This window comes from Akebia trifoliata, chromosome 12 (genome assembly GCF_017979445.1).
Source record: "Akebia trifoliata isolate Shusen 1 chromosome 12, ASM1797944v1, whole genome shotgun sequence".
NCBI lineage: Eukaryota > Viridiplantae > Streptophyta > Magnoliopsida > Ranunculales > Lardizabalaceae > Akebia > Akebia trifoliata.
The window spans coordinates 25,504,296-25,576,384 of NC_141386.1; the positions used below are offsets into that span (position 1 = coordinate 25,504,296).

Here is a 72,089-nt window from a genome sequence, read left to right on the forward strand (position 1 = left end):
TTATATTAGTAGATTCAGACGTTCCTCTTATAACCCATGTTCCAGACAAAAATGTTTCTAACAGAATTTCGTACTCCAAGTGTTAAATTCTAAAAGTCCTTACCCTCACTACTTGGGGACAAAATCCTAATACCATGAAACGTTTTTCCTAGCCATTCGATCCCTAGTACTATAACTATTGGGATTACCAATAAGCTTGGTTCAATACTTTCACATTTCAAAATGATCAATATAACCACTCATGGTTCTTTTTGTTTAATGACCAAATAAAAGTACAATTTTCAAATTGGTTTACAGAATGGTGGAATCAGTATGGTCCAATTCCTTCTATCCTACCAACACCTGTCCAAGAAAGCTTCCAGTATTTTATCCAGAACTTTATGGCTCCAGATCATCTTTCACAAATTCCAAATTTGTTAATCTTTTTTGCCCAATTCTCCTTAGCATGGATTTCCTGCTGGGAATACTGTATAAGGTCCATTTCACAATTTCATCCTATTCATTCTTTAGTAAGAAAATTCAAGGTAAAATGGTGGGCAAACTTACGATTTGAAAAAGCCACCAAAGCAGGTATTATAGCATGGCTATAAAGCCATCCGCACCAGTCAAGAATCTCCGCATCAAATTTTTCAGAATTTTCATTATCCAAGTCACAAATCCAGTCAAGATTAACAGGATCAACAACCAAAGCAGAAATGCACAAACATTTGTTAGAAGCTTTATCTCAAGTCAATGAAGAAGAAGAACCAGATAATCTTGAAGACTACACACCTCTCAATAAAGATGACTGTGAGGGAATACTTCCTCCTTGCCATTAACACAGCACTCATGCCAAGAAGCAGTTTCAAAGAAGAATCCAGAAGATTGTAATAAATTAATGTATAATTTTGTGTAATTATTTTGTCTACTTCTCTAAAGAATCTTTAATGGGAAACCACCCAAAGGCAGCCCATGTGCTGTCAAAGATTCTCTCTCTCTCTAAAAAATTTCAAATAGTTCTTTTTTTTCGGCCTTGCCAGCTCATTCCAGATAACTCTCAAATTTCCTTTTAACCAAGCCAACTCATCCATTTCCTGTTCTCCAAAGACACTTGTCAAAACAAAACTAAAAGAAAATCCTACCTTCTTATCTTGTTCAAATGTCTTCAATTATTACACCCACAGGCCAGGTAGTCGAATATTTCTCGAATGATCCATTCCCCTAAAAAGAAAACACCTGCTCTTGCACTATTCGGATTTCAAATTCCTCATTTCAAATCCGTTATCTTTAAATAGGAAAGAAAACTTCTAGTTCAAGATATCTATAAAAAAAAAATCCACATCGAGAAAATCCTACAAAGCCTTCTCAATCTCTTTCAAAAATCCCTTTGATCATCAACCTATCTTTATCCATAACCTTTTAAAAGTCCCAACTATCAAAGAAAAGAACTATTTAGGTAAGTTTCTTCTCAAAGTTTCCTAAGTTTTGTAATTTTAGAAGTGTAACTTTAGTATCTATTAATTTTTCAAGTTTTGTAAAGCTGTTCTGTTGTAATTCTAGTGTGTGATTTATGTATCTATTTAGTTAAGTTTTATACCTCGATATAATTTTAATATTGAAGAAAGATATCAACTACTTAAAGTACATTTTGCTGATTTGATTTTCAAAGAATTATCATATTCAAGATAAAATAGACCTAGGGATGAAGAATACTGAGAAAATCATCAATTATTAGCTCAAATCAGAGAAGAATTTTTTAAAATTTTAAAGTTAAGATTTGAAGAAAAGAACCCTTGGATCAAGTTTTTAGCAGAAGAAAAATGTGTAAGATTTAGATTTTAAAAGAAAGAGGCCCCTTATGGAAGTTATTTTTGCGATGATTGAAATAGGCCCCTTATGAAAGTTATTAATGGGTTTACCAACGTACCCTTGCTTGCCTCTCCTTTTGACCTCTGTTTCATTCCAACTTTGTCAGATCCAGCTTCATTGGACACTGAATCGTGGTAAAGAAATGTCTTGGTCCTTTCAATGTAGCCTTGACTCCAACTAAATTAGTCCACTAACGCTGTGTTTGGATTGAGGGAAAGGGAGGGAAGAGAAACTCATTAAGGGAAGGGAAGGGAAGGGAAAGGAAGGGAAGGTTCTCTTCACCCTGTTTGGATTGAAAGAGAAGAGAAAAGAAAAAATCAACTTTCTCCTGTTTGGTTAGGATTCATAAGAGAAGAGAAGAGAAATTATTATTGTCAAATGACTATTATACCCTTCATAGTAAAAAACAAAATTCTATTTATACAATGATACAAACCTTCATACCATATTTCTTACAGAAATTCCCTATTATCAAACTTAAGAAATACAAGATTGTATATCATGAGAGCTTATATTTCCACCAATGTTTTAAAAATCAAATTGATTCATTGGTTCAATTTGGTTGGACAAATGTATGTTTTTATTAAAAAAACTAAAAATACTTGTTCATCTCATTGACTCAAAATCCAAGTCATTTGGCACACTAAAATATGCAAATTTGAGATTAAAGACATGGTCCTAGACATTTTAGCCTACAATGATGGACCTTTTCAAACTTCTTACAATTTTTAGCTCTCTCAAAATGTTGAAGTAAACTATCAACTTCCCAACAGTTACTAGCACACATCATCTCTAACCCAAATTCAAGATTAAGCCATTTATTTTCGATCAATTACTAGGGAGAGTGGATAACATTGATTAGAAAGGCTCATTTTTTATTATTATTAATATCGTAAAGTTATAATGTTTTTCTAGACTATTTTGATCTAGATTAATTGTTCTTGATCGACTGGCGCTAATAAGGGATATTCCATACTAAATATTTACAAAGTCTCAAGAAAAATTTCTTCCTTCCCCATATAAAACATAGTAGTAGAGCTTAGTTAAGAACCTTGAGAAGTTGAAGACAAGATCAACTGTCAGTAAAAGCTTGAAGGGCCAGATGGTTGGGAGCTTGATCTTTGAATTAATTTGCTTAACCTTTCCAAGCCACATGTTTGACTCAACCCCTTATCGTTAGTTGTTTTTTAACAAATGTGGTCAAGTTGTTAGGTGTGACATGGTTCATTCACTATGTGAAAAAAGCCTATATTTGACAGTCTTAGCCCGTCAAATTTTGAGAAATTTGACGAACCCTCTCGTCAAATATGCCTGTCAAATATTTTCTTGTAGAATTTTTTTTTTTGACGGCCCTGGACTATCAAATTATTGGCGAATGAGCTTAAAAAAAACAAAAAAAATTCCATAGAGTATGACCGTCAAATTTGAAGATTTAACAAACAATAGCTCGGTCCTCTAATTCACCAATCACAATAAAAAATAATAATAATAAAAAAATCAGAAAAATAAAAAAATAAAAAAACAAAAGAAAAATCATAAAACAAATTCCAAATTAAGCTAAACAACTCAAAATTCATATTATATATTGAAATTCCATTGTTAAACAGGCTCTACTAGAAGCAATTAGGCACCAATAAGCTTCTTATTACAATTCAAAGGGCACCAATAAGCAGCCGTTTTGGGATTCCTTGGACTTTTCCTTGATGGTTTGCAACCGTTCCAAAGCTTCCACAACTTCTTTCATCGATGGATGGTTTCTTGGATCCGTCCCTAGGCATTTGAGAGTGAGTTGCGCTGCTTGTACTGCTCCTTTGACAGGATACTGACCATCGAGCCGTGGATCTATTATATTAGAAAGCTTTCTTCGCTCCGATAGAGATTGGCTTTAACCACTCCACCAAATTATGGTGCCCACTTGGGCGGTTTGTGTCAATTGCTCGTTGGCCTGTTAGCATCTCCAGCAACACTACTCCAAAACCATATACATCACTCTTCACATATAAATGACCTGTTCAGTTTGGGCACATTTGTTATTCATTCATTATCAAGTATTTTTAACTCTTCTTTTGTGGGCATGCACACCAATTCAGATGACTCAAACGCATTAAATCAAAAATTAAATCCGATCAGCCTAACTGTGGCCCATTGGGACTGGATTTGAGCTCAGTGGACCTATGTTCAGTAGGTAACTACCTCTTTAGGTTTGGGTTAGGACTCAACCAAGTCCTAACCCACCCATTGACAGCCCTAACTGATTTTGTTGTGTAGATCCACACATTCACATGTCATGGTTATTCCAATGAGCATGACCGTGACATGTGGGCAACTTTACTTGTTGATTTGAAAAACATGATTCGGGCCCTTGTACATCAAACCGCTAGGCGGGGGTGACTGTCGAATGGCTATGTAGTATGGGATCATAAAAGGAGCCAGGATATTTTTTTACCTGTGGCAATATATTCAGGAGCTGCATACCCATATGTGCCCTTTACACGTGTTGTCACATGTGTGTCACCAGGCAATGGGCCATCTTTTGCCAAACCAAAATTCGATAGTTTTGCATTAAAATACTACAAAAGAAAGAAAATACAAGCACATTTAATTGCATTAAACACACTTTTTTCTTTTAATATCAAATTCTGCGATGATTTAGTAAATTTACCTCGTCGAGTAAGATATTGGACGACTTGAAGTCCCTATAGATAATTTTCTTTTCGGATGCGTGCAAGAATGCTAGGCCTCGAGCTACACCTATGGCTATCTTGAGTTGTGTGCTCCATGAAAGAGGTTGGACTGAACCCTCTGCACAATAAATAATCTTGCATAACTAACAAATGTTTGGATAGTGGACAATCCATCCTAAAGTCAATATGAAAATTTGAAATGCTAATCAACATTTGAAACACACATTGAAGTACATCAATTCTACTGTGAACTAAAACTTATAAGGCTATGAACTAGAAACAAAGAAGTGGAGACTTAAATTGTTTATTTAATTATTGCCTTGGTGTCCCAAGCTCAGATGTCTCATATGCATTATCACTACCATAGTCAAGTGTTTTGGAAGAACTGCCACCAACCACAGAAACACCTGAACTTTGTTGAAAAGAAACTGCACTGTTTCCAGAAGGCTTTGCCTCTAAAGTTTGCTGATTTATATCATGAAATGCTGGAAAGAAAAATACGTGGAACCAACATGTTAATAGGAAGTCATACTTATTAATATATATATATATATATATGTGTGTGTGTGTGTGTGTGTGTGTGTGTGTGTGTGTGAAAGTTCAAAGAAAAAAAAAAATGAAGTACAGATGTTTCCAAGCACAAATGATGCATTAAGGACATTAGGAGACACCTACAAGACCTAGCAGCAGGGTTTAGCTCAAGGAAGGATGCCACTGGAACACTTCTAAATAAATTAATATCAGATAGTAGCTTGCCCATCCACTCCTCCAAAGAACACCTTCTTTGAAACAAAACTAAGCAGTTTGTGAACATTAACTATCCATACAGAATGCAGATAGCTGATTCCAAGTTTCTAGATAAAGGTAACTATACAGGAGGATCGTAATTAATTAAACAATACATAAGTATTCAAATTTGCATACCTGATATCCCAGAATCTGGCCTACTGTTATGAGCTTCAACATAGGCATTTGCTACAGGACCAGCTCTGACATTGCCAACAAATTTATTGCCATTGCTGTGCCAAGGTGCAGACAAAATGATATCCCGTAGTGGAGGCTCGCTAAAGCAACTTATGATCAAATTGCACTTCTAACTTTTTCAAGCTACATGATTAGATGATTTATCAAAATATATGGTATAGAAGCAAGGAATAAAGATCCACAATTTACTTGAAGCAATCCAAATCTCCTAAGAGGCAAGTGAACCTAATCCAATAAGGATATCCATATCTGACCAACCATGTTGTTTTGGTTGGTCAAAAGAATGAAAAAATATTGGCAGACATTAAGAGAAAAGTTCTGGATAGGAAGGTCCTCTCATCCAAACTGTAAAGTAGTATATCTCCTACCCATTAGTTGGTTGACCTTGCGCCATACATAAGCTCTACATATTCCTACATTAAATATATAGAACAACAAATGTTACTTGTCATCCGTTACTCTTGGAATGTTGTTACATGACTTTTAAGTCCATCTATACAGAAAAGTATGGCTCGTGATTCTTATTATAAAAATGGGCGAAACACATCACTGTGAAAGCATGTTTGACGATCTCAGTTGTGCTTTTAATGTCAATAGGCAATACATTGGGGTTCTTATCATTAGCCATAGACTGTCATGGTCCAAGAGCTTCAGGTGATTTCTCTCAACAGAAAAAACAATTAAGAAGTTGAGGGGAGATTAAATGAGTCATCTCAGCTCAGAAAGCTCACTTTTTACTGAGAAGTTCAAATTGCCATGAGAAATGTACTAGGATTTGAAACAAAACAATTCGAGCAAATGCAATTAGCAACAATCAAAATCCAGTAGGTGTATTGATTTTTACAAACCATTTCAGAAAGAAAGAGCATAGAACCTTGGATTCTCATTGGCTAAATAAGGTAATAGCAAAGAACCCATTGCAACATAGTCACATTACTGTGACTGTAGATCCACAATATTAATGCCCCCCCCCCAAGCCCCCCACAACACACTCAACCAGATGATTCGTCCAAACATGCTACGATGTCACCTACCAATTTATGTAAGAACATTTTCAATAAAGGTCTTAAAAAGTCTTAGAAGTCACTTTGTTCGGTGTATAATTCATATTTATAAGCATTACTGATACCAAAAAAAATAAAAAAAATAGAGTGCCTGTTACATCTAAAATCACCATTTAAATGTCAATTACCCTAGTTTAATGGGTGTGAGAATTTATCAGAAGTAGCAAGACAGCTAAATAAGGAAGCAGAAGAATTAAAAAAAAATAAGCTGCATGGATACACCAGGCATTTTATTCTCATTTTTTGCTAGCTCAATATAATGAGTAAAATGTAAGGGAACACACCTTATACCATCAAGGGCACTCTGAACCAGTTGCGAGATTTCCACAAAAACATCTTGTTGTGAAGAATCGTGCATGAATACTTGATCAAATGTAAATTGATGCTTTTGTCCTGCTAGCAATGGAATAGTGTATGAGTATCTCATATTCTAATTATGATGAGACCAAAATAAACCACAACAGAAGCAATTCAAGTTTTATGAAGATTTCATGAAACTTAACTACATTTGCTTATACTGGAGAATACCAGATGTATCAGAATAAAGATTACCACTTTGTAACAATTCAATGCCTTGCCCAAGAGATTCTATTGATGTAGGATAACCGACAACCGGGGTTTCTTTGCCACCACCATCGTCAGGTAATAAGGGCCGCACTCTGCAGTACACATGGATGTTACCTTTAAGAAAATAACACCATGCAGCTAAAAAGATGTCAGTTATGGAATATGAGAAGATAAGAATAAAAAAAATAGCCTACAGGCTACAACTAAAACGTGCACTATTAAAATAAAAACCAAAAAAATTATGTTTAGTGGTATATTTGCTACAACTATTTAGATTGGACAGGACAGAACCCAAAAGGAAGATAAATGCTAACCAATCTCTTACTATAAGGTGAGAAAATCCCCAAAAGCACCACACTAGAGTCAATGATGAAGTATTGGAAATTAACACAGGTGCTTCACCCTTTAATTAGAATCTATGTATCATAGAACTAAAGTGTGTTGAAATTGTCACATGTCATAAGGTGAGCCAAAGCATGAGTAGTATGCAGGTATCCACGTTAAAGGAGAAACATTGATGGCCTTCAATAATATGTTACAGTGCAAGTAGGTTTACCCATAAGTAATCTTAACACAATCAATCTTTAGGACCTGGTAATGGAGAAGTTTCAAAAAAGTCTTGCATGTGGAAAACCTGTCTTCTCTAAAGGAAGGACTACTCTTATAAATCATAATGATGAAATCATCGGCAAATTTAAGAAGAGAAACTACAGCACTTCACCCAATGTTGAATCAAGATTATACATAAAGAATCAAGTAAAAAGGTAAAATGAAATGGGATGAGACAGTCAACTTGAGGACTACAGAAGCCTTTAAAGGGTCCACTATTTTGGAAGAAAGACAATAACCAAGATTATAATCCCATCTAGACCCTTTTTACCATGATATTGATATTTTTAACACAAATAATTGATACTAAAGGCTATAATTGGTGAGAAGGACCAGCATAAACTGCGTTATTTCAGGTCCTTTAGCAACGATGCATGTTACGCCTACCTTGTGGTGTACTATCCCACTGTTATAGACACAATAGAAAGTTAGTAACCAAAACCCCCACTGACCTACCATTCTCTGCAACCACCATCATCAGCATACCTTCCACACTTACCCCTTAAATCTCTAGGATTAAAAAGATACGAAGGGGGAACCATTTACCCGTCTATTTCAGGAAACATTGGTCATCCTAAGCAATCTCCTTATCCTACATTCATCCAAAACCTACGCACCTATCAACTCTACTCACTATTTTAGGCTGATTATCTGGAGGTTGAAATGGATAATTGATCACAACTACTTCTTTAGATGATGTTTCATCAAAGTCAAGATCTATAGACAAGAGATGAGAATGGTTTAACATGAGAGTAAGGCTGTTGGTTTGAGGCGTTCTAATGAGAGCAAGGTTCTTGGTTTCAGCTATTGATCGACTGATGTGCAGTTTAACGAAACTAGGGTTACTGATTAAGTTGCAGAAAAACTTACATATAGACCTGAATAGTAACAGAGACTTCACAGGAAGCCTTGAAAAGATGTCGAAGATGATTTCTTCTGGAGTAGTTCCACATCGCCCCTTCTCTAATCATAAAAAGAACTCTAATCTCTGGAAATCAAAAAAAGATTAAAATGAAAAGGGGGAAAGCTCAATCCAAAACCTAGATGTTACAAACAATCCATCCAAAGAGAGAATCGATCGATATATCTTTAATGGAAACATGCACGAACCGATCGATCGATCAATCTCTGTTAAATCAAAATCAAGAAAGAAAGAGAGAGATCGATTACCTTGGTGTGATCGATGAGAAACCCTCGTTCCTCTCTCAGTTGGTCTGCAATTTGATTTTGAAGAAGAAGATTAACATGCGTAGGGTTTCTGCAATTTGATTGTGTTTGGGGTGTAAGTAGTAATAAACGACCTGTCAATATCTATTTCTTTTGGAAATTTTATAAAAGAGTGAGGGCAATTTTGGAATAGAAAATATGTTCTCTTCCTTTCCCTCCTCGTCACTCCGATTTTGGGGGGAACAAAATTTGGCCAATTTTCCCTTCCCTTCCCTCCATTTTTCTTCTCTTCCCTCCTCACTTAACAATCCAAACAGGAGAAAAGAAGAGAAAATTGCAAATTTTCTCTTCCCTTCCCTCCCCTTCCCTCAATCCAAACACAGCGTAAACCACATCACTCGCCCATGCTACCCCAGAAGATCGAACTCCTCTAGGTGATCGTTCTCCAGCCATTGATCCTGGCAAACAGGCAGCCATCAAAACGGAAACCATTAATCCGTTTTTTTAGCTATTTATCAGGTTTCACTTCAGCTAATACCCTTTCTAGGGTTTTTCTAGGGTTCTGTTCAGATTTCTGATTTGAGAATCCCCAAATCAGTAGAGAAGATCATGTCATCTAGTTCTAATCGATCATGTCACGGTCTCCCTGATCTCTCGCCAGAACCTTTAATGGCTTCTGGTCGAAGCGGAGAGAAGCTGAGCCTTCCAACACTTAAATCGACGATGAAATGTGATCCAGAAGGATACGAATCCGAACTAATCCTCCTCTGTCGCCACTTTGATTCCTCTCTTCGTCTCTTCCAACAACAAGCAGCTTTGAACTTCAATTCGATCAGTGGCGTTGGTGGAGACCCTACTGTTGCAAAGGAACTCGGTGAAATGGCCATGTTCTTATCTCACGTCACTCCATTTTACCTCACTCATCTCTCTGATTTCCCCCAAAAGATCTCTGGTTTTCTTCATTCGGCGGCACGGTCTCTCCCGTCGTCTCTTCGGTGTCATCTCGCACAAGGCCTAATTCTCCTCATTAATCGAAAGGTATATATATATATATATATATATATTATTAAATGAGTTTAATTGATTTTTTTGTTGTTGCTGCAATTGAAGTTTGAATTTATGAGATTCACATGAAATGTTTGTTATTTATTAGCATATGAGTATAAGCCCTTTGGAAAACTTACTTTTGGTCTAGAGTAAAGTACCAATATCTCTGATATGGGCATTGTTTAGAATATCGGAATGTATCGGCTGACATATATCGGAATTCGGCTGAGACTGATATGAAACATTTAATGTTTCTGGATGTATCGGCCAATACCATGTCGATTTTTTCATTAATTGAAACATTCAATCGATACGACATTTTAAACATTGGATATGAGTTATGCTCTAAAGGAGCAATTTTTTAAGCCCGTCATTAGAGAATTTATGTGGTTAACAGACATATTGATGTTGATGGAAAAAAACCATATGGCCGAAACATAATGTTTCAGTAATATACGATGCAAAATGACAACCAGCAAAGTTCGTTCTTTGAAGTATTGTTTGCATTTTGAAATACCCTCATCTTTTGCGTAATAAATTCAAATCGGGTAAATTCGAAAACTTCCAAAAATCAGAGTTCAGGTGAACATTCATTCATTAAGAACCACCTTAACTAATGTGTGCAGTGTTCCACTGAAGTGACACTATTTACGGTTTCCATATTGTACAATCTTTTCTTTTTTCCGCTTATAGTGGTATCCCCACCTTTCGGGTGAGACTAATCCCACAGTCACACGCACTGCCCCCTTGGAAAGTCCTACGTGCAAGTTGCAACTGGTTGAGACGAGGGTCAACTCGACCCTGGAGGGTAGCCCCAAAGAATTCATTGTTTCGTGGGGTTTTGATCACTTGACCTGCCCCTCCTGAGGAGCTTATCATGGCTTGGCTTGCCACTAGGTCAACCTCTTGGGGTAGTACAAGCTTTTATTAGAATCTTTTCATTTTTTTGTAATTGATATGATTTTATGATATCAAATCATGCACTAACTTTGACACATTTCTTGTTTTATAGATAGTCGATATTGGTGAAAACCTTGCATTATTCATGGAACTTCAAACTCTAGGTGATAGGGCCTTGAGGAAATTGGCATTCTCTCATGTTGTTCACAGTATTCGGCGCTTGAACCAGAAGCATAAAAATGAATCTACAAATTGAGGACTTCAGAATACCCTATTTTCAATGCTACAGGTTGGTAATACTTTCTTGTTGGTAGTGTTTTTTTTACATGTCTAAATTCAAGAAACAATCCCCAGCCATGATTTTCTTCCATGATTTTTTTTTTATGCTTTATCGGTGAAGAAAAAACTATTCAGTAGTGATTTCTTTAAAAATTTTCATCATCCATATACTAAATATTGAGGGGCAAGTTAAGGTTGACACTAATCATACATGGTTTAAAATATCGGAATGTATTGGCCGATATGTATCGGTATCAGCCAAGATTGATATGAAACATTGACCTCAAAACATTGAATGTTTCAGGAATGTATCAGGTATGTGTCCGAATTATTGGTTTGTATTGAATGTATTGGCTGACACCGTATCGTTTTTTTAATTAATCGAAATATTCAATTGATATTTTAAACCTTGATTTTATACCAGCTGTTAATTTGATGTAGATAGGTTTGCCAATAGTTATCTCAATACCTATGATCGTGTTAAGATGTGTAGAAAGAAATCAGGAACATTGACAGAGTCAAATCAGTCAAAACCGAGTCAACTCGATTCAAGTTTTGACCAGTCCACAAGATCTAGTCCAACTTCTCTTAGGACTCTTTCTTTTATTGAGTTTCTATTTGTTAAGTTGTTTAAGTGGTCTTAGTTAGTTGCTATTTCAATTTTAGAATTTTTTTTTCCTAGTTAGTTTCTAATTTGTTTTATATTCTTTAAATTCATTTTTATTCTTTAGGTTATAATTAGATGTCCAAATTGAGTTCTAATAGGGTTAGAAGGTTGGTAATATATAATAGATAGATTAGGAAGTTACTTTTTAATATTTTAGAAGGTTTCTAAGTTGTTATGGATTTATCAATATAAGGAGCTCCAATAAACAAATTTAGTGAAATAAGTTTTTTGGAAGATTGATTAATAAAAGAAGAGGCTTTTCTTCCCTTTCTTTGTTTTTTTGAGCATAAGAGTCCGATATTGGTTCTTAATTTTAGTGTTTGCGATTGATTTCCATCAATCTCAAATCTAGATTGAAGTTTCTTGTCCGTTTTGCTCGACATAGAGATTCTTCATTACTCTTAGTTCTTGGGATTTCACCCTAGAACCAGATTTTTAATATAAACTTTAGGTTTGTGTGTTCTACCCTACATCATAATCTCACACAACCCTCATTTATCTAGGCTTAGGAACGACAATGCAAGCCTAACGTAGCTATACCTAATTCATGAAAATTTTCTGTTTATGCAGGAAGAGGATGAAGCTAAAGCTAAAAGGTCTCTTATTGAACTTTGCGATCTTCACCAGAGAGGGGTATGGTTTGATGATAGAACAGCAAATGCAACCTGCACAGCATGTTTTCATCCTTCTTCCAGGTAATATATCATACTACATCTCCAACATGTCATGGCCAGTCCTGAATAACCAAATAAAAAACTAATATGTGAATCTTTCAGGATTATGATCGCTGCTCTATCATTTCTTCTTGGTTATGAGCGGATAGAAGAAGCAGATGATAGTGAAGATTCTGCTGGTGAAGACAATATAACTCCTCAAAAGCCTCAAGTTGTTCTTGGCAGGGAGGCTGTGTATAAGGTCATTTGTGCATCAATATTCTACTTTTATTGTGTCAATTTATCTTTGTATTCGTCATATAAATTTCAGTGCAGATCAACTTATCTAATCAAATTATTTACGTGATAAAAAGAACCTTCTAACTGAATTACTTGATGCAATATATTTTTATGAACTGAATTACTTGATGCAATATACTTTTATGAACTAAATTTACTTGAAAATTTCTTGTAATATTTAACATTGTACTTAGTAGCTTTGGGGCCATAGGGTCAGATTTCATCCAATTCAATTGATTGGGAACTCTCCTGTATCTTAAAACTATCAGATCAGTGTATTTGACTTAAACAGGTTTCCATATCTAAGTTGCATAGCCTGAAATTTGGAAAGTGTGATTTTAAAAAATAACTGAGTCTGGCCTACAACTATGTTTGTGGAACTGACCAAGTCACTTCTCACTTCAAAAAAATTAAAGGAGGTTGATTAAAAAATGATGGTGAATGTCATCTTGGCATATTGTTCCCGCTGTTTTCTTCTACTTCTCAAGAAACGTTAAGTTGGTACGGTATTTTGAAGCAAATGTCACTATATATCAAATGGCTAAAATCCATCAGATTTCCAACACTGTTATTCAATGAAGCATACATTGCTACTTTCCCTTAGATTCAAGAAATTCACAAGTTTTATAATCTTTTTCGTATCCTTGATTTTAGGTACATCACAAAGGCACAATTTCTAGCAAGAAGAAAAAACAGGCTAAATTGCAGCGTGCAGTTCACAGCATGAAGAGGCAGCAACGCATTTCATCAGAAAAAACTAGTCCAAATTACTATTCACCACTTAATCATTTGAAAGACTCACAGGTTAGTTTGCTACCATATTCTTATCCTCAGCCTGATAAATATGTTAATTGGATGCAAAGAGATTTCTGATTTGTATCCCCCATTTGCAGGGCTTTGTAGAGAAGCTTTTTTCACATCTTCAAACATGCAATGAGCGATTTGAGGTAGATACTTTAATTTTTCTTTTCATTATTAATTCATTTCTTTCCTGTTTCTTGATTTGGGTCTCTCCGTTATAAATTCTTAGGAATGTATTTGACTTTATCAAGTTCATCTTGTTCTGTTATATTTTCTTGGCATTTGCAAGAATAGAAGTAGTGGATACCTAAGTAACAAGGACTTGAACATGGGTTTTTCTCTCTGACAAGGGTACAAGGTATCTGACATAAAGCCTTTGCTGACATAAAGCCTTTGAGAAGCCCAGTGTCACGACCCCAATTTTTATATCTAAATTTCCCCAAGAAACTTAGATATAAATATCGAAGTTCCATTCATCATTTGCAGAAGCGATACTTTTCATTATTATAATGAGTTCTTACATTGAAACTACAATAAACCCTTACAATTATCCTTAAACATGCTTATAAAAATAAAATAAACTATCCTTAAACATGCAAATCGCTATATGACTATGAAAGCATGTTCAAACTAAGTCCATCTCAACAGTTGATTTCCAACATTCGTCTAACTCTCCCTACCATCTGCTAACATAAAATGCAAAAGAGCTATGAAGCCCAATAGTATTCTAACAGTTCTATATCGAATTTAACCTATACAAAAATCAGATAATTTATCATATAGTCACAACGAGAAATCAAATAAAAATACTGATACAAATAATTCTTATTTTTCCTTGCGTTCTAAATTTTTGTCGATCGTTTATCTTAGTTTGTTGCTCTCGACTAGGATCAACCTTTCTTGAGGAAACATGTGCCTCTCAAGGTATATTGCCAAGATATACTAAAAATATGCTCAAGATATACTCAAGATTGATATGTTCTAGCAGAGTTCTGAAAGAGAATCAGAATTATGGTAGGCTCGGGGGGGGGGGGGGGGGGGGGAAGAGTTTGCTTTTGAGAAGATATTTGGTGTGGGGGGACCCTGCTTATGTTGATGTTCCCCCCAACTTTTTTTGTTATCTACAAAGAGGGGATTACCAGTGTGTTCTTTTCTTAACCAAGATGAAAGTGCGCTAGTGTGGGACCTCGAGTTTAGAAGGAACATAGATGATTGGGAACTGGAAGGGGTGACTTTGCTTTTATAGTGTCTGGAAGGAACGGGGGTCAACACTAAGGCTTTAAATACTCGTTGCTGGGTAAGTAGCAATTCAGGGGCCTTCTCAATAAGCTTATTCTATGAGTCCCTGATGCCTGTAATTATTAGCTTCCCGGCAAAGGAGGTGTGGGGTCAGAAAGTCCATCTAAAGATGGCTTTTTTCATTAGGTGGGCTATTTTGAGCTAGCACTTAACCATGGACCAATTTATGCTCAAAACTGTGTGAGGGCCCAATGTTTGTTTGCTTTACCTGAGGAACGAGGAATCTATTGATCATGTTCTCTTGCATTGCGTTTTTGTGAGACATGTTTGGAGCTTCTTCCTGGGTAGGTTTGGAGTGGAGGGTTGCCTCCTCGGTCCAGTTTTGTCCCTGTTGCAGTCTTGGCAAGAGTTGGGGCTCTTCTTTCTTTGATGCCAAGAGAGTGCTTTGGATGCTTACCTCGTTTGCTATCTGTTGGGGGATTTGGGAGGAGCAAAACAACATATGCTTTGAAGACAAGGGTTTAGATGCTTCAAGTGTTTCATTGTCGGACCTTTCTTGTATCTTCTTTTGGTGTAAGACGTTTAATGATTTTAAGGGAGGTTTTTTAGGACTTTGTTGCTCGTTGGGATTGGGTATGTTCTATTTCCTTACCTTAGTTTGTTTTTGTATCTTTAGTTGGTCTTCTCGACTACTTCATCAATAAATTTCATTACTAATAAAAAAAAGTACTAATAGGATTTTATGTGATCACTTAGCGATTTGTGACACTTTTTATGAAAAAAATCCAAACAATTGTGGGTTCCAATTTCTTGATGAGTGTTGTAGATATTTGGAAATTAAACATGATAGAATCAATAAGCATCAATAGGTCCTTCTAGAGATTTGTAGTACATGAAAACTAGATAGGTTTAGACTTATAAAAACAAAAAAACTAGATGGGTTTAGAATTTGAGGGAAAATGAATGTATCGGTGCCAATCTTTTTCAAAACCCAGGAGTTTGAGGTATTATCATCAACTCCCTAGTTCTAAAATGAGCCAACAAATATCTAAGCTATTATCAAGGAAGCAGACGTACTAGGAATAAAATAAATGAAGACGAGTGTAGTCATGGACAAGATTAAGTTCGGTCAATTATGATATTATGTGAAGGAACTTAATAAAGAATATTGAAATATAAGAGGTGAATAAATTAGAAATTATTAGTAGCTCAACACCTTGTAAGGGACATAGATTGGAGCAAGAAGATGAAATTTGAATCATGCATCCACAACAATTCAATTAATCATAGACGTTTAATTTGAGAACCAAACTCATTTCGCAATTTGTTGGGGTATTTGGAATCATCGCAACCGCTGCATTTTTGAAAGAAAAGATTCTACACTGGAGGGTTTAGTTTTTTCTATTTTGGAGCTCATGTTTTCTTGGAGCAAACTATATAAGGTGTTTAAGGGAGTCTTCTTTGAAGATTTTGTTGCGAGATGGGACAGGATTTATTCATTGTCGTGAGAGTTTAGTTGCTTGTCTTTTGTTTTTTTGCTTTTCGTGCCATGTTTCTTTTCTTTGTTTTGGGTTGGTCCTCTCAACCCCCCTTGTTTTTCCTTCTATTAATAAAATTATCTTTATCGATCAAAAAAAAAAAAAGGGAGAATGTCATGTCCTGTATTTTATAATAAATAAAAATTTCAAATATATATGTTACATATATTCTTTAGGGGTGTATGTACACATAGTTATAAGTGTATGTATATATATGTATATATATAATACACATAACATAGGGGAGTGAATGAATAATTTGATCATTAATAAATTATGATTATGATGTGTTACCTATCAAAAATAAATAAATTATGATGTGTGTGTATACTAAGATAAAGTATATTATATGCATAACTTAGATTTTATTTAATTTCATTAAGATTAGGATTCAAGTTTAATTATATGTTATGGATATTAGGGTGCCACACGTAATTATATTGATCAAGAGATACATAGGCATGTGGACCCACATTTATCGATTGATTTCATTAAGCAAGGAGTTAAATTTTAATATAACTAGGATATTGGGGTGTCACATGTCACTACATAAACATCTAAGGAAAAATTAACATATGGGACATACTTTTGTTGTAAAATCATGTATGTGGACCATGTGGGGTCTACTTTGTAATGAATAATGTTGGAAATCCAAAGGAGGTCGTCCATTGTATGGGAACCAAAGTGAGACCCACTTGTTTTAACTAATGAATGTATGAAATAAATGGAGCCTCGGTTCATGTAGGACTTGGTTCAATGGCGCAAAGCCAAGTCATTCTCTATAATTACCTTTCCTAGCCCCACATTCTTGGCACAATCTTAGAAAAGAAGAATTATGGAGAATTAGTGTGAGAGAGGGGGGAAGAGAAATGGAAAGAGAGAGAAAGAGAAAGGAGAAGAGGAGATGATCTTATGAAGGATTAGAAAGAATTCTCGAATGAGGAGAGTGAATGATCAACTATTATTTAGGTAGGTGATTTTATTCTAACCCTTTTGTTTGTAATTTAAACTTTAGATCATAGATTAATTTTATGTGACCACTTAGCGATCTTTGACACTTTTCATGAAAAATCTAAAAAGTAATGGATTCTGACTTCTTTGTGAGAGTTGTAGATATTTGGAAATTAAACATGATAAAATCAAGAAGCATAGAATTTCATCGACGGAAATGGGAGTTGGAACAATTTTAAAACAGGTCTGTTCTATGTGCAGGTTTGACACTCTTCACGTGTCAGCACCTTTGATGTCATTTCTGCTTTGGATATAATGGAAATACGGACAGAGGTCCTTCTAGAGATTTGTAGTTCATGAAGACTAGATGGGTTTAGACGTATGGTTTGTTTTATTCTTCCAACCAATTTAGAAGTCATGGGCATCTCAGTACAGTTCTATAAATCTGAAATTTTGCAGAATATAGGTTGGGACAACAATGTTAAAATGTTTTTACTGAACTTAGTAGAGAGAATTGGGACTGGGCATCTTTAATAAAATGTAGGTCTTGTTGAGTGGTTAACTTCATAACTTGAGTTTGCTTAATTTCGTATCTGGAGCCTGAGATATCATCAAAACAAGTTTGGGCTGTAATTTCTCAATTTACAAGAAATTCAAATTTATCTCTCTGTAGTAATTTTGTTTTGAAAAACATAGATCTATAGGTTATAATACAACATAAGATTAACCCGTAATCATAAGTTTAAATCCAAAATAGAAGGGTTGGAATAAAACCATTTGCCTAAATAATGATTGATCTTTTACTCTCCTCATTCGAGATTTCTTTCTAATCTTTCACTTGATCTCCTTTTCTGCTTTCTCTTCCTATCTCTTTTTCTTCCTCCTTTTCCCTTACACTAATTCTCTAGGATATTGCCAAAAATGTGAAAACTAAGAGAGGTGTTTATAGATAATGGTTTGGCTTTGGGCCATTGAACCAAGTCCTAAGTGAACTGATGCTTCATTTATTCCATACATGAGTTAAATTTTCTTCTTACTTCTCATTTATTTTGATTTTCATGTTTCCCATAAATTAGATTAAAAATCCAACTTTTCTTCCAAACTCAAGTACATGAAACAAATAAAAATTTCCTTGAGTGTTCATACTATGGAACGTCCCCCTTTGGGTGTTCATAATGTTTTTATTTTTATTTTTTATTATTTTTTATATATTTATTTATTTAAATAAAAGGTGGGTTCGACACTCTAAGCTCTTCACATTCATTCGTCAAAATAAGTGGGTCCCACTTTGATTCTTATGAAATGGATGGCTTCCTTGGGATTTCCAACATTATTCATTACAAAGTGGATTCCACATGCTCCACATGCATGATTTTACAACAAAAGTGGGTCCCACATGTTAATTTGCCCCTAGGTGTTTATGTAGTGACATGTAGCACCCCAATATCCAAGCTATGATTAAAATTTAACCCCTAACCTTAATGAAATCAAATAATAAAAGTGGGTCCAACATGCCTGTGTCTCTTGATCTATGTAATTATATGTCACCCTAATATCTATAAGGTATAATTAAATTTAACTCTTAATCTTAATGAAATTAGATCCAACGTAAGTTATGTGTAGAATATACTTTATCTTAGTATATACACACATCATAATTTATTAGTGGTCAAATTATTCATTTACCCTATGTGTGTGCGCGCATACACACACACATACACGCATATATGCATACACTTAAATATGTGCACGTAGTTATATACATATATATATGTATACAACTACGTGTACATACACCCCTAATGAATATATATTTGATATTTTTATTTATTATAAAAATACAGGTCATGACACCCAAAATGCTGGCACTTCTGTACATATGTATTATATAATATTATATCTATATTTGAACTTAAATTTGTCCTTTTAAAACCAAAATAATAAATGAATATATTAAAAGTCGCAGAAAACATTTCTGTATAATATACTCCAAAACATTATAAAAGTTAATTTTTAATAGCAAATGGTCGTGTTTAACAACGAAATGAATTAGTACATGGAGGATTTTCCATAGAAAATCAATAAGATAAAGGGTGAACACCTTACATGTTAGGATGGGGTGTTTTGAAGTGGAGGCAAAGAATCGTAGAGTTTAAGTCCTATGAACCAACTTCCATAAAACTTGTATGTATGTCGGAGTCAAAACCAAATGTCCCTTCTCTGTTGCATTTTTTCCACGTGAATAATATACTTATTTTCATGTTGGGAAATTGGTTTAATATTCCTGCTTTTGGAAATTTTAATCCAAAAATTGGCTCAAGATTTAAACCTTATTAGTTACGTATTGAACTTTAATACTTAGTTGAAAGATGCAACGATTTGTGGTAGGATCTGTAGCTTTATCAATTACAAGCTTTGAGATCATAATTTCAACCATTTATGCCAATAATTCTTTGTACACATCATTTCCGAACTATTTTTTCCCCTCATTTTTAATGAAATACTCAACCCATTGTCACATCATATATGAATGCTTTTTTTTTTTTTTTTCAGGTGAAGATGATGATGTTGAAAGTAATTGCTCGAACTATTGGGCTCCACCGCTTGATCTTGTTGAATTTCTATCCTTTTCTTCAAAAATACGTTCAGGTATACCTTGTAGATTATGCTTTAAATTAGCCATTCTTTTCTTATCTCTCTTTCTTTTTTCCGTGTAAGAGTTGCTTTTCTTTTTCAAGCTTCATATTAGTATTTGACTGCATATTGGTATTTTGGCAGCCTCATCAACGTGATGTCACAGATTTGCTTGCGGCAGCAGTCCAGGCTTGCCATGATATGGTTGTGCTTTTTATTGTTTAGCTCTTAATGCTATAGTCCATAACTTTTCTTTCTTGCTTCAATTTACAATTTTACTACTTTTCCTTTATAATCATGCCACCCCCTTTGTAGATCTGTTCTGATTGGTCCAATTGATATTATCTTAACTAGGTGCCTCCAGATGCAGTTGAACCATTATTCAGACAAGTAGTAAACCAATTTGTACATGATCGTTCCCGTACAGAGGTATTGCTTGATATGTCTTTTGTTTCAGTTGAGTATTTCTTTGTGTTGGCTATGATTTGATTTTAAAGCTACATTGCTTTTGCTAGGCAATTGCTGTTGGACTGAATGTAGTAAGGGAGATATGCCTTCGCATGCCTTTGGTATACTTCTCTATCCATTTGTGGCTTTGTTGGTTTCTTTTTCATGTGCACCCTTACCATGTTAACACTCATACTGTTGATTGTGTGCGGACTATTGACCTGCTTCATATTTATGACAATAGAAGAGCTTCCTAATTTTTGGGTTAAAGAGAATATATTCCACACATGCTTGTTTTTTTTTTTTTTTTAAATCCTTGTTACTTAGCCATATGGTGTTCTTTCCTTGTTATCCTTTAGCACCTGTTCTTTTGAAAGCCTTGATTTATTGTACATGTGTGCCTTGATGTTTACCTGAATTATGAGATTTATTTTATCCTTCTTGGGCTTCTTTCCAAGCCTTCACTAGTTGTAGATGTGTTCATTAGCCTAGAACTGATTTTCATTTCCAAGTTTTATGGTCCAGTTTCCTTGCTAATATTCTCCACAATCATTTTCCCTTTCTTCTGTTTGGTACTCACGCCTTCTGCAAATATATGCATTTGTAACCCCATCAAATTGCTCTAACTCTCTAATTATTATTTTCTTCTTTTGTCAACTAGTTGATGACAGAGGATTTGCTGCAAGACCTTGTCCTATATAAGAAGTCGCATGAAAAAGCAGTTTCAACAGCATCTCGTTCATTGATCGTTTTGTTCAGAGAGGTCCTAAAAAAGCCGTTTTATTGGGCTATTATTCTCTTTTCATTGTTTTGTTTATCAGCGAACCAGCTGATGATGGTTAAAGTATTTAATTTTCTTATACAGGTGTGCCCTTCGTTGCTGGTTAAGAAGGATCATGGGCACCCTACTAACCCAAAGGCAAAGCCAAAAGCATTTGGAGAAGTGAATGTTGCCAGCGATGTTCCTGATGTTGAGTTGCTAGATCATGATGATGATGGCGACAGCGATGGTGAATCCACATTCAGTGTCGGAGTCTCCGATGATGAGGAGAAGGCTTTCACTACTGATGATGAACAAAATCAGTCACTTGTTGTGGGGGTTGACAGTGTCAGCGAGGAAGAAAATGATGAAATAGATGAAGGACAAGATTGTAATAATGATGATGATGATGAGGAAGAATCTGATGGTGTTGACGATGTTGATGATGATGATGAAGAAGAGGAGGAAGAATCTGATGGTGATGATAAGGGGGAGGGGGAGGACGTGGTAGATAAGGGACAATCTAAAGCACGGAAGAGGAAGTTTTATGATTACGATGGACAAATGACTGCTGCAGATACAAGCTTTCGGGATTTAAAGAAATTAGCAGGAGCACATATGGATCATGTATCATCAGACTTAACTGATGGTTTTCTTTCAAATGAAGATTTCCAACGGATTAAAGAGCTAAAGGTATGTTTCTTTTTTAATGAAATTTATAGAGCTTGCAGTGCCCAAACTCTATAACGCCCTTTATGGAAGCTTAGAAAAATTTTCCTGAAAAATATTTTTGTAATGAATAATTTTTTACTGTTTGGGATTATTTGAAAATTCCAAAACAGTAGAAGATTTTTCCCAAGGAAAAATTTCTAAGCTTCTTCCATTAAGGGCTCAATAGATATCCAAACCCCTTAATCTGTAGATCAAGAGAAAACTGACTTTGAATTTACATTCTTGAGCCTTTGATTGTACCTGTTGAATAAACCCTGTTGGAAAATAAGCATCACCGTAACACAGTAAACATACTGCAATGGAAAACATAATTCACCTATTATGCCTTAACAAATGTCAAAAGCCTTAGCCCTTATGTAAATACTTTGATGATTATTTTTCTAACTTCCATTATTCGTCTATTTATTTGGGTTATATATTAGGCAAAGAAAGATGCAAAGCTTGCTTTGACTCAGCATGGACTGTTAAAAAAGGGTTCAGATGCAAAGTCAGCAACGTTTAAGATTCCTAGTTCTGAGCAGCTAAGTGTTAAGCCAATGGACCCAGCTAAACTTGAGGTAAGTCCACTATTTCCTTATAGGCTGTTGTGCCCTATAGTTTATTATTGCTTTTCTCTTTTCTCCAAATTGAGTTTGCCATAGTTCCTATGGAAATTGGTATCCTTTCAACATTATATGTATAGCATGCTCATAATTCTGCTTTACAGATAAACATAAGAAGAAAGCTAAACAAGGAAGAAAGGCTAGCATTAGTTAGAGCAGGGAGGGAGGATAGAGGGAAGTACCAGGCCCGAGCTGCTGTTAAACAGAAAAAGGTATGTGTTGTGCTACTTTTATATGCTTAAATTTTCATAATTTATATTATTGAACTTCTACTTATATCTGGAAAGTCTGTTACTGGTTATCAGAATTATGTAGCATGAGTTGAGCCCAAAGACTCTTTAAGGGACAATTATCATCAGTTGCTAAGAAATGGAAATTGTCTTGAATTTTAAGAATTTGGGCTATAAGAAACAACAATTCCCACCTATGCATGAAAGCAAAAGTGGCACAACACCACTATGTTACTGATTTGTTTTTTTTGACAACCGAATAATATTCTGATGTTCCTGTAACAATATTATCCATACGCTGACCTATTAACTTGCCAAGTTGGCCAGAATCGGACCTGGCTTCAGAAAACATTATGGGTATTTTTGGAATACCCCCCTGGTAAATTGGTGATATTAATGCATTATTAGGTCTAAACACCCCCCCCCCCCGGCGATCATAAGTCAATGTTGCTTTTTGTTGATGATTTTACGGTGAAATTTTAATTTTTGATTTCAAATACTCTTCAAATACCTAAATTACTAAATCAAAATTTCACCATTAAATCATCAAGAAATAGCTTCCTTGACTTATGATCAAGGGGGTTAAACCTAATATCACCAATTTAATAGGGTGGTATTCTTAGGAATACCCAAACATTTTCATGGTTGCTAGCAAATGTCATGCTTCAAGTGGTAACCAAAGAGTCTCCATTTTCTTAAATATCCTCTGATTGCATTTTGGTGCTGTGCCATGATATATGGATAACAGACGGGTGGTTTGAGCAACCGGCAAAAGGAGCACAAGAAGGCAATGCCTCTAGCTGCAAAGAAAGCCAAGGTCGCACGATCGCGACAAGAGAAAAAGAAACAATCACGGCTGGCTGGCAAACAGTTCCGGGGAAAGAAAGCATGGAAGTGATGATCTATAGAAGTGAGTTCTGTCTTTGTCCAACGCCGAATATTTTTTTATTTTTTCTTGCCAGTTTTGCTTTCTTGTTTATTATGTTAGTGAAATTTTACATCTTTTGGACTCCCTGGCTCAGCTTGCCAGTGGAGAGCAGTCATGACTTGTAATAAGCACATTAGTTTGAATGTTAGCCATTGATTGTTTTTATAGAAAGAATGAAATACTGTTCTTATTTTCTCTTGGAGGTATGGTATGGTATGGGTAACTTCTGCTCTATAATTTATTTTACTATTTTTCCTATGAAATACAAGCATTCCTCCAATTGTGGGTAAGGGGCTTTATGGTAATTGTAACAACTTTATTTTGAGGGAGGACATCAACCTTAGTTTACCAGAGGTTGACCATGATTTGTGTTGGGGAAGAAAAATCATATTCTTGTGCAAATTGATAACCAAATCCAAATGAAGCATCCGTGGCATAACATTGATAAATAGATAAAATGCCACTTGGCTTAGAAAGTGATCGACGTTGCCATTTGAATGAAAAGATATATAGATTTCTTTTAATGAATGCTTACAAGAAAAAAAAAAAAGATTTATGCTAATTTATGGTGATTTACAACTAAACTTAATTGGGATAGACCTCGATCATTCCATCAAAGATCTACAACTGTCCATGTACGTTCCATTCAAACCCAAATTGCAAAACCTTAACCTTGTGATGGACTGATTTTGGGGCAGTCCCAAATTCCTGAATGATATCCTGGCCATAGATGTGTTTTTTTTTTATAGTTCCTTGTTTGTTCTCACGGACGATGCCAATTGTGGAGGTTAATTTTGTGGTTAATTGACTTCGATCATGCTTTTATTATTAAACTAACACAAAAACGAAAAAATATAGAAAAAGAAAAGAATACCATTATTTTTTATATGGTTCAACAAACATATCTAAGTCTAAGGGTTTGAAAAGTCCACTACTATAAATTTGAAATTATTACATAAGCTATTCTCCTTGGTCTCTTCTTTTTTTTTTTTTTATCTCTTTATAATGACCTTTAATCTTTTAAATAGAAAAAAAGAAAATCTTAATTCTAGTTAAATTGCAATTGATTCTTTTATCCTTTATTCAAATAAATAATTATCTAAAAAGAGAAGAATCCTCTTAAATTGAGATTTTTCCTTAATAAAATAGAGTCATCTTCAAAAGATGTCACAAGCCTAATAATACTAAACCAAGTAGATTAAGGTAAAAAAAAAAAATAGTATTTAAGGATTATTCAATTTTATTTTGACATATTTACATTTTTTCCCCCTTGTTTTTCTAATTTCCTTTATTTAATTTTAAAATTTGATTTTTCTAGGAGAATTTTTTTTTTTTTTTTTCATTTTCATACATTGTAAGATATCATCATTTTTCAATCACAAATATTATTGGATAGTCTTTTTCTAATGACTCATACCATTGGCTGCTTCACACTAATCTTATTTCATTTTCATTGATCTCAATCTTACAAAAATAACTAGATGACTAAATCAATTTAGTTACTTTTTGGTATCCAAACTTTAAATTGGTCATAATACCATCTTATAAGACTAGTCAAGTTGTGTTATGAATTATTAAATGTCTTCCAATGAAAATTACCTAATTGAAAAATAATTCCCAGTCTAAATTCCAAGAAATTTAAGAAGGTGGATTTCCATTAATGTTCTCTCTCTCTCTCTCTCTCTATTCCATTTTTTATTTTTTTATTTATTTTGAATGTAAAAATAAATACCCAAAATGAAAATAAAAAATAAAAAAAGAGAGACAAAAATGAGAACTTAAAAAAGGCTTAAAACAAAAGGTCCCAAAATGACATAGCCTAAAAGAAAAGAAATTGAAATGCATGGGCTTATACACAAGAACCCTCAATAAACTATTGAAAAAAAGGTATAAATTTATTAAGAAACTCGAACCTAAGGGTCATCCAAAGGTTTTGCGAATGGGTCAGCAAGTTGATTTTTAGTAGGGACGTACTCGACATACACAACTTTTTCTTCAACTAGATCACGAATAAAATGATTTCTATCGTTGATCTGTTTGGTGCAAGAATGTTGAATTGGATTTTTTGTGATATTTAAGACACTCATATTATCTCAAAAATTATCATTGTGCATTAAGAAATTTCATAATCCATTAACATTTGTTTCATCCAAAGAAGTTGAGTGCAACAATTACCTAAAACTAGGTATTCAGCTTCATCAGTAGACATGTATACAATTTTTTTATATTACTTTGTTAAGATATTAACTAATTTTCTAGTTGAGTTGGGTAATGTTGGGTCAAGAGACATTAAATCATATTCGAACTCATTTATCTAAGCCCGCAAAAATCAGTTTTTGGACATTAGGATTTCGGGTCAAATCCACCCAATTTATGCCCCCACACAAACCCAAGTTGATAAAAAAACATACCAATCAGGGTATTTTTGGTGTCTATAAAAATCACACGTGGCATGGGGGTCCACTGAAACATAGATTATGGCGTATGAGAAGAGCAATATAATGTTTGGATTACTCTTCAAGATGTCAGAATTCAGAAAATAATCCAAAATAAAATTAAATAAGTTTTTGACCAAAATACCCTTAATGAATAAAAACATCTTTATGACGTCGTTCACTTAGCACACGTGCCAAAGTTTTAGGTGTTAGTATGAGCTAATCAATCTACTATAATTTGAGATCAAATCATAGTTTACCAAATAAAATGACTAAACTACCCTCAATGAAGAATCACCACCTTTCTGTCGTCGTTCTCCATAGCACACGTGCCAAAGCTTATGAGCTTTTGGTGGAGAACGAAAGAGTAAACACATCAAACATCATCATCATTCATTATCAAACCTAACAGATAGAGAGAGAGAGAGAGGATCCTTAGATCTCAACACTAACAACCTGAAAACTCAAGACCCAAAAAATCCAACATTTTCGTTCCCACCATTGAAAGCGAAGTCTCCAGAAAAATAATATAAAAAAAAGAAAAACAGATAGAAGTGTAAGAGAGAAGTTGAACCGAAGCGATTCCTTAAATCGGCAGCAAAATCGAATTTTGTGGAGCAGATCATGATTCATAGAAATTTCTATTTGAGCTTCGGATTTGAATCAGAGTTGCTACTCTAGGGTTTCTATTGGTAAAATTTGTTGAAAAATCTCTAATATGGCGTTGTTTCGGAAGTTTTTCTACAGGAAACCACCCGAAGGACTTCTCGAGATCTCTGAGAGAGTTTACGGTACGTTCTTATTGGATTTATTTTGATGAGTTTTGGTGGTTTAGTTGGAGTTTAATGAGATTGTTTGTGCTAATTTTATCCAATATTTGCGCAATTGTGGAAAGCTTTTGATTTGATTGATTTGGGTTTGATTTTAATTGTGAATTAGATCACATTTCTAGCATAACAACGAGTAATTTTTCTCTATTTTCATGTTTACAATGTGGAATTCGTTTACTTTTGATTAGTTTTTAGGAGCAATATTTGGTTTTGAAGTTTGATGACATTGTTTGTGCTAATTTTGAGTATTGTTGTTTTTAATTAGTTCTATATTTGTGCAATTGCAGAGCATTTTTGATCGATTTGGGTTTAATTTTAGTTGTGAATTAGATTATATTTCTTGCACAGAAATGAGGAAATTTCCAATTTTTTTTCTTGTTTTCAGTGTGAAATTATTTGAATATATCTCATATTTCTTGTTGGCTTAACATTTTAATACTATACATTGAGAAGCACACAACTCACTTAGTGAAAACCATTTTTTTCCTGGGAGCAGATTGGAATGGAAAAAAATAAAATTAAAAAATTGAGAGTTTCTTCTGGTGCAGAAGAAGGGGTATAAGAGTTATTTTCCTTTTAGTAGGGATGCCTAAAATATATTTTAAATGGATAAGGGGCCTGTTTAAAACACGCATTAAAGCAGAAGTGGAATGTGACATTACATGGCTGATGTGTCACGCATGCGTGACTTCTCATGAGTCATATTGAGCGCAATGTGACCCAACATTTAATAGGCTCCAATTAAATAAATCTTAATGAAAAACTGCAATCTGAATAGATAATCCAACCATTCAATTTTATTCTATTTCCTTACACAGTTAAGGAATTCTTGTGAAATTCGAAAAGAATCTACATATTGGATCTTGGGTGGGTCCCTTGTGGTTGGTTCTGATCTATTATACGTTACAAGGTCTTGATCCACTATACATTAGATATGTGGTGAGATACTGTGTGCTTGAGGACGGACCATTTCTGTATGTGAACTCAAGATGCTATCTTTAAAGGGAACTTCAATGGTAACAGCATGAGATAATACTGGGGCACGATTTACTCTCTTGGAGCTCCTTTTGAGACACTATAAATCTCAAGGGCTCCTAAGTAAATAACTCTATAAGGTCTCTTCACTATACTTGAAGTAGGACCCTTGATGTTGAATGGTATTGCATTAGTTACAAAGGGTGAGAATAAATTCATAAAGTTGAAAATTTTTATTTAGATTGCATATATTTAAGCAGCTTTTGGACAAAAAGAAAAAAAAAGTTTAATGAATTTATTTGTAAAGAAAAGGTTTTGCATAGTTGAAATAAGCCAAACAACTGGTACTTTTCTAACTTGGAATGAGCATAAAGAAGTTGAGTCCTTTTGCTAAATTGGTTGATTAAGATCTTTGGTCTCTACCAAGGAAGGTTGTTGAAGCTCAACAATAATTTGTCCTCTTCTTGCCGTCCTTGTTTGACGATAATTTGGGACCATTTTAGAATCAAACAACCTGTAAACAATGACCTTTTACAGGGCCAGAGATTTGTCGAACTATCAATGTCTTGTTGATCATGGTGGGTGACTTGAAGAATTCCTAGATTGGGCATTGTTAAACCAAAGGACTATGTCTTCCATTCAAGATTATTTACAACATTAAGGACCTTTATAGATGTGCTAGTGTGGCGGACAACTCTTTAGCTAAAATTGTGCATGTTGGCTTTCTTTGGACATTGGCATTTGGCAACCTTTGTAGCTTTTATATATACAATTCCAGATCAGTACTTATCAAAAGAAAGAAAAATGAAGATGCACAGATAGAAAGAAAGATTCGTGAGTTTGTAATTTGATTGTGCTGGCTTTTTTAATTTTTATGATGTCATATCTGAAAGTGTTACTTCGATTCGTATGCGTTGTAGGCTTGGTTTGGTATAGAGCTGGTTATAGGTTTTGTTATACCTAGACCTGGTTTTACTTGTGAGAAAATGTAAGTATGTCTAAAATTGAACTGCACCAAAAGAAGTTTCTATAACTAGAATAACATTTAGAAAGTATTGCATTTGTCTAAGTTGCGGTTATGCCCTGTGTCTTCCTCCAGTGTTCGATTGCTGCTTTTCTACGGATGTTTTGGAAGAAGATGACTATAAAGTCTACATGGGAGGCATAGTAGGTCAACTCCGTGAACACTTCCCCGATGCATCCTTTATGGTATTTAACTTCAGGGAGGGAGAAAGGCAAAGCCAGGTAGCCAACATTTTGTCAGAATATGATATGACTGTAATGGACTATCCTAGGCACTATGAAGGTTGCCCGCTACTCACAATGGAGGTGATCCATCATTTTCTGAGATCAAGTGAAAGTTGGCTTTCGCTAGGGCAGCAGAATGTGCTGTTAATGCACTGTGAACGGGGTGGGTGGCCAGTTTTGGCTTTCATGCTTGCTGGCCTCTTGATTTATAGGAAGCAATACACTGGGGAGCAAAAGACCTTGGACATGATTTACAAGCAAGCGCCTCGTGAGCTTTTGCAGTTACTATCTCCACTGAATCCATTACCTTCGCAAGTGAGGTACCTACATTATGTCTCGAGGAGGAATGTGGGCTCGGAATGGCCTCCTTTGGATAGGGCGCTTACTTTAGATTGCATCATTCTTAGAATTCTTCCCAACTTTGATGAGGAGGGAGGTTGCCGGCCAATATTTAGGATATATGGCCAAGATCCTTTTATTGCTTCTGATCGGACTCCCAAAGTTCTGTTCTCGACGGCAAAGAAGAGCAAAACTGTTCGGCTTTACAAGCAGGTGACTTTAAATACTCTTTATTTCATTTTTCCCCCTTGTTTTTTTGTGTTTTTGGTATTTAGTAATCCTACTAATTCTTGCTGTACCATAAAGGGTATCTTATTTTAGTTCAATTGAATTTTGTTCTTGTTTTCTTAGATTTGATGCTGTCATTTCATTTGCTCGCACTATTAGATGCAGTAATGCATCACGGGTTCCCTTGTTAAGACTGGCGTTCACAGATTGCTTTCGTATATAATGTACTCTCTTCCCTAGTCTTGTATCTTCTTCCCTTGCAAAAGAAAAACAATGTTTGGTGGTTTGATTGTGATGTGACATTTCATGCTGTATTACCATTTCATTCACAGGTTTGAAGTCCAAGAATCTAGGGGCCATTTAGATTCATCTCGGAATGCAGTTGATGTGCATATGCATTTTGGTATTTAATGCATTGGGAGGATGTTCAGTTGTGCCTTTTAATTTGCACAACCCACAAATTGTCCCTTAGAGACTAATTCTTAGGTTTGTTAAAATACTTGTTTGCCATGTCCATTCCTATAGATGAAGCCAACTACCTCTAAATTCTGTGCTAAATAATGAAATCTCAAGTGACCTGAGTACCTGTTTTGGGAGGGAAACTGATTGATGCACCAATATTCCAATAAATAAGAACATGTTGATGGTTGAAATTCTCCTAACAAAACACAAGATTGTCATGAATGTTATTTTGCATTTCTTTTATCTATTTTTTTATTTATTCATTAACTTTACTAGGTCAGCTCTCAATTTTGACTGGGTTGTTTCTACGAGACTTTGTTGCGACCATATTATCATCCAAACTGTCATCTACAATTTTGCTTACCATATTTTTTTTTTCATGCACCAAATTGCTAAATGTGGCCAACTTCATGTTTTCAAGACGTGTTTTCTTATATCATTGTATGATACACTGTCATTTTTTTGCAGGCAGATTGTGAACTAGTTAAAATTGACATCCATTGCCATATTCAAGGTGATGTTGTGCTTGAGTGTATTAGCTTGGATGAAGATCTAGAACGTGAAGAGATGATGTTTCGGGTCATGTTCAACACAGCTTTCATCAGATCAAATATTTTGATGCTTAACCGTGATGAAATTGATATCTTATGGGATGCCAAGGAACGATTTCCCAAGGACTTCAGAGCAGAGGTATGTATCTTCTTTCTCCTTTCCTTTAATGAGCTTAGCTCTCCTGTTTTTTTTTTTTTGTCTCATGAGAAGGAAATCCTTTTGTCTATTTGGGTGAAGGTTCTATTTTCGGACATGGATGACTCTGCTTCTCTTATTACGTTGGAGTTGCCTAGCAGTGAGGACAAGGAAGGCCTTCCCATGGAGGCATTCGCTAAAGTTCAAGAAATCTTTAGCAATGTGGATTGGCTAGATCCAAAGGCAGATGCTGCTCTAAATGTGCTTCAACAAATAACTACATCAAATATTCTCCAAGAAAAGTTGGAGAACGGTTTTCCACAGAATCCAGAAAGTAGCGTTCTGTTGCCAGACATGAGTCCTGATAAACTCCAAGAGAAACTGAAGCTTACTTCAGAAAATAACATAAAGAACTCCACATCCATGGTTCCGGAGAAGCAGTCCATGCCCTCCCTTAAACTATCCCCAGATTCAAATTCAACCAAAAAAGTGGCTCAGTCCCAAGAAAAGGGTCAATCCCAGGAACTACAAGTTGCACTTCAGCGCTCCACTCAATCTAAGATCATAACCCAAAGGATACCTCAGTCTTCTATGTCCAATCCGGTTTCGTACAGTAATTCTCTTCAAGGATCACCGGTGCCTATATCAAGATATCATAGTGCACCCTCAGCTCTTGGAATTACAGCTCTTTTGCATGATCATGCTTCATATAGAAGTTCAGAAGTCACTCACCGAGTTAAAGAATCTCCACCTTCCCCTTCTCCTTCCACTACTGCTATTTCATCTTTACCGAAGCCTCTGAGCCCCAAAATTGTTTCAATTCCGCCGTCACCACCACCACCACCTCCCACGCTGCAATCTCCTTTGATGGCTCCTACCACACTTTCTTCCACTCCACTTCCTTCTCCTCCACCACCGCCACCTCATCAGTTATCTGTTCATCCATCCCCACCTCCACCTGCACTACCGGTTTCAGGTACCACTATAAAAAAATTACCGCCAAGTCCTCCTCCCCCTCCTCCAATGCAAGCCACTGCTTCATCAAAACCACCACCTCCTCCGCCTCCAACACCTCCGCATATGAAGAAGCCAACTGTTGCAGCTGGGCCTCCCCCTCCTCCACCTCCTCCATCATGCTCTGAACCTTCCCAAGGTCCTACTATCTCAGCTTCAGCACCACCACCACCTCCTCCTCCAAGCTTTTCATCAAAAAATACTAGTGGTCCAGCATCTCAAAATTCTCCACATGTTCCACCTGTCCCCCCTCCTCCTACTCCTTTTGCCAAAGGGGTTCCAAAAGCTGGTGGTCCTTCTGCAAGAAGTAACGGAGCTATTAGTTCTGTGGGATCTCCAACTCCTGCCCCTCCTTTAAGTGCTCCATTTGGTTCAAAGGGCCGGAGCCTGGTACGTACTACAAGTCCAAGAAATCAAAATTCCTCTCAACCCAAAAAAACCTCCTTGAAACCATTGCACTGGTTAAAGTTAACAAGAGCTATGCAGGGAAGCTTATGGGCTGAGACACAAAGACTTGATGAAGGTTCAAAGTACGAGATCTTAATCTTTTAGTATATTTGTTGTTCTCATCTGTGTTACATAGAGTTAATGTTCTCTTTCGTTTGATGAGAATCTTTCACCAACATTCATCATATTTTTCTGTTTGTCTATGCTAGAGCTCCAGAGTTCGACATGTCAGAACTTGAATCTCTTTTCTCAGCAGCAGTTCCAAGTGCTGATCGTGGTAGCTCAGGTGACAAATCAAGTCGGCGTGCCTCTCTTGGGCCCAAATCTGAAAAAGTCCAACTGGTAATATGGTCTTTGGTTCTCATTTACACTGAATTGCTAGTATACATTCTTGGTAATCATGGTTTTCTGTGTTTGACTTTCCATGTTTCTTAGATTTTGCATCCTTGCTGAATGATGTCGTATTAACTATGTGGTCCTTCATAAGAACGTATGTTGCAAACTTCATCCAGTAGTGTCCTCTTGATAGAGTTTTGTGTTCATAGCATCATAGTGGTCTTAGACTTTGGAATGTTCATTGAACCTATACCCTAGAGCTGAATCGGCAGAATTTCATAAAAAAGGATACACATTGCTGTCTGAATGTTTTAATAAAATTGTTGTAAGACTTGCAACAAACAGCCATGGGAAGAGTTGCACTTCCTTGAATCCATTATTTATAATATTTCTATGGATAATCTATTTATGAGCACGTACTTTTCTGCTGAATTATGGGGCAGCTTTTTTCAGGTGGCTTGTATTGGAAATAATCTAGTTACTATTTTAGTCCTAATTGTTTTTAGTAATATCTTTTAGTTCTATATTTCTTATATGTAAGGGAAATTTTGTCTTATGACTCTTTCATTAATATAAATTCTGCCAAGCTCTCACATTGAGACTTGACAATTATTTTTCCATAATTCTTCTTGGTATCAGAGCCTTAGAAGATCCATCGACCAAGCATCTCCCCTCTTTTCTCTCTTCTTTCCTCATCAAATCTCCTGAACTTGAAGACTTAATAACCTAGCAAGAACTTCGTTGAAGGTCTCTCTTTCGGGGGTTTCTTTTTTGTGTTTATCCATGATTCCTTAATCGCAGGTTGCGATAAGGATCGATCACATGCTGCGATAGAGGTTCTACACTATGTTTCTACCCTATGATAGGGTCTTTGCCTTGAAATAGGCTGTTCATTGTTATTCCTAGCCTGCGTCAGGGTTCTCTCTGTCAAGATTGGACTGTTTGGTTTCTGCGACAGCAACTGGAGACTGATTTGTGGCCTGCGATAGCAGCTTAATCTCTTCTGGGAGCCTGCGACCGCAACTGGTGTCTTCTTTGTGGATTGCGATACTATTATGTTGTTGATCTGCGACAGCAACAAAGGGTGTTTTGGGGGCCTGCGACAGCAGCTACTACTTTGTTGGTGATTTGAGATCTATTTTGTGGCTGGTTGGTGACTTACGACTGCAAGAGAAGGCTATTTGGGGGCTTGCAACAGCAGCTACTGCTGTGTTGTTGATCTGCGATAGGTTTTTGTGGCTGGCGATAGTTTTTTGTGGCTTGTTGGTGGTTTGTGATAGGTTTTGTGTGGCTGGTTGGTGACCTACGACTGCAAAAAAATGGTCTTTGGAGGCCTGCGACAACAACCACTACTATGTTGGTGACCTACGACAGCAACATGGGTGCTATTGGGAGGTGTTCTACCTTTCGTTTTTTTATTTTTTTTGTTCCTGCGACTATGTTCTTTAGACCTCATTTCAAACCAAAGCAATGACTTCGGAATAAGCAATTACGACTTCCGCTACAATCCTTGGGTTTACTTCTTCAATCCAACGCATTACCACTGCTCTTCTCGTTGGTTGGAATTTTCAGTCATAGTCCCGATCTGTGCGACTTTATCTAGGTAGTAGAGGTAAATCTGGATGGCTCTCTTGAATCATTACTAAGCCACTTCTTACTAATCCTAAATTTGAATCATGGGAGATCAACAACTGCACTATCCTTGGTTGGCTATTCAACTCCAGGGAGCAGCGCATCTATACCATGTTCATGTATCATGAGATTATCACCAAACTACTGTCTTATACTGTTGCAGATACAAAACTCTACCCCTTGTTGTTGTCGCAGATCACTAAGCAGTCCAGCAAGGGTAGAAAACCCTAACTATCCTTATCGCAAGCTAGGGTAACTCTAAACTGGTCTATCATAAGGTAGAAAACCCTATCGAGGGGTAGAAACACAACGCAGAAACTCTATCACAACATGTGATCATTTGCACGATCCTTATCGCAACACGCGATTAAGAGATCATGAATCGAAAAAAAAAAAAAAAAAAGACCACCTAAGGGTAGACCTCCTAACGAAGCTCTCGCTAGGTTATTAGGTTTTCAAGATCTGGAAGGTTGATGAGAGTGAGAGAGAAAAAGGGGAGAAGAGAAGAGAGTTCACGATCCCAAAAGTTGGTGAGGAAAACCCAAGGAGGAGGAGGAGTCGATGGGTCCTCTAGGCCAAGAAGAATTATGGAAAAGTAATCGTCAAGTCTCATAATGAGAGCTTGGCAGATATATATATTAATAAAAGAGTGAATGGATGTAAATGTCCTTGCAAATAAATAATAAAAGAGAAAAGAGAAAAGAGAAAAGAGAAAAAATATAATAAATAGGAAACATTATTTCCAATAAAAGGTTCACTCCTTTTTTGTTTTTTTTTTATGGTGATAATTATCTATTCACTTCATGAGTGTTGGCATCTGAAGCGTGGTTCTTTTCATTTAATTCTTACTCTGTTTTGTGACTATATTTGGGTATATTTATCTATGATCTCTTGGATGAAGAAATATTTGTTGTGAGCATAACATCAGTTCTGTGTTTACGTTTATTCTGATCCTTGCAGATTGATCTGCGACGAGCATATAATTGTGAAATCATGCTTACAAAGGTTAAGATGCCATTACCTGATTTGATGGTAAGCAAATAGATAATGTTTTCAGTTTGCAAGTACGTGGTCCTTTATTATTTGAAATAAGAAATTTAGGGTTTCTAAAGGCACTTGTTTGATGATCATTCTGCAAAGCTATACATAGTGTTTCTGTAATGTTATGATTGTTCATTTGAGTTCTTAGATAAATGGGTTTTTCATCTTGGTTAACTTTATTGTCCTCACCTAGTTTTGATGCTTAGGATTCTTGTTTATGAATTTTTACAGATTTTTTGGTTTGCCTGATAAGATAGTTTTTCTTTTTCAAATTGCCTTCTCATTCTTTCCCTTCTATGGATGTTTACAGAGTTCAGTACTTGCCCTGGATGATTCAGCTTTAGATATTGATCAAGTGGATAACCTCATAAAGTTTTGTCCAACCAAAGAGGACATGGAACTACTCAAGGTAAATAGATATGTTGCTGAAAGGTTTTTCCATCTCATTCTCAGATTTTTTTATTTATCACAATGTGATGTGAATTTCACTAGTTTTCAGACAATTATCTCCTTTTGATCTATAGAATAAGCCATCTCAGTACTTTGAGCATTCTTAGTGTCGTCTACATGTTCAGGGATACAGCGGAAATAAGGAAAATTTGGGAAAATGTGAACAGGTTAGTGGATTTCTTTCTTTTTCCATTTTTATTAAAGTTTCTTGGTGGGGAGGGTACTTGAGCTATTGACGGGATTTATTAATAGGGATTGTGACAAAGGTTCAAAAAATGTCGTTTTGGAAGAATGTTTTGGCCAATATGAAACGAAACATTCCGAAACTTTCAGAATTTTCTTTAGCATTCTGAAATATTCATACAAACCAACATTTTAATGATTAATAATATAAAGAAACATGTTTTTGGTTATGAAAGGACTCTTACAACTATTTGTTCAACATCTTTTTTCACGTTCAAATGTACAAATAGAACGGTATATGCTAAAAATACATTATGCTTGATTGCATTATGTATGTTTAGTGTTTCAACTTTCAATAAGCTATTAGATACCCTTAGATAAGTTGTCTAATTTATATAGAAGATTGTGGTTCTTTCCTTCTGGATTTTATTTTAGATTGGCTCCTTAAAATATAACTTTTTCTCTGCCTAAAAAAGAAATGCGTAATGACTGGATTCACTTCTTTATGTTTTCCTGCAGAGTTTGCATTGCTTTTTGATAAGAGATGCTTGATATCATTCAAATCTCTTCTATTTTGCAGAAATTCCATTGCTTTTTCTGAATATTTTTTTTCTTTTCTGGTTTTGGTTGATTTTGGATTTTTCAGTTGAAACGTTCCAATATATACCTATACATTCTGATACAAACTGGCACCAACTGAAATATTTAATTCCATGAATGTTTCATATCAGAATCTTGAAAAATCAGTACATACTGGCTGATACTTTCTGATGTATGGTACTCTGAACCATGATCATGACTATCAACATTTATAGTTTGTCTGTGAAAGGGGGCGTGTTCTCTTTTTAAAATTTTCTTAACATGCCTTACATTTTGTTAACGTCCCTTCAAATTTTGTTAACATTCCTTACGTGTACATCTGCAATTATTCCTTTTTGTGCTCTAATGTTCAATATATCAATTTAGACTACCTAGATCCCGGTTTACTAGTTGAACTTCCATTCAGACTGTTTATAAGATGCCTTCATTAATATCTTAAGCTGTTTACTTTTGGCATCAACTGCTGATTATAATGCTTTGTGTATTTCTGTAACAGTTCTTTTTAGAATTGATGAAAGTACCACGGGTGGAGTCAAAGCTCAGAGTTTTCTCTTTTAAGATACAATTTGGTTCCCAGGTCAGAGGATAGCATTTTCATAATCACGTTTGCTAGATGTTCTCATTACATTTTATTACTAAATTTGGTGTTCACCTTTTCAGGTTTCTGACCTGAGAAATAATTTGAATGTTGTAAATTCTGCAGCTGAAGAGGTAAGTTTTTTTTCCTTCCAAGATTTTTTTGGTTCGTTACTCAACTGATTTAGGTGTTTCTTTATGGAGATTAACATCTTTTACTATTGGGACCAATTTATTTAACAGATCAGGAACTCTGTCAAATTGAAGAGAATCATGCAAACAATTCTTTCACTGGGAAATGCATTGAATCAGGGAACTGCAAGGGGTGAGTTGAAATTGTTTGGGCTAGACCCGTAGCTCAGTTGGTTTGATACACTGCAAAGTAACTTTGAGGTTGTGGGTTCAAGTCCAGCTTACCATTAAAAAAAGTATAATCAAGTCCAGCTTACCCATAAAAAATGGTTTTTGTTTCAAAATTGCAATGTCAAATTAGAAATGTATTCTAGGTTCTCAACACATTAATTGTCTTACAGTGTATTATGTTTTAAAATTGCTAATCATAATTTATCCTTTGACTAGACAAGGGTGTCTGAGCATAACTTTGACTTGCCAAATTGGCTCTTAAATTCCCACTTTTAATAAGAAATTTGGTGTTCTTTTCGTATAATAATGTTGCGTTGGTTTGAAAATTTAAATACTTTGGTAAACAAGGTCTGAGGAAGAGGAGTCAATGGTGTTTCATCTTTAGTTTGCTGATACCTTTGTTTTTCTAAACATGAGTAGCGAGTAGATAGTTTTTCTTCTTTTCATGCATTGCTCTATTGCTTCGAGGTGTTCTATGGCTAGCCATCAATTTGCAGAAGATTGAGATCTTTGGAGTAGGGTCAATTTCCAGCATCTAGAGTCTTGCTGGGTACCTTGGGTGTAAGATGGACTCATTCCCTTCTTCTTACTTGGTATTCCCACTTGGGGCAGTATACAAAAGAAAAAGCATTAGGGATCCCATTGTAAAAGGAACTGTGAATCGGGGTGGGGGTGGGAGGGATGACTTCCATTAAAAGCATCCTAACAAGTATTTTGTATATTTCCTATCTTTATTCTCAATTCCTTAGTTAATTCGAAATTGGTTTACTCTCTGAAGAAGATCAATGAGCTTGGATTTTGGTGAGTGACTCTTATGGCATTGTTGGGAAAATGGTTGTGGAGTTTCAAGGACGATCTTGATGGCATATGGAAGTCAGTCATCAAGTCTAAATATAGGATTGGTAATTTTGGATGGGAGAATGGAGTGGTCAAGTTTTTTTCATGGCTGTAACACAAAAAAGAAATCTCTAAGATTTTTCCAAAATTTTGGAACAGTATAGCCTTTTGAGTTGGTAGTGGGGAAATATTGTAGAAATATGATTTTATTGAGAATTCTTGGATGAATATTACAAAAGTCCCAATATAGACATTACATCAACCAAGATATATGAAAACTACCTAATATAAATATTCTAGAATATCCCAATTGATATATTCTAAATATCAATATATATTCTAGAATATCCTTCATCACAACCTTCCATTTGTGATGAGATACACTTAACAATGATACAATGTATCTCATGCATCTTAATACAGTGCATCTTATTCTCTAACATCCTCCCGCAATTGCATGGTCCTTTGAAAAAGGAATATGCAATTGATTTTGTTGAATAATTGCTTGATCTTACCCATGGATATGTTCATTGATTGTCGAAGGGCCAATCGTGCTTGCTGATGGTCATCGTTTGTCTATGAAGTCCATCACTGTCGCATCCCGCTCTTTTTGAGTCTGTTAGAACCGGTGGCTTATTAGACCAGATCTGTCATGATCTCTCCCAGAAGCATAAAATGTAGGATTGTGCCATTTAAATGAAAGAACTCTCCTTGGAGAGATTTTATATAGGAAAAAAAAATGAGATCGTGTAATATGAATATGTGAAATTGGGAGATTTGTAGAGATATTGAAGAAGTTATGATTTTTATTGGAAAAAAAAACCTAAAATAACAGCAAAGAAGAAAATAAAGATATTTAGGTTCGGAACATAGAGAAAGATGGTATTTTTATTAAAAAAAATACTAATAACGTAAATAAAATGATTAAGGTTTGACGATGGCGGTGGAGCCATCGCTGAAGAACGGTGCACCAAGATCGATGTGCTCAGTGGAGCTTGAGTTTTGAATACCATGTAGAAATATGATTTTATTGAGAATTCTTGGATGAATATTACACAAGCCCCAATAAGGTATTTATAGACATTACATCAACCAAGATATATGAAAACTACTTAATATAAATATTCTAGAATATCCCAATTGATATATTCTAAATATCAATATATATTCTAGAATATCCTTCATCACAACCTTCCATTTGTGATGAGATACACTAACACTGATACAATGTATCTCATGCATCTTAATACAATGCATCTTATTCTCTAACAAATATAATGAGATTCTGGGTAGATTTTTGGCGTGGGGTTTCATCTTTGCGATTGTAGTTTCCTTCATTATTCGTCCTATCCGACAAAAGGAATATACTTGTTGCAGACTTCATGGTTCTATTTGGGCCTCAGCTGTTGTGGCATCATGGATTTTGGTGAGGATTCAATGATTGGGAGGTCCAAAGTATCTCATGTATTGTATTTCTTAGGTTTTGGTTTACCTCTCACTGGAGGATTGAATACTATGGGCTTGTAGTCATGATAAAACATTTTGGATAAAATCTTTCTATTCATTAATTGATGCAGCGTCTTCGCATCTTTTTCGGACATTCTATCTGGGGCTATAAGGTATCATCTAAGATTTTTTTCCACTTATTAGACAACATCTTTGGGTAGGATTCTAATTGGATAATCTGATTGCAAGAGGTGCCATGATGGTCAATTTTTGCTTCCTATGCAAAACAAGTGGTGAATCTGCAAACCACTTACTCATTCATTGCCCTTTTGTTTTGAAAGGACGATCACATTTTCTCTTTTTTGAAATATATCTTTGTGTTTCACATGCCGTCTTCCACTTATTCCAAACTTGGCAGCCTTTTGTACAGAAAGGATTTTGTGGTCTTTAACTCGATTTGGATTCATTCCCCCCACCTCTTTTTTTATTTTTTTTGAAAGTGTGATCACATTTTCAATCCTTTTTTTCATGTCTCTTGGTGTTTGTTGTTCTCCATCTTTCAATTATTGGCAGCTCCAAATTTGTTGGACACTAGCATGGAGATGATGCTTGTCTTTCGATAATTAGTAGTTTAGTACCCAACCCATTACCTGCAAATATTTTATTATCACTTGCCATTTTTTCCGTGTGCACAGAGTCTGTCAGAACTAACATTTGCTTGTATATGTTTATTGCTCTATCAGTCCTATTCATGCTTTCTTTATCCTTTGAATAATTTAATAATACAATGCCTGCAGGTTCTGCTATTGGATTTAGGTTGGACAGCCTCCTCAAACTAACTGATACACGTGCCCGCAATAACAAGATGACTCTCATGCATTATCTTTGTAAGGTGCGACTTCATTTAGTTAGCTGCTGTCAAGTTTTCCTATTAGGTTGCCTTATAAATACAATATCAAGTCCACTGGCCTTTTAATTGGGACAAACTGTGTACAAAATAAAAATGTTGTCGTGTAACACAATTTGTTCTATTTTCAATGGAGAATAAATTTCCATATTGTACTTCAATACTAATCTAATTTTGAATAGATTATTACTTCCAAATAGAAAAGGAATAAGGCAATTTGCACTACATTTTCTCTATTCTTAATGGAGGATGGTTTAATCATGTTTTCATCCATTTCAAGGTGGCTAAGTACAATTGGCCCACTTTCTCAAGATTTTGGATTTCCTTGGATGTTCCACTCTAACATCTTGTATTTAATTTCCTCATGGATTGGGTGTCGCACCAAAAAATGGGTCAGTTCGACATGATTGGGGTGCTTGACCTCTTCCGAAATCTTGGGACTTGAGCATAAACCTCGAGATATGCGGGGAGAGACCTGTCAATACTCATAAACTATCAGTCTAGATACCACGCTTTGGGTCTCCCATGATTCACAAGGTATGTATCGATAGTCGATGCGACTCAAAGACCCTCTTTCGAAATAGAGAAAATTCATTTACTTAACAAAGGGTACTATAGAGAGAATTGATTATTCTACAAGCTGACAAGTCGTATCACAAGAATCTTAGCTAAAACATAAGTGGTACTATCATATATGAATGGTTAGTGTCATGTCATAATGGTAACAAAAAGAAGTCATTATCAGAGTCTGGTGGAAATAAGAAATCAAGTATGTCTCGAAGGACAATATACATATAATCAAAAGACAACCAGCTATTAAAAAAAATGGACATCCTGACATCTAACAAAATACTTACAGTCAGGGAATGAAGATCAAAGATACGACAGACAGGGAGGTCATCACGACCTCTAGGCAACATAAATAGATAATTTATCAAACACAACTCGGTATCGTTGAGGGTGAGCTACTAGCTTCAATCCTAAATAGGAAATAGTAGAGAAGGCTACACCATTTGTGCTAGTCCCACTTTCAATAATTAATTTGCAATTCTTATAACCACACTTGATTTAGGTGTGGAAGATGGAAGCCCTTCGCCAATACCATTTTCTTTTAGGTAGCACACACCTAACAACTGCAGCAGGTAAGTTTGTCACCTAAGGAGATCTTTAGTGTCCTCACAATCCCTAGCTCCTCCTGTGCGCTCATAAACTTCTTAATCAAACTCCCGCGGGCCATTTTCCTCTATCTCCTCTGCCAATAACGCTTTGTTGAAGTTATTGAGGGACATTTGCTTTGAAAATGTCCAATTTCTTCACCATTGAAACATTATAACTGATCATTTCTTCTAGAACATCCACTAGCTACTCTGTTCCCTTTGATTTCTCTAACAATAAGTGAATTACTAGAATTTATTCTTGGTAGTTGATTCTTGAAATAGGTTCTGCTTCCATAGGGACGTAATTCTCCTTATGAATTATGGTTTTATACTTTTATGTATCGCTCAATTTTCCGATGTATTCATTAGCAGTCATACATTCCTAGTGAAGGGATTACCACTGGTCTAAAAGCCTCTCTTGAGCATCTCTTTCATCCCAGTCCAACGGACGACGGGATACCGTCCACTCTCTCAATTCTATATTCAACGTTAGTCCAATAGAGTTTGGTTTGACCCACCAATTTGATCTTGGCAAACTTCACCCATTGACCTAAAATGGTCATCCATGCTTGATAACAAATCAAGAAAGGCCTTTGGTTCTTCAATGATCAAAGTTCGGGGCGTCAATCTTGATGCTACGAATAACTATCATTTGGGTTAAAAGGATCCCAAAACTCACCTCACTGTGTTGGAGGTTGTCTACCTCGTCCTCTTCCTTGACTTAGACTTGAATCTAAACCTCGACCTCTACCTCGGCCCACAATACGGAACTCAGTGTCATCTAAAGACATTATGATCATTCAGTAGGGCAGACTGCAAAACAATCAAGTGAGCATTGACCTCGATGGTATTTACAACTATGCACTTAGAAAGGGATGCTATTGCTTGGATAAGCTACGCTAGGTCCATGTCGGGGTGGTCACTCTTAACACTACGAGTGGACATCTACAACCTAAGACTCAATGGCATCCTAAAACTTTATAATACATTTCATTTTAATTCACATACTATGAGAGGGTGCCCGGAATTTCCTGCCTTCCTCTAGACTTAGATCTATTGTAGCCTAATTTAATAGTTAGAGACAAGTCTAAAACACTCTACTGGCGTTTGGCAATTTGTGGAAGACTTGTACTCACATACAAGAGATTTCTAATCACAACTATTGAGCCACACACAAAGATCCACACAAGTTCAAAAAAAGAAAAAAAGAAAAAAGAAAAAAGAAAAGAAGAGAAAAAGAAACCTTGAGCAATACCATCCTCTGATGTCAAATGTGGTGTATGATTATGAAATTAAGATGTTGGTTATGAGATTAAGATGGAATTACCAAGAACAATAACTATCATAAACTACTAGATTTTACCATAGAAAATAATAGAATTCTAATAAATAACTATCATATAATTCTAAGCAATGTTTTAGTCCCACTGGCTAGATCTAAAATATTAAATTGAGGAGTCTTATGGAAGATATAACTTTCAACTAGTCTAGGGTATTTATCCAACAATATTTAGGAAGATATGAAAAAATCAGCATGCATAAGGTTGAGTTTAGGGTTAAATTAATGAAAAATAGGGTTTAAGATAGGTTTAGATTAGATTGGTTTGAACTAGGGTGATTAGAAATTATTGGGCATGAGGAATAATATGATTCAAAGGTTTTATTTTTTATTTTTTATAGAGGTTCAGTTAGGCTAGAGTTTTTGTAAATTGTTGGACAATAGGTAGGGATGGTTTAGGGAAGGATTAAATAAGGATTTGATCTAGGATTAAGGATTAGGGATTGGTTTGGGTTGGACAAGAAGGTGGATTGGATAGAAAGAGAAGAAGAAGAAAAAATTCAGATCTTACCTTCAAACCAAGGAGTGGATGAAGGAATTTTGGTGGTTACCTTGTTCACCAAGCTAAATGCCTCAACATTTCAGAGCCATAAAAGCAATTTCTATTAGAAAACTTCTTTATTCAATCGTAGTAAGTCCTTTAAAACTCCCAAAACATTGTTTAAATAATAGAGAAATCTTAATAGGTACTTGCTTACCCAAAATAGTAATTTTCCAAAAATAGTGAATTTCTCGAAATATTAAAATTCATAATAACTTATGTAAATGGTCCACTTATTAATTAAAAAAAATGTCTTCTTGGGCTGACATCCTAATAATTAAAAAACAGAAAAATAGCCCACTATAAAAGTTCCCTCCACCCGCCCCAAGTATTCTAAAGCTATGGGCCATGTGTAGGTCATTCGTATGCAGTCCAATAGTTCCTCCTCGATTCAAATGCAACCCACATGCACCCTCCAATGTGGAGCCTTTTGTAGGTTTTGCATGTAGGGTGTTCAAGCTTTGTGCGTAGCGATCATCTATCTACAAGGAAACTAGTGGTTTCCTCCTCTTTATTAATACCTAAGGGATGATGCTCTGATATCCCCATCAACAAGATCCTCTAACATGATCTAAAAGAAGCCCAATGTTTGAAAGATGCAGCTGGCATTTATAACCTAACTACCATTGCTCTTCTTGAAGACTTGAAATAGTTCAAGGCCTCAAATTTTATAAGCTGGAGGTTGAAGGTGATTCAAGCAACACTAGTTGTTGGTATACAGTTAGTATCCAGGGGTACTCAGTGGATTATTCACGTCATCAAAAAGATCTGGTACTTGGCATCATCGTTGAGCAAATTTTTTTTCCTTGTTTCCCAAGATTGGCTAGCGGTATGGTGGTGGACTGTTAAGCTTACAAAGTGGTTCGTATAGAGATTTTGTATTGTGGTGTCTGCCTACCATTGGAGTGATCTCCTGTTTCTATATGTGTTTTCTTGCTTGGACTTTAATATATCTCTGTACAGAAAGATTTCATCTGTTTTTCTGTTTGACAATCTGTAGGTGATTGCTGATAAGCTACCAGAGCTTCTCGATTTTCAGAAAGACCTTGTGAGCTTAGAAGTTGCATCAAAGGTATCTATGTTTGATTTAGGTGGGGTATCATTTTATTACATTTCTTGATTATACATCTGGCATTTGCTTATTAAAAATGATAATTTCGATACAGATACAATTGAAATACTTGGCAGAGGAGATGCAAGCCATTAGCAAAGGATTAGAGAAAGTTGAACAGGAATTGACCGCCTCTGAAAATGATGGTCCTGTATCACACATTTTTCGCAAGGTACTTCATACTCATCTAGTTATACTTTCTTGTGTGTGGATAATTTTGTCCACGATTATCTTTTGTTGGTTGCAGCTTTTCAAGGGCATGGCGGGCAGTTCTTTTTATTACATGTGAAAACTCTGAACTTAGCATAATTGGACTGTCTAGACGTGTTTTAGATGATAGTATTTAAGGTTGCAATGGAAGTAGATTGCAATTTCTCTCTCTCTCTATATATATAATAATAACACCTAATAGTGGGCCCTACTCTACTACAATTTTGTGATGGATGAACGCCCCACTCCATCTACAGTGGAGTGGGGTCCACACTACCCTAGCATTTTCTCTTCTCCCTCCTACCCCCCTCCCACATTTTTCAAGAACATCCCTTCAATTTTTTATCTTTCTTCTTTTACACCCTTTTTCAATGGAATCCCCTCTAACTTTACCATCTTTCCTCTTTTACCCCTCTAACCCCAAAGAAGGATGCCTGTGTCCCATTATTTTTCCTCTTTTACCCCCTTAATCTCAAAGATTTTTTAATAATACCCCTCCAACTTTATTATTTTTCCATTTTTACCCACCTTAACCCCAAAGAGGCGAACTCCAGTTTATGTCAAAGGAAAAAAATGTTGCTCGAGAATGGTATGATCATCCAAATCCAAAGGATCCTTTAAAGATCCGAAGCCACTGTACAGTAATTCAAAATTCAAATTGTCCTCTCATCTACACGATCTATAACAAGAAAAAGGATAGTCATGACTGCAAAATGTCCAACGAAGTAGTGAAGACTTACCCACAGATTCAGGCCATTTTTGGGTATTCAAGTAACTATGGAAAATAACTAAAAAGCTCAAGATTTAAGAAACGAAACTTAAAAAATGCACCAAACTGCAAGAAAGATGCATAAAACTCTTGAAGCACGTTATAATTAAATAAAATTTCTTAAACTTAGCTCACCAATGACCAAAAATTTAAACGAATCAGATGCCATCCTTGCTCATTCTTCTAGGCAATAGCCTACTGATGTCAGTCATATAACTTGCTTATATCAGCGAACTCCTGCTACAGATGGCCTAGAAATCTCTGCAAGCTAAGTAGAGCCTCTCAAGATTCGACTGAATCAACGTTGTATGAACCAAGTAATCAAGCCATATGTCAAGGCATACATGTGATGTGCCGGGTGTCAATGGCTTTGGTCCCCTTGTTTAAATAGTCAATCCTAAATGATAAATAATCTTGTTTTAAAAATGAACTGATTTTGGCCAAATTGACTGGGCTCTATCAGATTTTTAGGTATTAGGGCAGGTGTCAACTAGAAATTTGATTGCTAGGGTCCCTGAATCCAGCCTGATTCGTAGTTAGGTCCAAAGGATAAACTGGAAGCCTAATAATACATGTTCAGAAATGGTTAATCGTATACTAGTTAACACTCCAAGATGACAGACATTTCTTTAACCACCTATAATAACCATGAGGAAATCTCAAGCTGTACATTTCTCATTGATTCATCTTAATGAATTTTTCTGCAATGTTTTTGGAAGCTCATGTTCTCTACTAGAACTAGATTAATCATGCTTCTGAGGGTATTTTAGAAACACCCCCCCTGTATAATTGGTGATATTAGGTTTACCCCCTTGCAAAATGCAAGATTAGGCTTACCCCCTTGACCATAAGTCAACGTTGCGTTTTCTTGAGTTTTGAGTTTTTCTAAATGCTTTTTAAATACTTAAATCACTAAATCAAAATTTAACTGTTAAATCATGAAGAAAAAACAACGTTGACCTATGGTCAAGTGGGGGGAACCTAATCTTGCATTTTCCAATGGGGTAAATGATGTAGGACATCTACAGTACTAGTTGGAATCTTAAGTAGTTTCCTAATTCTAGTAAGATTTCTTTCTATTTTCTAGTTCTAGTAGGATTTATATTTCATCGTTATTTTAGGAGTATAATTCCTTGTTAGTTTCTAATTTGTTTTAAAATTCGTTTTTATTATTTAGGTTACAATTAGAAGTGCTTAGAAGTGTTCAAATTGAATTTTAATAGGCTTGGATAGTTAGTATTATGTTATAAATAGGTTAAGAAAGTTACTTTTTAGTATTTTGGAATGTTTTCTAAGTTATGATGAAGTTATCTATATAAGGAGCTTTAAAAAACGAAATTCAACCAATTAGAAATATATCAATTTAATTATCTTTTCTCTCAATTACTTTTTAGCTTTATGCTTTTTTTTTTTTCAAGCTATTGTTGGTTTATCAATTGCATTGATTGATTCAAATTGATTTTGTGTGTTCTATTGAACACAATATCTTAATTCCTATCGAATCTATTGATTCACACGTTTCCACTACATCAATGAATCTAATATCACTAATTTTACGAAGGGGGGGGGGGGGTTCTAAAATACCCTCTGAAGTACCATAGGCTGTGGATTCATATGTTCTATGTAAAGACGGATTTATCAGCAACATGTTTTTGAACCGATTGCTAACGCTAGTGAGGAGTACTCTCTCGCTAATTAAGGGTTTTAAGAGAATGAGAGGAAAGTCAGTAAAGATGAGAACTTAGGCGGTGAGAAAAGTTTTGAAAGTGTCCTCAAAGTTGGGTGTGGAAAGGCATCTTAAGACACTTTCCATTATTAAGGAGAAAAATTAAGTTCAAGGTTGGGAGATGGAATAAGGTGAGATTTTGGGAGGATTGGTGTGTGGGATGGTCCGCTTAAGGAACATTTCTCGGACCTTTTCGAGGTGTCTTTGAAGAAAGGCCAAGCAATTTCTCTTTTCAGAAGCATTGAGAATGGGGAAACAAATTGGGATTTTGGGTTTAGGAGGGCATTCAACAATTGGGAACTAGAGAGGTTGGGGCGATTGTTAAATTTGGCGGGGAATACTCATATGGAGGTTGATTTGGAGATCGTAGGTTGTGGGATGGCGTAAGGGTTGGGAGAGTTTCGATCAAATCGTTGTACCACACCATTGCTATAGGGAGCTTTGCGGACTTCTCCTTGTGTTAGTTTGGGGTGGGAAGGTGCCCTCAAAGGTTTCGACTTTTATATGGCTAGAGGCCTTGGGGAGATTACCAACATTGGACCAACTAATTAGAAGAGGCTTCATCTCTCCTAATCAGTGTTGTTTTGTGTAGTTCTTGTGCAGAAAGTTCAGATCATTTGTTCCTTTATTGTCGGGTTGCTCGTCAGATTTGGTCGCATTTTGTCTCTTTTTGGTATAGTGGGTTGCCTACCACTTTCGGTCAAGTCGCTCTTTGAACTTTGGCTTGCTTGGGGAGGCTCTTTCTTGCTTTCCAAGAAGATCCTTTGGTGCTCAACCCCATTTGCGATTTGTTGGGGTACTTGGAAAGAAAGCAATAGTCGTATTTTTTGAGGGAAGAGTATCAGATGTCGAAGACTTGATTCTATCTATTTTGGCGTTCTTATTCTCTTAAGAGTAAACTTTTCGAGGAGTTCAAAGGGGTTTTTTTTTTTTTGAAGATTTTATTGTTAGATGAGAAAGGGTCTGTAATTTGACGTTGGGTTAGTTTTTTTGAATGTTTTCTTTTGTTTCTTTTCTTCTTCTTTGTTTCCTTGTTATTTTGGGTTGGTCCCCTCGCCCCCCCCGTTGTTTTTCCCTTTTTCTTATCAATAAATTTATCTTAATCAATAAAAAAAAAGAAACAAAAGTTTTGAAAAGCAGGCTTTAATGAAAGATATGACCAACAATAAGTTGGAAAGGCTAACAGGAATTGGGTACCCAACCTCAAATATGTTGGTATTAGGCTGTGATGAAGATGATACGTATACTCAACACTTAATCTGTCTCTTTTATTGGACAAGCTTCCTGTGGAGTCCGGACATGCAATAATGAATTAATAAAGGCTTCATTACAAGTTTCTCATTTTAGAGATTACCACTGAATTTTAATATTATTTAGAATGGTTTTGTTTGGTGCAAGGCTTGATGATGATGTTCATGAATGTTATATTAAATTTATCTATGTTATATGTTTGTATTTTTCACTTCAAAAATGAAGAGTTTATCTTCCTTTCTAATTATTATCATATTATTATTCAGACTTTGAAGGAATTTCTTGTTGTTGCTGAAGCCGAAGTGAGGTCATTGGCATTGTTGTACGCTGGGGTGGTATGTATTTAACTTTCCATTAACATTATATACATTTGTGGCATGTTTGCAAAATAGGTGTTTAAGTTAACATGTTTCTTGAATTGAATCTTTTTCAGGGTAGAAATGCAGATGCTTTGGCACTTTATTTTGGAGAAGATCCTGCTCGTTGCCCATTTGAACAAGGTATTGCCATTCCTATTAATTTTGATGAATTAATAGTAATATGTTGATTTGGAACCATAGAAACAGGCCTTTTAAACTGGTTTGTTATCCTTTTGCACACTATTCTACTTCTGAATGCCTATACGATGGATTGGTTCAACATGATCGTTGCCGTTTGTACCCTAGCATCTTCTTTCTTGTTCCAATATTATTAAGAAAAATCAGGAAAAAAACTAAAATTAAACCTAGTTTCTTGTTGCATTCACTACTAATATTAACTTGACCTTTCTTTTTTAATTTGTTGCTATTGTTGTTGTTAACCTTTGTGCATTTTGGGTTTGTTGAGATCCTAGTTAAGGCTAACAAATAAATAAATAAGTATAGGATGGTTACTTCTTTGGATGCATTGATCAATTTAGTTAACTGGGTGCAATGGATTAATTGATTTAGAAACTTTGGAATCCTCTCGTGTTTCTCCTAAGATGATGAATTCTTTTACTTCAGTTCAATTTTCATTGATCCACTTGCATTTCTATGTTCTGCATGGTGAGTGGCAACATTCTACAAGTACATTATTATGTTATGATGTTTATCTTTGGACAGTTATCCAATTCTCTCATTATTCCTTTTATTTTATTTTTTTATAATATTGGACTTTATTTTAAAAGAAGGGTTTATAGTGGAGAACATGTGGGATTCATTGGAGTGGATTTCTTTATAGTCAGGCTACTTATCTGAACAAGGACTTTTGGTTGGAGTCCTTAAATGTAGTGGAGTGCACTTAAGAAACTTTGGAAGACTACTTTTTTGCTTATATTCTTCTCGGAAAGTCCTTGGTTCCTTTGAATTCTGGATTATATTTCATCTTTGGAGAGGAGCAAAGCTATTGGTTTTGTTTCAACCTTTTCCAATGTATCTGATTAGGTTTTGTCATCTTGTACGGATTTTCCTTGTCAACTCAATTGCTTATGGCATGCTAATTCAAAGGTCTGTGAGCAGTTACGTTGAACATTATTTTTAAGAAATTGCTAAATTAACGGAGGAGTATTGTGGTAATGATATAAAACAATAAGGGAGATATTTAAAGTTGAATCCAATGTTGTCAGAGTCAAATCAGATAGGAAAGTCATATGGAGTAGGATTTGATTTAAATTGGGATTCAAATCATTGGATTGCAAGGTTCATAAAGAGTTTTCTGTGTGTTAAAATAATATGATTACATTAAAAACTATGTAATATGCATACCTCATCATATATTGAAAAAGGTTCTCTTAAAAATAATTGCAAATAATGACTAAGACAATTTATTTGGCAGTCACATTATGCACTATGGAGACACTGTTCGAAACTCATGGTTACACAAAGGAATGTTCTCCCGAGAAAAATCAATCATGTATCATCACTTAAACAATTAGGACAATCAATATCAACTTCTCAAATTTCATGGGTGGACGCATTTCTTGTCACATTTGTAAGGTTATATCAATTAAATAGTAAAACTACCCGCCATTTTCTTTTATGGTTTAGAAAAAACAAAAAAGCTAAAGGTGTTCATACAAAGAATCTAATCTTTTGGGGTTAATTCGATAATTTCAGAACCCCCAAGTAGTACAGTCGAAGAACATAGGAACACTGGAACCTTATTTGTGAAAGTCTTTACTAATTCATTATCCATCCCTCATGTACTTTTCTTGTGCTCTGGTGAGTATTCCCGATATATTGGTCTTAAGTGTTCTGCGTTAGCGTCATTGTTTATTTCTATGCATGTTCCGTTGTTTGGTCCTAGTGGTGTTGTCATTGAGTACACGTCTCGGCATTCTTCAGTCCCTGTTAATTCCCTTCAATCCTGTGAACTTGTCCGAGAGGCGGAAGGCAGGAAGGAGAACAGGATAGATGGCAGTCAGTTAGCTCTGGTACCATTATTCTCGACTTAGAAAACTTTGGAGGTGGAAGCTGCTGATCGAACAGAGGTGTATAAGGATGGAAATTGGGCAGACAGAGACATGGGGGAGCTGATCAAAGAAACTCAGGAGGAAGGGGTAATTAGGATAGAGATGGAGACGGTGGAATGGTTGGTTAGTAATGCTCTGAGTGTGGCAGAAGAGTTTGGTTTAGTTCCAAAGATAGAGGATAGTGAGTCCTCCTTGATTTTGAGGGTGGCTGTCGGGGATCGGCGAGATAGAACTAGTTTGGAAGAGGAACTCAAACGCATCAATCAAGCGTATGGAATTGAGGAGAAGTTGGAGCAGTTAGAATATGAGAATAACCAGGAAATCAGAAGTTATAGGGATGGTGAGAATAATGAGTTGGTGGTGGTCGCCCCCTTGGAGATGACAAGGACTTTAAGTAAACCAAGAGTGGATAAGGCATTGGTTGATTTGGAGGAGAGATAGGTTGGTGAGCTTAGTGTTGGGTCGTTATTAGGTGTCCAATGTCGCTCAGGATTTTGTCTTGGAATGTCAGGGGGTGGGGAGATAGGAGAAAAAGGGCGGCAGTGAAAGCTTTTATTCGAAGTAAAAATCCTCTCATTGTCACACTACAGGAATCGAAATTAGCTAATTGTGATGAAAAATTTGGGAGAGACATTGATTGGATAGCTCTCCCGGCCATAGGTTCAGCTGGGGGGATTCTTATGATGTGGAATAAAGAGTGGATCCAAGTGACAGACAACTTAGTAGGGGCCTTCTCGATTTCTATTACGTGCAGGAAGAGGGATGAAGATTTTCAGTGGGTGTTTTCTGGGATTTATGGCCCAATCATTAATAGGGAAAGAACACAATTTTGGGAGGAACTTGAAGACGTTGCGGGATACTAGGATAAGCCTTGGGTCTTGGGTGGGGATTTTAATGTCATCAGATTTACTCACGAGAAGAATAGGGGATCGAATATATCTAAGGGGATGAGAAATTTTAATGAATTCATAGGTAGACACGCCTTAATGGATTTCCCTCTTCTGGGTAGACGATTCACGTGGTTTAACAACCAAGGTAACTCTAGGATGTCTAGACTAGACATGTTTCTGGTGGACGGTGCTTGGGATGATAAGTTTCAAAATGTTATTTAGTTGGCTAATCCTAGCCCTGTCTCTGACCATACGCCTATCTTTCTAGAAGCAGGTTACCTTAGACAACATCATCTCCCCTTCAGATTTGAAAACATGTGGCTGGTGCAACCAAACTTCTTAGAGCTTGTCAGAAACTGGTGGAATGAGTGCCCATCTATAGGCAATCTGGGTTGCGTGTTCAAGAAGAAGCTCAAATTCTTGAAAGACAAGTTAAAGATATGGAATAAAGAGGTCCTGGGAAGAATTGAAATGAAAAAAAGAGAGATTTTGATAGATATAAAATCCTTGGACAAAAAAGAGGAAGATAGGAATTTGAGCTTGGATGAAAGAAGCAAAAGGACGGAGTTGAAATAAGATTTCCAATGAGTGGCGTTGATGGAGGAAATTAGTTGGAAACATAAGTCGAGGGTCAAATGGTTGAAAGAAGGGGATAACAATACAAAATTTTTTCACAAATTCGTCAATTTCCATAGAAGAAGTAATCAGATTGATAAACTCTACATCGAGGATATCATGGTGATAGGAGAAGGGGAAATTAGGGAAGGGGTGGTGAGATTTTATAAAGATTTGTATGAGGAAAAGGAACTCTTAAGATTGCGACCGGATAATTTAGATTTCAAGTGCTTGAATTAGGAGGAGAGGGTGTGGTTGGAAAGACAAATAGGGGAGGAGGTAGTTAGATCAGCTCTTTTCTCGATGAGTGGGGATAAGGCGCCGGGGCCGGATGGATTCAACATGGAGTTCTTCAAACATTGTTGGGACATCGTCTCAAAAGACTTCATGGAGGTCATCAAGGAATTGCAAGATAAGAAGTGCCTGAATTATAGTCTTAATAGTACTTTTGTGGCATTGATTCTCAAGAAAGCCGGGGCGAACAAACTAGGAGATTTCAGACCCATTAGCTTGGTTAGCTCGGTTTATAAGATTATATCCAAAGTGCTTGCGTCAAGGTTGAAAACGGTCCTCCCTAGTCTTATTGGAGAGGAACAAGGGGCTTTTATTAGGAGAAGACAGATTCTAGATAGTGTGTTGATGGCAAACGAATGTCTTGATTCTAGGCTTAAGAACAAGAAAGAGGGGATGATAGGGAAAATCGACTTACAAAAGGCTTACGATCATGTAAGTTGGGATTTCTTAGAGTACATGATGGGGAGGATGGGTTTTGGTAAGGTGTGGATTATGAAATGTGTTACAACGGTGTCGTACTCAATTCTTGTCAACGAGAGTCCAGCTGGTTTCTTCAAGGGGTCGAGAGGGTTGAGGCAAGGGGATCCACTATCCCCTTTCTTGTTTCTTATTATAGCTGAAGCTCTGGGTAGATTGTTTAGAAGAGCAGTCGAGTTAGGTAAGCTCTTGGGTTTTAAAGTGAACGATGGGCCTATGATTTCGCATTTACAATTTATAGACGATACACTAATTTTTTTGGACCACTCGAGGGACCAGGTGAGGGTGCTTCTTGTATTATTGTGCTGTTTTGAGGCTATGTCAGGTCTGCATATTAATCTGCAGAAGAGTAAGTTGTTCGGGGTAGGAGAGGTGAATGATATCCACTTGATGGCCACAACATTGGGGGGTGGGTATGATTCCTTGCCCACATCCTATTTGGGCTTACCATTGGGAGCTCCCTACAATAGTGCCAAAATTTGGGATGGTGTGATAGAGAGATTGGAGAAAAGGTTGAGTATGTGGAAGGCCAATTATCTGTCGAAAGGAGGGAAAGTAACCTTAATAAAAAGCACATTAACGAGTATCCTGGTTTATTTTCTCTCGCTGTTTACGCTCCCAAGGTCGGTCGAAATGAGATTGGAGAGGCTCATGAGGAATTTCTTATGGAATGATAAGAACGGAAGCAGGAGGTATCATTTGGTTAAATGGAAAGTGAGTTATAAGCCTAAGAAGAACGGGGGGTTGGGCATAAGGGGGCTTAGATTAGCTAATAGAGCACTCCTAGGCAAATGGCTTTGCAGGTTTGGGGAGGAGAGGGGCAGTCTGTGGAGGAGGATTATTAAGGCTAAGTATGGTGAGAAGAGGCTAGGCTGGTATAGCGGAGAGGCTAAATATGCGTATGGGTGTAGTATTTGGAAAGGGGTGCTTAAAGTGAGAGATGCTTTTGAAAAAGGGATTAGGTACAAAGCTGGTTTAGGGGACAAAATCAGATTTTGGGAAAATAGATGGTACGACTCGTTGCCTCTTGCTACTCAATTCCCATCTTTGTACGCCTGTTCTATAAAGAAGAATCGCTCAATTCAGCAATGTTTAATTCGCAGTGAGTCCAGTCCTACTTGGGATTTGGGGTTCAGGAGAAACTTTAATGATTGGGAGCTAACCGAGGTGGCATCTATCCTTGATCTCTTGAATACATTCCATCTTAACGATAGTGAACAGGATAAGTGGGAATGGATAAGGGCGAAGGATAAGAGATTCTCTGTCAGGTCTTTCCATAAGTGGCTCACTCCTTTTGTTGAGTGTTCCCTCTCGGGACCCATCATTTGGTCCAAGTCAGTTCCCTCTAAAATTTTCTTCTTTCTTTGGTTAGCGTCCCGTGGTAGGATTCTTACGTTGGATAATTTGATTATTTGGGGGTGGATCACTCTTAATTGTTGTCCCCTTTGTATGAGGGAAGGAGAGTCGGTTGATCATATTTTAATTCATTGTTCATTTTCTTACAATATTTGGTCAACTTTCCTTGGGCTTTTCCGTATTAATTGGGTATTCCCTTAGAAGTTCTCTTTATTGTTAGAAGAATGGATTAGTAATGCTTTTCATACCAAAAAACGGTTCTTGTGGGATTTGCTTCCGGCGGCTATTGCTTGGGGAATTTGGAACGAGAGAAATAACAGGGTGTTCAACAATAAGACTACTAGTACTCATGCAAGTTTCTTGGAGATCTTAGGTCTTTTATATCTTTGGTCCAAGCAGAACATAGAATTCTTGGGAATTACTTTTGATGATTTTGTGTTTAGATGGAACTCTTTTTGTAATCATTGATGTTGTAGTTTTCTTTTCGTTGCTCTTTACGAGGCTTTCTTGGCCTCCTTATATCTTTTTTCTGATTCAATATATTATACTTATCAAAAAAAAAAGAAGTATGGATTTGTTAATTATAGGATTCAAATGGTAAATTGTAAGATTTTAACACCACTAATTGTACCAACTATTGCGGATCAAACTTATAGGACACCGATTTTCCCATTTTTCCTATTTCCATTTCCTGAAGCCCCACTAGGTTAGGATTATACTTTTTAATAATTTTTTTAAACTAAATTTCTGTTTTTAATAATGCACTTGACCACAATCCTCTGATCCCTATTGACCAAACCCAGACATTCCAAAAAATTATTTTCACCTTAATTGATCACCAATTAATTTCCCCTCTCTAGTACGTCTACACACATTCGACTCTGCATCGAAACACTGTAATGAAATAGGTCCTTGAATCTCCTAACTGAGTCTTGACCTTTACCTCAAAAAGATGAAGAATTGATGGGATTAATGACTTTTCCTACTGGAGTAGTAGAGTTCCTGACCTCCATTTCTTACCCTACACTTGCAGATCTCTATCTATTCCTGTGCTCATATTATGATGGTCAGCTGAGGTATATTCTTCGTCCTTCTGTTTGAGATTTACATCATTTTCCCTGGTCTCATCATAGGATGGATTTAAGGAGACCAACTCTCTATTTCATACCCATCACATGAAAGTCCTGATAAGAAACCTATGATCAAAGCTCTATAAATGAAACTTTGATGTCTTCCTTCCTTCAAAACTGCATTATTTGTACCCTAGTCCCTAATTAAGTGTATATTCTCACATTATCGAGTTCCTAAAGACCTCTCATAGCTAATTACTAGTCAATAATATCACTGATTATAAATCTTGTGTGAGATTGATATTCAGTGAGTTGTGAAACCTTAAAAGTTTAAGCAACTTTGTTTATTTTTTATTTTTTACTTGAACTTCAGTTTTGTTTGTCTTGTGGTTACTTTACATCTTTCTTCTACATAACTTGTGCAATGTTATCCTATTCACTGTCAAATACCCTAGACTGTGTTTTTCGGGGCTAGCAATCCATCTGGAATTTCTTTTGAGTATGAAGGTCTTCGATGTTTATTTTCTTTTGAATGTCTAATGCACAGTTGTTTCTACTCTCATCAACTTTGTGAGAATGTTTGGGCGAGCCCACGAGGAGAACTGTAAGCAGCTTGAGCTTGAAAAGAAGAGAGCACTGAAGGAAGCAGAAAATGAGAAGACAAAGAGTGGTACTCCACGAAAGGAGTCCGAATTCTCATTACGGATACCGATTAAGAGTGATGACAGAAAATGATTCATTGTTCAGAGACCATTTTATGTTGATCAACATGAGATATTTCCCCCTCTCGGGTAAAAAGAAGAAGAAAGATCTACTCATCATATTTAAAACCCATTATAAGTACCGAAAAGAGGAATTGTTAATGGAAATGTCAAGGTTCTTGTCAATGTTGTGTAGAAAGAATTGGAGAAGAAAATAGACCGTAAGTTAAAAAGGGCATTCAAAGTATGAAATAGCTTCAAATTACGAGATCAATCTGTCCTTTTAAGAAGTAAGCCTTTTTCTTTCTTTTATTTCAGTTTATTGGTTCAATATTATTTCTAGTCGTGGATCTTGAATTTTTCCCCTTCTGCTGGGCTTTAATTTTGTTCTTTATTTCTTGGAACAGACGTACGGGAAATGGTTTGCTCCTTTTGATGGCAGACTTGTGACATATTCACTTGCAAGAATTTACAGTGTTGTATAAATCTTTCTAGTCCTTCCTCTTTAAGATTTCATGTTTTTATTTTCTTTTCCATTTGTTAGTTTTAAATTTATTCTGTATATCTTGAATTATAGATGCTATGTGTTAAGAGCAAGCCTGGTTTATTTACAGGGTAGTAATTCATTTAAGCATGCTTGGCTGGTACTAGCCCATGCAGCTTTTCTTCATCCATGTCTCTTATGTTTTGAATGCTTAATGTGCATATCCAATCATGAATTGAGAATAATCACTAAGAATACAGCTTACAGTGTTGAGTTGTCGCCTCCAAATTTCAAGTTATTGTCGATGGGAGGCCAGGAAGTTATAGAGTCCTAAAGAGGTGAGTTATACCTAATACCTAGACTTAGCTCTATTATACCCCTATCGGCCTTAAGTGTGGATTGACTTTCTTGTTGTTTTTAGAACCATTTGATAATGTTTTTCATCAGGTGATAGATTTACTTTTTGTTTATCATATATTTGTTATAAATTCATATATTTATTTTGTATTCAACTAAAATATACTAGCGTGCTGCGTTGGACATTGTTACACTCGGATTTAACAGGTTGAAATTTTTGGAGCCTGATCAAGGCCCCATCCCTTCTTTTTTGTCCCATTTTTTTAAAGATGGGCTAAGCCCGGTTAGTGTGCCAACGTGCTGAGCCAACACAATACAATGCTTCATGCATCAGCGTTTGGTAAAATCATTTTATACCATGTTTTTTTCTTTGTCATGGCCCATACCTTTGGGAAAGTCATGTCTTTTTTCTTTCAATATTGTTGGGATTTATATTACTTGCTTTGCTCAGTTCAAATTCAGCTTCCTGGTTTGATAAGTGTTCTTGTCTTGGTTCACTGGGGCCGTTTGTTTGTTTACCATGATTTACACTACTTAATGCTGAAAAATTAATTTTCAGCAATTTTTTTAATTAATTAGCATGCTTGCTTGGTCGGAGTTTTCAGCAAAACTTAAGTGAAAAATATAAGCAACAAGGGAGTGACTCATCTAATTTGTTTCGAGTGTTTTTGAAGAATCATCTGTTTCTTTTCCATCAATCTCAACTAAATTGTTTTGAGGGTTTTTCGAAGTTCAACTGATCAATTTGCTCTAACCATGACCGGGCTTTGGTAAATCCCTTTACACGAAGCCTGAGAACCATTCTTGTCAAATTTAGGGCTTCATAACAAGTAGCATTTCTTTGATTCACAAAATGTCTATTTTGGCCACTGGTGAGATTGATCTTAACAAGATCTATTGTCTTACAAAACCCATGATGTTCTGAATGAGATCAGTAACTCAAATTCGGTAATGGGTTTTGATTGCAAAACTTGGCACTCAACAATATAGCTCCTTACTCAAAAACATGCAGAAGAGAATCTAGTTTAGTGGATTTGAATGGTGATTGATCCTTTTTATTGGCAAACTAATAAGGTGGCTCCACACATATAAATTGATTAAAAAAAAAAAATCAACTTTTCCTTGCAACAGTGTTCGACTTTTTTAACTTCAAGAAATCACAGAACTAGAACTTCAAATTGCCAAAAGATACAAACTACAGAAGAAATAGTCCCTATGCTGTATCCAAAACTAAAGTTGTGCTTTTGGATTGGCTTGAAATCAGTGTTAAAATAGTAGACTCACTTCCACTTGGTCCAATTGAATTACACTCTGATCCATCAGTTTCAACTCAATTTTGATGGTTGCAGAAGCAACAAGAAACTAAACAACTAGATCTATAATATAGAGTATAACTATCCTACAACCTTAAAGAAACTCTATTTTACTTGATCTGTTGAGCATCAAATTGGTTGTAAGTTGTGATAACAGCATGCTTAAACGACTGCTGCAGTATATATGTTTTGTTGTCTGCTAGTCCCATAGGTATGGTTTTGGCTTTGGTGGGATATCCATATAGGTGTACTTCCGTCTTCTATTTCCTAATGTTTAATTTTGGTAAAGATGTTCAATGATGCTTCAATCTCAAATCTCAATCTTCTTTGTAGCAACCATAGCAAAAAAATATATTATTATGTTGCTATGGTACCAACAACACCAAGGTACTGCAGAAATGGAAGCCCTCAAGCCTTGGGGGGCCTACAATCTATTGCTATCAATGGAGTGTAGGAAGAACCAATTGGAAGCTACTGCAGTAGCTTAGGGCACTGCAGAAATGACAATAACTACAATAGTAGATTTTTATGAGATTTAAAATTTGGGTCAATCACTTATATTTGTAAATTAGAATTTTAATTTCATATTTTCAAAGAAATTAGTAAATTTTATTATATGTGATGGGAAATAAACATTTGAAATAACCAAACAGTGTCTAATGTGACTGACACGGCAAAATGGTCAATTTATCAGCTTTCAACAATATATAACAAATAAGATTATATGATTACAATGCTTAATTTAAATGAATTTAGTTATATTCGGACAGATAAACAAATAGCTTCCTCAACACTTAAATTTAGTGCTATAATAGTTTCAACTATTAAAATCTTTCAGTATTTATTTTTACAATTTAACAAACGGCCCCTTAAGTTCACTAGTTCAGTTTGATGCACTTGTGCAACTTAAATATAATTCATCTATAAAGTATACATAACTCAAGCATGCAAGTTACAAGTATGTTTATAACTTGGTTCACTAATTCGATCGATTTGCCTCTCTTTTGCTATTTGGCACATTGAATCCAATGACAAAGTCTGGCGAACCTGACTGGTTAGATGCGGGAATACTAAATTTCATGAGCCCAGCACCTAGGGGTGGAGTTAGGATTTTACTCATGTGGGGGCAATGTAAGAGTGAACAAAATTTCATTTTTGTGGGGACAGCATAAGAGTTGTAACTTTTTGTTAGGGCAACTAAGAGTATAAAAGAATTTTATGGGGCAAATGTAAGAGTGGAAATTTTTTTTGGTGGGGGTAATAGCGACAGATTTTTTTATACACCACTATTATTTGTCGTAATAGCTCATTGCTCCGTAGTAGGTTTGAAAATTCTTAGGGGCAAGTGCCCCCATTGCCCCCACTCTAAATCGGCCACTGCCAGCACCAAACTATATCTCGAACTAGTTTGCTTTGTATTGTGGTTCGGTCAAGTAAGAACAAATTTGGAGCACTGGTTTGCTTTATATCGATTAGTGATTTGGTCTTGTAGTAACAAATTTGGTAACATACGTGTGGATAGTATAATAATTACGGTTTCTATCCAACTTGTGTCATAAAGTATAAATCACTAGAGAACCATGTCACAGGTAAATATTTATATGATTATCATATTTAAACTTTTGGAGGCTGCCGTGTTAAAAACAACTTGACACTTGATACAAACAACAAGTGTGTTAGTGTGATAACTTTGTACACACCTAACAATTGGAATAATACATCATGAGCCCGTTAAGATAAATCCCAAATGTTGAAATTCATATTTACATAGTCTGACTTTTGTGTTTCTTTATGAGTCATTTTTCATCCCAATTCTATAAGAATGTACTTCCTTACTTTGTTGAAATGTCCATTGTTGCATAATAAATGCACTCTGACAAGACCAAAAAGACTGTAAAAGAAAATCAAAGAGATATATAGAAGTAGAAGGCCTTATTAAGAGAGGTGTTCGATTAAGCCCGCTAGTTGGAGATGAGAGGATACTTGGGCTCGCTCTCATTATTAAAAGGCGGAGAACCAGAAGAGGAGTCTAGTCTTCCAAGTTGAAGTGTTCAAATCAAACCCAAGGAGTTGAAAATTCAATTCATGGTATCCAAGAATTTCTAGAATGTATTTGGACACATTGAGTCAACGTAATGGACGTATTGATCGATCACCATAACATTCTGTCCTAAAATTTGTTCAAGGACGTCCTAGTTGATTAGTGAGATGTTGACACATGAGAGAACAAACACAGCCTGTTTAGGAATGGTTTTTTTCTTCTTAAAATTGAAACTCTCCTCACAAAGGGCTGCCAATGGGTTGGATAATATCAGCTGTTTACCCAAATGAATAGACACGAGTTATTTGAGTACGAGTATATATTTTTTTAGCCAATTAAGAGTTTGAACAAAAGTACCTGTAATTATTTTATCGGAATTTTTTAGGGTCGGATACGGATATACATTATATATGTTTGTTTAGGGATGTCAATCGGTACCCATTTAACTGGAATCAATACCAAAAACCTTGTTCCGGATCCTTAATTCAAGACTCGATTAAAGTTGGGTCTTAAAGGAACCGAATGGGAACCGGAACCGATAGGTTCTACCCAATGGGTTACTTGGAACCGACTTGTTTTACTAATTTTTTTCTTCATATTATCAGTGTTTTCAAGACGCATATGCGACCATATGCGATTGCATTTACCAGATTGCATATAGCGTATGTGGTGGCATATGCAATAACTTAAAAAATGAGAAAAAAAATTGAATTGTTTTGAAAAATAACAACATATATATTGATTAACTTAGAAATGCTGTCCAAAAATACATAGATACCAAAAGACATAAGAATGAAGCGTCAACCAAAATATAAAATTTCTAATACAAGGCATACACATAGAAATAGAAAATATTAAAAGTACAAAATAAGTTAACAACTACTTTTGTTGATGATAATCTGCTATAACTCCACACAATCATCCCTAATCCATTGTGGTACATCTCCAACGTCACTACCTCCATTATTATCGTTGTCACTCCTATTCCCGTCGGCATTTGAATTGTCACATTCTTCAATGTATTCTTCATTTTCTTCAATTTCATCTTCATCTGATTTCACCAAAACTTCATCCACATCCAAAGACTCTTGACCTTTTTTTTTGGCTTATCGTGGGTATACCTACCCTTCGGGTGGCTAATCCCACAATTAAATGCACCGCCCCTTGGAAAGTCTTACGCGCAATTGGTAAAGTCAAGGGTCAACCGAACCCTAGGGGGTGGCCCCAAGGAATTCATAGCTTTGTGGGGTTTCAAACACTTGACCTACCTTTCCCAATGAGCTTATCAAGGCCTAGTTTGCCACTAGGCCAACTCCTTGGGGTTAAAGGCTCTTGACCTTTATCTTCCTTTTCTTATATTTCATCTTCGTTATCAAGGAATTGTTGACTTGGTCAACCACCTCTTTTTCTTTGATTTGAGCTATCTCTAGGTGCTGGTGCAAAAGTAGCTTGCTCAACTTGTACCCAAGTGAGATCTTCTCCTTCGAACATTAGTTTATTCATTGCATTGAAAATTTATGGATGATCTCCATTAAGCTCATCAAGGGAAATATGGTCATAGAACCCTAGTTGCTCTTTCTTTTATAAGAATCTTTCGCGCAATCTTTGATTGTATTGCATAAATATCAAGTTGTTGAGTTTTTTCTGCTCAAGTCGATTCATCTTTTTGACGTAAATCTGTTATTTCAATTCAAATAAACATATATCAACTAAAAAATTGTTAGATTAAAAAATAAAGTAAGAATTTAAAATTTAAAATTCAAAATATAAATCAAAATAAAATCAAATTACCATCTAAAATGTATTCCAGTTGAACTCACATCCGGATGCAGAACATGTTAGCCGAGAATTTTTATGACCAATTTCTTTAAACCTGGATCTTTTGAAATTGGATCCACTCGATACTGTACCCACCAATAAGCTATCATATTTAATTCAAAAATATTTTAGTCATTTGAATTTAAAGACTTGAATGAATCTAAATAAATTATTTCTGTGTATGATGGCGATCTTCCTCCTGAAAATTCCTTCACTATTCTTGTATCTATCCAATGCGACGATATATTGTATTGTTCATATTTCGTTGGAACCATTCGGATAATAAGTTTACTTTTCTTTCTATACAAGTTTTATAGTGTTAAAAAAGCTATTGCAAATCGGATAATAGTAGGTGTAAGTAAGTTTTCACTAATATGTTTTTTCATTCTTTATAACAATAAAGTATGCTTATATATGAAAACAATAAATTTTCTAGTTCTAACAATAGTTTTAATATGTAACTTACTAAGATATTCTAAGATAAGATCAATACAATGTGCTGCACAAAGCGACCAATACAAACGAGGTCTCTTGTTTGTTAACAAGTGACCCACAACCATATATGTAGTTGCATTGTCCGTGACCACTTGGACAATATTTTCTTCTCCGATTTCTTTAATTACACTACCTAGTAATTTAAAAAAGATATTCAACCATGTAGGAATAAGTTGATGCATCGACAAATTTAAGAAACATGGTTCCAACCAGATAATTAACTAAAAATTAATATTCAACCAGATCTATTAGTCCATCCATCGATCATTAAGATGGTGTTTGAAGTCCCAGTCCAAATTATTCTATGGTCTCAACCATGACCTTAAAACTATTCAGTTTAATAATATTAAAGGCAATACCTATTTAATAAAATCATTTTACTATGTATTGATAGTAGTTTTTACATACTTTACACGGATTTCGATTATATTTTGTGTTGGGCCTTTTTCCTTTTCTCTTTAGGTAACCACATCTTTAGGATGTAACCTACACCATCTATCTAGTGGACCACGAGCTCTTTTAAAGGCTCTTGTTGATGGTGCAATAGGTGGTCTAGAATATTTGATCGATGTGGTCATCATCATCTTCTTCAATCCCATCACTACCTCCACTCTCTATGTAATTGTCTAATACGACGACATCATCTAGTTTTTTTTTTTTTTTTCTAGAGGTCTTGTCTAAATTTTTCATTTAATTTCGATATTATCTTTTGGGCATGCTCTAGCATTTAACCTTGACATGTGAGTAAGGTGTTGCTTTGGTGTGCGATTCCTCTGTGCCTTATGTAGCCATACAATTCACACACCACTCGATTTTTTTCGGTGGCATTATGGTAGTGACCATATTTTCAATCATGGTCATTTGATTTGGGTCTAAGGAAGCAGTTGGTTGATCAAGAAGTCATGTTCTTCAAATGTCAAATAAAAAATAAAATAAAATGATCTTATAAATACATAAAATTCAAGTTTCTTGATTCTTAATTCTTGAATGATTCTTGAATCTTGATCTTGAGTCTTCAAAAGCTTGATTCATGATTCATTATTTATTCTTGAGTCTTGAATTTGATTTTGAGTGTTACTATTGAATCTTCTTGAATTTGGAAGAATTAAAAAAAAATTTAGAGACTAGAGTACAGCTTCTAAAGAATAGATAGAAGAGAAATCAAGAATGTAGAGTGAATTTGATCTTGATCTTGAATATTAAATATGATTCTAGACTTGTAGAATGCTTGTATTTTGCTCAATAGAAGTTGTATTTGAAGAATAATGAAGGCGAGATGTAAGAGTAAACTATTTTAATGTCATTTTTGTAATAGTGAATGCTATATGTGATTGCATATTGACCGCATATTACTGTATACGATCCCATATTTTCATTATGCTATCGTATATTGTGCAGATCCCTCAAATGTTGCATATACCACAATGGTATATGTGATTTAGCCTTTAGATTTTGCTTATGCGGTCACATTTGACAACATTACATACTAAAAATGGTTGAAGGTGTTTGTAACTTTTAAAGTTAATAGAAATTTCATTACTTTTTTTCATATAAATTATGTATTCTAATTTAAAATGTCCATCTCTCCACTAAGTTTATTATTTGCATCTAAAGTAAATTAAATACTATTATCATCCGAGAGTTTTTTTAACCCATTTGTTTATATCTGAAATAGAAAAAAATATGATCATTTTGGTTCTAAATACCTTAGGAATTGAACCAGAATTGACCCATTGACAACCCTATATCCGATCCAAATATCTGTTTATCTTGAGTTTCAAATGGTAAATTCTCAATGAGATATGCATATAATAAAAAAAATAATTTCTCCATCCTTTTACTAACTAGATCATCCCCTTTGGGGGGTGGGGGAAGACAATAAAGTTGGAAGGTTATTATTGAAAAATGAGAACAGAAGGAAAGTCAATATGTAAAGTTGAATGGATACTCTTATAAAACAGAGTAGAAGAGGAAATTCAATAAAGTTAGAAGGGTGTTCTTGGAAAGGGGAGATAAGAAAATATAATAAAGTTGAAAGTTATCCTCGAGATACTTTATAAGCTTAATCCCTACCACTTTTGTGGGAGTTTAGGGGAACAACTGTCCTACCTATATATGCATACACAAGTTTGTCGGAGGGGTAATATTGAAAAAAAGGAGAAAACAATAAAGTTAAAGGGATATTCTTGGAATTGGCATGAAATAATGTTGAAAGTTATCATCGAGATGCATACGAAATTGAATTGAATCCCTCTTCATGTGGGTATAAACATCATGAAGACAATTATCAGGAAGACATTATTTTTGGGATTAAAGGGGTAGAAGACAAAAGATAATAAATTGGAGGGATATTATTGAAATAGTTACAAAAGATGAAAGATAAAAACGTTGAGGGCTATTCTTGGAAAGGAGGTAGAAAATGAAAGATAATAAAGTTTGAGGGCTATTCTTGGAAAGGGGAATAGAGAAAATGGAATAAAGTTGAAAGTTATTTTCGAGATGCTACAAGAATAAATATGATTCCTTCTTTATGGGAGGATAAACATTAGGAAGACAACTATTGTATTTTATTATATAATAAGATTTTGTAATTAAAAATCTATTGCATAACTTATAACTTAGGAAATAATTTTTATCCAAATATAAAAATACATTTATCCAAATGGACCTGGACTTATTTGACTCGTCTAATATTAGTTGCATGCAAGTAATTCAAATCTCGATACTTAGCCTCCTTTTGAACCCTAAAAAATGACTCAAGATGAGAATGATGGGCTTTCCAGCTCAAGACCCTCCAACGATTAAGTTAGAAAGATTAAAGAGAAGGAAATTGAAAACTAGCCAAATATTTCTTTACCTCGCTTCTGTTACCCCTATTTATACTTTCTTTACCTTGTCTTTTCTTGGTTTTTTTCCTTTTAGAATTCACAAAAATCTTTCCTATTATCTTGGAGTTTTTTTATATAATTATTTTAGTTAAATAATGTCCTAACTTATTCATAATCATTACGTTTGGCCTCTTACTTAGTGTATTTCTAAGGCTTAGGATTTGAAGAATCTAGGTAAAGTCATCACCACGCACTGATTTATCCCCTATTATTTTAAAAGTCCCCATGTTTTTCTCTTAATAAGGTTATTTCACTCGATTGAGAATAGCTTTTAGTTGAGTGTTGTTTTCATGCCACCTATCCTATCCTCTTAACCAAGTTGAGTTTCACACTTAGACAAGTTGGCATGTGGAAGGCTTCCATGCAACACCTCTATGCATGTATAACTATTCACGTCATTGGGTATAACTATGCACTTACACTCTGTTTCCTTGATGGGGGAAAACCATGAAGGGGAGTAATTGAGTGGAAGTGTAAAACCCAAATGTTAGATACTGTTTGCATGTTGGAAAATCTCTTCCTAATTCTTTTGATAACTCACATTTTCTTATAACACACCAGACAATTAGATTAAATTTAATACGTGGCACAAATAATCATTCTAGGTGTTTAGTGATCTCACACTTTTTTTATTCTTTATAATTTTTGGTCCGTAAAAGGACTGGTTATAAAGTGAGAGTGATCAAATAAGGAATTGAAGGTTTGATTGTGATCGGATTGCCTTCACACTTTTTTCCTCTTAGCTCTTTTATTAATTTTTTTTTTTTTTAAATTTTATATATTCGTATCCTCATTTGTTGTATTACTAGAATTTGTTCATGCCTATGTGTCATGGTTGTATTATTTCAAAGCAAGGTCGTGCGACGCTTGGGTTAATAATCTAGAAGTAAGACTATCAAAATATCCCACAGACACAAAATGTAACTAGCAATACAAAAGAATGGGGGCAACATAAGGCAAAGCCCGGAGGCAACTTTGTTGATATAATATGTAATTATGCGGAGTAAGAAAAGCAAATAAGGTATGTTACAAGCAAATGGTGATCTAGTACACATAGGACATTACGTAGCTTGGGCAAGGGTTCAAAGTTAACGTGGGTGTAGGCCGAGGATTGGGACCAAAGACACTCTTTCTACAAAGAGAATGATATATCTTTCCTAGGTTTCAGAATGAAATATCAAAAGTAGAGGCTGATCATATTCTTTTATTACAAAAGTGTCACTAAATTAACAGATATGCCTTGGCACGGGGATAGTAGGGTTTTATATGTAAGCCTTACATAGATTCGCACGGGTGTACCGAGGTGACTCAGGGGTGAGCTACACCTAACTCTAAGTGTCGTAGTGCATAGCTTTCATAGTCTTCCCCGCCTATTTTATAGATGTCCTCGTTGCATTATCCCTAAGATACTCTTCAATCTTCTACTTGAAAGGTAGTAAGTTCTCTACACTCTCCTAGGTAGCTTCACATTTTAGCATGTTCTTCTACTTGATAAAGTACTCCACGTGCCGCTACTTGCTTGAACTGTTGTTGACTTGACACTTTGTGAGTACCTTTTCGACAACACGTTTTGGTTGAATTGTTAAATGAGAAGGTGTACTTGTTGGAATACTACGCGCATGATCTGCTGGACCTACATGGAACAATTTAAGATAGTTGGCATGGAAGACAGGTGAATGTTGCGTAACTAGTACGGTAATTCAACTTGTAGGAGACTTTACTGATTCGAGAGAGGATGATTATTGGGCCTTCATAACGTTGTATTAGGCCTCTGTGTATTCGTCGAACTCAGTTGAACCTTCTCAACTGATTTTTCTTGAGAATAACTAAGTTACCAATTTTGAAATGATCTGGTCGACGTTCATTAGCCCATTTCTTAATTCGTTTGGACGCCTTTTCAAGATAAAACCTGTCAATTTCGTTATTGTCTTGTCAAATCTTAACAAACATGTATGCCCTTGGACATTGTCCCTAATAGCCTGAAATAATAGTGTGAAGTGTTAAAGGTTGTTAGCCAGTAATAAGTTCAAAATGACTTTTATTGGAGGAAGAACTTTTCTGAAGGTTAAAATAGAACTACGCGACATCAAGGAGATTCGCCCAATCCTTAAGGTTTGCATTGATAAAATGTCATAAATACTCCTCCAACATAATATTAAATCGCCCTGTTTGCCCATCTGTTTGAGGATACCCACTAATCGAAAAGTCAAGTTGACACGTAAGTAATCTGAACAGTTTGATCTAAAACTTTCTTGTGAATCTTGAATCCTTGCCATTGACAATGTTTTTGGGCACATCCCAATACTTGATGACATGTTTGTGTAGCTTAGCTAGTTTCAGAGGATTCATCTTGTAAGGCCCCCTCGTTGGAGACGTGGTACCAGGTACTAGTTTAATATGATGGTCAATCAGCCTACGCAGAGGTAAGGCCTTAGGAAGCTCATTTGGCATCACATCATCAAATTCTCTCAATACCTGTTGAACTGGAGTGGGAGTTGAAATATGGTCCTGATCATCAGGTTCAACTTGTAAGGTAGCAAGGTAAGTTTGCTTTCATTTCTTCAACTGAAGGACTGGGATTATCTTTATCTTTTTATTGCCTGTAGACACGAGAATGAAGTTTGGGCATTCATCTAGCATGCTCAGTGTGTTGGAAAATGGTATTGGAATGACCCTGTTCTGTCGCAAGAAGTCCATCCCAATGATGACTTTAAATTCATTGAGTGGAACTACAAGTAAGTCAAGTTTACCCCTCCATGTGCCTATCTTTATGGACACAGCCTTGGTAGATCTTTGGATAGGAGTGGCTTGGGAGTTAACAACTTTCATGCGGTTAAAATCTTTCTTGAGTTGAATATTGAGGCGTTTCACCTTTATATGGGAAATAAATCTATGTAGCTCATGTATCAACTATTTTCTAGGTGTTTTTACCACCAATTTTGATGTCCACATACATGAGACCCTTCCGTTGACGATTCTAAGTCTTAGAGGTTTGTTTGAGTGCATTCAACAAATGCATAGCTCCCATGTGAGGAAACTCGTCATCATTTTGCCGACTTGTACTCTTGTGACTAGGGTCACTCTGCGAGGCTAATAGTGCATTCAAGTTGGCTCGCTATGGGTTCTTGAACGTCTTATGAGGATTACCACATAAAGTGCATTTAAACTTGTTATGGTGTTTGTTAGGCGAGGTACCTGTGTTTTTTGAAAGGGAGGAATTCCGTTGGGATCCCTGGCTAGAACTGGGTCTGGGTCCTCCATCTTACTTTTGGAAGACTCTTAGGTGTGCTCACGATGTTGGGAGTACCCCTTTGATTGATGGTGTACTTTTTTTTTGCCCCTATCCATATGAGTATAATCAATCAACCGCTTGACTATGGCAATAGCAGACGTAAGATCTTGCACAGGTTGCCTCTAAAGTTTAGTTTGAACCCGAGGCTTAAGCCTTTCTTAGAATGAAAACATTTTGCTTTCTCGGACATGTCACGAATATTAAGCATCAAAGTAGAAAATTACTTGATGTAATCGTGTGCGGTACCTGTCTAGCGGAGTTGCCTCAATTTTTTACGGGTAATGAACTCCACATTCTCTGGTAGAAATTGATTTTTTAGCTTTCGTTTAAGATCATCCCATGTATCAATAAAATATTGGCCATTTTCCATCTCTAGGTACTTGGTATGCCACCATAGTTTGGCATCACCTATTAGATACATGGAGGTCATGGTGACCTTTACCTCTTCTAAATTCAGGCGAGCAACACGAAAATACTACTCAATATCAAATAAATTTTTTTTGAGTTCTTTCGCATCACAAGTACCACTAAAGGTACAAAGCTCGGGGACTCGCGCGAGGGAGTAATTTCACCACCGGCTAGGTTGGTCATTACCAACGGCTCTTACTAGGAGACCTATCTTGATAGTGAACTTCGTGATCTATTTTTATAGGTGTGCTAGGGATCCTCGAGTATCTTTTTCGAGATAAATCAATTTAGCGCTAAAGGTCACAAATTCGTTATCCAATGTGTCCTTGCGATCACTTAGTTGAGTAATACCATCAACAAGACCCGATAATTGGGTCATTTGAGTTTCAAGTAACTCTATACATTTCTTGTTTGTACGTGGGGGTGGTGGAGTTGGAGTGGGTTGGTCTGTGATGCTTTTATCTTTTCTTGCCATTGTTCGCATGAAATAAATGGAGCTGGTGAAAGTGCCCTCGATCCGCGGGATGCGCGGATCCGCTTTTGACCCTTGAGGTTTGGGAGTTGCCACCTATTTATTACGGTCTAAGAACCATCAATGACTCAGAATGGATAAATCAACTAATCTACTAAAATAGATATGGGTCCGGGGATCACGTTACGGGGTTGGAAGGTGTTAGGCACCAACCCCGCCTGGCCAATGCCGGTCTCTACTTATCCCAACTAAATTACATTGATAAAAAGACCTAGATAATAAAAAAATTAAAAAATTATTCCTTTCCGAAGATGACTTTATCGTTCCCTCAGATCTGACAGAGTAACTCCTTGTTCAGTATTCCTTGCTTCGGTCTGTTTCCGGATCTGATTTCTGATTTCCGAGGCGAGGTATCCCTTCTTTAGATCTGGATTATTCGGATTTGTTTATGGATTTTGGGGTATTTTTGAAGGGCTTTTAGGTATTTTTTAGGCTAAAATTGAAGTATGGGTGTTAGGTAAGGAGTTGGGGCTCCAAAATTAGGGTTTATGGGAGGGTAGGAATGTTTTTTGACCTACTTCTCTTAGGGTTTATGATTTGACACGAAAATAGGGTATGAGGACCTCTATTTATAGATTTTTTTAAGGGTTGATTTAGATAGAATTAGTGTTTGATTATAATTCTTTTAATTAGAGTTGTATTTTAGTTAAAATTGTTTTAGGTAGAGTTGTATTTTAATTAGAATTGTTTTATGTAGAGTTATATTTTAGTTAGAACTCTATTAAATAGAGTTATTATTTAATTAGAACTCTATTAGGATTTTGAATTTTGGTCTTATTTGATTGACTTTTAATATTTCGACTTTAGTCTTAATTGATTGATTTTTAATATCTTGACTTTAGTCTTGCTTAATTGACTTTAATTTTGACTTTAGTCTTACTTGATTGACTTTAAAATTTTGACTTTAGTCTTGCTTGATTGACTTTAAATTTTTGGAGAACCCCCCTCTATTATATCTTTAATTCTTTGGACCCCTAAATGGAGGGGTCCTTAAAGAAATATCTCACGAACCCTCAACAATTTTTCATGAGAACCCGATTGATCGATTTTTTTAGTTCAAAATTTTAAATTAATTTCATTAATGTTTCACTTTAATTATTTACTATTTTATTGATTAATTTCGAAAATTTTAATTATGAAAATTGTGAAATTACCGTTTTACCCCCGGAGAGGACTTTTCACGTTTTAAGTCGGTTTTTAATGTTCTAGGATGTTTTAGAATCGATTTTTCATAAGGAATTCAATGGAAATATTAGTTTGTGTCATTTATGAAATTTTTTGTGTGTGAAATGGTTATGAACTTTATGAGGGGCATTTTCGTAATTTTGTCAAATTCTGTGAAAATTGGTGAAATGATTTATTTGATTTCGATTTGTTATTTTATGTGTTTGAATGAGTTTTCCTAATCGTAACGTAGGCTCTAGGATTGTTTTGATGTTAAGGGTATTTTGATAATTTGGCCAATTTTTAGTGATTTTTATCGTGAAACTTCTTTTTCGTCTAAAAAATAATGATTTCTATGTTCTGAAGTCAAATTTTCCTAGCGTAGCGTGGTTTCTACAGTTTTGTCAGTTCGAGATACCTCTTCCGGATTTCTGAAACATATCTGATAACAAAATAAAGCAATGGAATAAACATCCATCATTGGGAATCGTTGCGATCGGGTTGACGAGTTGATTAATCAGGCTAGTGCAAAAATGGGGTGTCTACAGCTGGAGACGAGTTGGGCTCTGATACCAACTATCATGACTATATTCTTTCAAAGTGAGGTCGTACAACGCTTGGGGTGATAATCCGCAAGCAAGCCTATCAAAATATCTCACACACAAAATATATCTAGCAATACAAGAGAATGG

General features: G+C 35.7%; 2 protein-coding genes and 1 pseudogene across 5 annotated transcripts; 2 read left to right on the top strand and 1 right to left on the bottom strand.

Moving 5' to 3' along the window:
* Positions 1–3,400: 3,400 nt before the first annotated feature.
* On the bottom strand, positions 3,401–9,086 carry LOC147389160 (putative serine/threonine-protein kinase PIX13; annotated as a pseudogene). Its single transcript, XR_015171062.1, has 8 exons — positions 8,927–9,086; positions 8,627–8,744; positions 7,133–7,239; positions 6,865–6,973; positions 5,457–5,551; positions 4,511–4,650; positions 4,295–4,418; positions 3,401–3,856 (listed from the first exon to the last, which is right to left on the bottom strand). The product of XR_015171062.1 is annotated as a putative serine/threonine-protein kinase PIX13 (transcript).
* A 219-nt stretch (positions 9,087–9,305) lies between these two features.
* LOC147389161 (uncharacterized) lies at positions 9,306–23,826 on the top strand. The gene is given in 15 exon segments (XM_086419952.1): positions 9,306–9,961; positions 10,983–11,159; positions 12,387–12,511; positions 12,593–12,731; positions 13,424–13,573; positions 13,663–13,716; positions 19,852–19,947; positions 20,077–20,136; positions 20,287–20,361; positions 20,448–20,501; positions 21,041–21,142; positions 21,245–21,832; positions 22,294–22,428; positions 22,578–22,685; positions 23,452–23,826. Coding segments are annotated over 15 exon segments (2,442 nt in total). The 5' UTR covers positions 9,306–9,532; the 3' UTR covers positions 23,602–23,826.
* Positions 23,827–26,401: 2,575 nt separating this feature from the next.
* LOC147389162 (actin-binding FH2 (formin 2) family protein) lies at positions 26,402–57,275 on the top strand. Of its 3 annotated transcripts, XM_086419013.1 has the most exons (18): positions 26,404–26,857; positions 28,971–29,671; positions 30,617–30,838; positions 30,938–32,379; positions 32,506–32,638; positions 35,225–35,296; positions 35,616–35,714; positions 35,881–35,922; positions 37,035–37,115; positions 37,199–37,249; positions 37,358–37,439; positions 40,558–40,652; positions 44,705–44,776; positions 44,871–44,987; positions 49,038–49,106; positions 49,205–49,271; positions 56,452–56,895; positions 57,013–57,275. In XM_086419013.1, the coding sequence occupies exons 1-17, from the start codon at positions 26,785–26,787 to the stop codon at positions 56,637–56,639; spliced, it is 3,606 nt and encodes a 1,201-aa protein (XP_086275139.1). In that variant the 5' UTR covers positions 26,404–26,784; the 3' UTR covers positions 56,640–56,895; positions 57,013–57,275. The 3 variants fall into 3 exon arrangements, with proteins under 3 accessions (XP_086275140.1, XP_086275141.1, XP_086275139.1); XM_086419014.1 differs by lacking the exons at positions 56,452–56,895; positions 57,013–57,275 and adding an exon at positions 55,868–56,382 and having other exon boundaries at positions 26,402–26,857; XM_086419015.1 differs by lacking the exons at positions 44,705–44,776; positions 44,871–44,987; positions 49,038–49,106; ... (1 more) ...; positions 56,452–56,895; positions 57,013–57,275 and adding an exon at positions 41,065–41,204 and having other exon boundaries at positions 26,402–26,857.
* Positions 57,276–72,089: the final 14,814 nt, after the last annotated feature.

Excerpts from the sequence above, each read along its gene's own strand:
- LOC147389162 (XM_086419013.1), top strand. The coding sequence starts at position 26,785 with ATGGCGTTGTTTCGGAAGTTTTTCTACAGGAAACCACCCGAAGGACTT. Across the intron at positions 30,839-30,937 it reads CCAAGGACTTCAGAGCAGAG|GTTCTATTTTCGGACATGGA; the intron begins GTATGTATCTTC and ends ATTTGGGTGAAG. Across the intron at positions 49,107-49,204 it reads CATTGTTGTACGCTGGGGTG|GGTAGAAATGCAGATGCTTT; the intron begins GTATGTATTTAA and ends AATCTTTTTCAG.